Raw genomic sequence first — 72,089 nt, 5'->3', positions numbered from 1 at the left:
CATTTCCAAAAAAATTGTTTACGTAGTTTAAAAAAAATATCTGTATTTATTTTAAAGTAGGCCAGAAATTTCACTGTACCAAACAGTCTTCTTTGGTAAATAGGAACAGGTATCAAACACTAAAATATCTCTATTTTTTTTTTTAAAGAAGCACAGAAATTTTACTGTACCAAACAGTCTTCTTTGGTAAATAGTAACAGGTATCCAACACTGAAATATCTGTTTATATTTTATAGTAGGATAGAAATTTTTCTGTACCAGACTGTCTTCTTTGGTAAAAAGCAAGAGGTATCAAAGACTGAAATATCTATTTTTTTATATAGTAGGACACAAATTTTTAAACAACGAAACAATGAGTTATCAAACAAGGAAATATATGTATTTTTTGAATAATGAAGAATTTTTTCTGGCTTTTGCGATAGATTGCAAGAGGTATCAGAATTAAATACCTGTATTTTTTTTAGAGAAACATAGAACTTTTTCTGGCTTACGTTACACAAAGAGTCAGTTTTCTGTACCCTGAACCTTAGCTCGAGAGAAAAAGAAGAAGTAAGTAAAAGAAAGAGAGGTCTAAGAGGTGTAGGATGTATATAAGAGGATAAGAGATACAAAAAATTAAAAAAAAAATATTTTTGAATTTATCCAGCCTGTCTGCAATTACACCATTTGAGGCTTCTCCTTAAAACACATATAAAAATAAACAAAGCAAACAAGCAAACAAAAATTGCTGAGTGTTTTAAGGTCCTCGGTTGAAAAACAGATTTTCTTCACCATTTGTGGTCATATCAGGGTTCTACCTTTGCTCTGTATTTACCTAAAATACAAAACTTTTGAAATATTTAATAACATTTTACTTCTCACTGTGAGAGGTTTATAAGAGATTGGCCATGTCCTCCTGACCCTCTACAATTTATACTTTCCATGTATTCTCTTTTGAAAGCACGAAACTCTTCTAAGAAACCACTTATTTGAACTTTTCACTGGTCATTATCAGCCTGTAAATACCTATTTCCTATCCTCCTATTATGGAATGAGACCCTCGACCTGTGCCTATGAGGATGAGTGCCCCAATGTGCTGAACAGACTTCAATATCATGTCTGGTCATTCTATACGGATTTTGGGTTGTCTTCTTTTCCAAAAAAATTGTGTAGGATGTGTTTTCCTTCCCCTCACCATATGGATATATATGTAGTTGTTTTAAAGGTGAGCCCCCTCTAGATAATAAGTAAGTGGGTGGAGAAAAGAAAGAGGTTTGAGGCTCAAAGATTTTCATGCACAGAGTGAAGTGTATTGATTGAATATTCTTTACATAGACCATTTAATACACTTAATAAATAAAAGAAATAATAAATAATAAAACAATTATTATAGGTACATACTACACTAAATTACATTAAAAGGTAATTAATGTAACCTTATAACCGTTCATATGACTGTGCCGTAGCGCGCAATAATCCGACGCATTTCGCCACGTTGGGCTTACTCAGAGATATAAATTAATGCGTGCTTAACGGTCCGTAGTTAGGAACAATTCCCACATAGGGGGGTGTATATGTAGAGTCCCTGCTGGTGATTTTGCCAAAATTGGATATAGCAGTTTAAGCTTTTCTAGGATGTTTTAATGTGCTTGTCAAAACATCAGATTGAAAATAATTTGAACACATCATACATTTTAATTTAGGGCTAGCTGGAAGATGTGTGCTATTTGAAAGAATAATTTGTTAAGGAAAGAATTACTTTTTAAACAAGCTCACTAGGGTCAAGGTGTGGGATATGCGCGCCTTACAGTGCTAGATCATTTAAGTTCATAAATGTTGGGAGAATACGCCAGTGTATTCTCAGTGGCTAAAAACACATTGATAAATGGGTTAGATGAGTCCGATGTTGGATTAGGAATACGCACGCGAGCAAACTTCCATTTTTGCTTGATAAATTAAGGCCAATGAGTGAGCGAGCACACAACTGTCAATAAAGGACTGTGTGCCAGTTGGTGACATACACAATATGATCCTCTGCAGAAACAGTCAGACTTTTTCCAGTAATCAGTGGAAAGCTGCCATGTTATTAGAAAAGATGGTCTTAAATATAGTTAACAGCTATTAAGATATTTTATTTCCTCTGAAATATAATTTAACAGATGATTTTGTGTAAACCAGGAAAGGTTTTCCTTCCATACTGTAAAGACAAATTGCCATCTGCATCAGGATTTTGCATTGCTCGGAAGAAGCCTATTATAATGGAATAAAGTGAATATATCATTGAGTTTTTGAATTACAATCTATTACATTCACAGTAAAAGAGTTATGGAAGAAATACTGATTAAGTGCAGCTATATCTCGTAGTTTTCTATAGATGCATATGTAATACAAGTGTAAATGCTTTCTGTTCACCAAGGCCTGTGGAAAAGAAGACATGGCCTAAAATATGTTCATAGGTAGATTTTGGCTTTTGTGGGGAACACTATTGGCTTTCTTCAATTGGATAGCTAGAGAAGTGGGGTGTTAAAAATGCAACATTACACCGGACAGGACTTTGCCTTGATAACCTCTGTGATATAACAACCATTTCGCCACCCTAGTAAACACAAGTAGTCCATAATACCCAAATTTAAAATGTCATGCCTAACAATACTAATATGCTAATATTTTGGTTATTTGAGGATCATGGTAGTTTAAGTCATCCAGTGCCATTTTTACAAACAGACATGTCTACATGTCTCCTGCAGTCTACAGCAATTGAGTCTTACCCCTTTGCATAAAACATCCCCAATCCTCTTCTTCTAATTTCCCAATAACTTGTAAATAAAGTGTATTTGAATGACAATTGCTTTAAATATGGGGGTTGAATTCAGAAAAAGTTAACAGGACCTAATAATGGATTTAGATTTAAAAGAAAAGATTGTATTTGATATCTATGTTATACTAGGTAGCGTTCAACTTTCAAAATATGAGGTCTAGCTCTGTGAGCAAAATGTCTGTCTGGTAAGCTGTTGTTTTAAGAAAACAACATTACTTACAAACAGTTAACTCTCCATGTTTCTGTGCACGTTTATGTATGCATTTTTCTGTGATTTGCTTAGAAAATTTGGAGTTGGGGGAAGCAACAGACTATAAATGGCCACATAGCCTTTTAGTGCAATAAAAATGCAAGACTAGTGGCACCAGCTAAGATATAATAGACAAGCAGCTAACAACAAGCTGTAAACCATTGCTATAATATGGGCAGTGAAAACTTTCACACAACTGAATTTTTTTCCCCATGTACAAGTACCACCATATATCAGTACTGCTATATGGAGAGTGCCCCATAGTATGCTATATCTTGAATTACTGGACATTTTATTTACTCCCAACAGCTGAAATGATTCTACAAAAGTGTAAAATTTTGTATTATACTGTTAGTAAATGGAGCATTAGAGCAAACCTGTCAGGATCTCCTCAGGCAGGTAGCACGGGATCACCAAAGGCATGGAGTCTAAGTGACACCAGGTCTTCACCAGGGCACCCCGCAAGGAGTGTTGGGCCAGTATCCAGGAGGCTACTGGGATTTTTGCTGCAGGGGTCACCAGGTTGTGACCCTTGGGGTCACCCTACCTGAGGAGGAAGGCTGCAGTGGCCTCGGTGTAGAGACAAGTGGCAGGCGGATGCAGTCAGGTTCCAGGCACAGGTCAGGGCAGGCGGCAAACAAGCAAAGTTGGGTTACAGGCGCAGGTCAGGTCAGAAATCACAAAGAAATCATGAGCAGAGTATCAAGGTAGCTGGTACAAAGTCACAGCACCAGCCCCCATTACTGCTGAGACTTAATAGCCTCTGCCCTTTTAAGGAGCTCTTCCGTCCTGTGCTGTGTCAGTGTGAGCAGAACAGGAAGTGCTGCATGCTCTGTCACACAGAGACAAAGACTGAGTGCTGCGTTTGGTAGCTCGGCAGGGCACTCAGGCATGGGATGCAGCAGGACGGTTTAGCAGGGACCGCTGTGGGAACCGACAGGTATTGTGACAAAACCTGTCTGTTTAAACTTTTCCATTGTTGTATTAGAGTGTCCAATAATGCCATGGCTCATGCCAAATGTGGGATTGAAGGCGTAGAAGTATTTCTATATTCTGAACATGCAATATAATCAAGGACCTGTGTTGACAGGCTTTGGGTTTATGTCAATAGAATCAGTTTGATATTTTTTAACACTTCTGAAATCATTCGGAGTTTATTGACAGGTGCATTTGACCTTTAGTTTACCACCTTATAACCTGCATTTGACTTGTTTCAAGTAGGCTTGGCATTTACCCACTTGAATATGGGAGTGAAAAACCCACTGGAATTAAACAAAAGCCCACTGACAAGCGCCATATAAGAAGCTATTTGCTTTTTGTTTTTTTTTAGAATAATAGACAAATTGTGTATTCCTGTGAGAGGACACCTTTGCAGCATACTAAAACTCCAAGGTAACAAGCAGCAGGTGTTTATAAGCTATTAAAAACTACTTAAACCAGACCAACTACAGGGGACTCCACTTTTATAGATGAGATATACTGTATTAGGTGACTCTGGTAGGGTATCTCATTGGAGTTAATTCCAAAATGTTGTTGAGGCCACAGAATTAGAGAAGTTAAATCTGGCTTCAGTAACCACTGGAACTACTGGACATTGAGCCCAGGTCCCAGGCCTCCACGTGGCCTATGGAAAATTCACACAGCTTACCTGGCTTCAGTGGATTCCAGAGAGATTTTCAAGAGCTGCTGAACATCTGTTTTCAGGACAAATACCATGGGCAGCACGGTGGTTCAGGGGTTAGCACTCTGGCCTTTGCAGCGCTCACTGCATGGAGTTTGCAGGTTCTCCCCGTGTCTGCGTGGGTTTCCTCCGGGTACTCCGGTTTCCTCCCACATCCCCAAAACATGCAGTTAGGTTAATTGGCTTCTCCCTAACAATTGACCTTGGACTACATTAATCACATATGACTATGGTACGGAAATTAGATTGTGAGCTCCTTTGAGGGACAGTTAGTGACACGACTATGGACTTTGTACAGCGCTGTGTAATATGATGTATATATATAAATACTGTATAATAATAAAAATAAAAGGCAGCTGCTACTTTCTGGCATTTGAATCAAACCCAAGAAAGCATAAGGAAAATAATGAACTCTGCATTGAGATTGGTGCCAAGTTGTCCCAGCCTGTGACTTGTGTTGGCAATCTTGTAGGGAGCATATACTGATAGATTTCCAGCTCTGTATTCCTTGACTAGGATATGCTTCCATCAACCTTGTAAAGTACCACAAGGGTAACAGCTTAGATGGAATGCACGCTCACACTTGCATGTTTAGGTCATACTCCCCAGACTATATCGATAGATGGATAAAAACAGTGATCAAATCACAGCATATAAATGTCAAAGCATAGTGTCTATGCCCCTGGGTTTTTGTAGTGTCATGTGAATATCCTTATAGAAGAATATTCTTGAAAATAAAAAAAAGTACTGGTTGTGATTCAATCCTAGTCCATTGTTGTTGGTCATGGCTAGAGGTGCTTGGAATGGGAACAACGTTTAGAAAGACTATGGTTGGAAAGAGTGAGAAAGCAGATTAAAAAAAAAAAAAAATATATAAACTATTTTATTTTTTGTGCAAAAAAAAAAAATCACTAGGAATGATTTCTTTAGCCAATTTTAGAAATCTTACCAGCATGGGGCCAGTTCGAATCTATTCTCCGGAAAGAGTCACCTCTGATTTTGTTGTTGATGGTTGTGTTAGTACAAATATTCCTTGGCTTTGAAACAGATGGCTGAAACAGGTGTCAGTTGTTCATTGGTAGTAGTCAAAATACAGGCAGTCCTTGAGTTGCAAACGTCCGACTTACAACTTGTATTTACAAATGGAGGCTGTCCAGCAGGGCATCACCAGGTTGCAGCCAAAGCATACCGCATGACTTTCCACACAGTCTCTGTTCATCAGACAATCTATTACGCCTAGAAAAGCACTCACATGAATGGACAAGAGTGGACAAGACAGCACCTTGGGGGCATACTCAGACAATTATGGCCAATCATCCAGATTCTAGGCCTATCAATCTATTGGATAGAGAGTTAAACAATATAGCACTTTGGGACACCCTTGATAAGAGGATCCCATCCACCCTTTATAATTTTCCAACTTCCTGCTCTCATGCTGCTGCAGCTAGAAGTAATTGGCCCTCATGTCCAGGAGGTTGAAGTTGACTCTTCTCATGGTGCTGCTACTGCTGCTGGGTTGAGTACTTGGTAGCTTCAGCAAGGAATGGAGAGATGCCTACTGACAAGATGAAGCACTGGTATGCACCTTGCGGAAAAAGACTGTCTTAAGGTGGCTGCAAAATATCTGTTAAAATAGCAGAATTCTGCCTCTCAGAAGTCATCTCTCATCAGCATTACCAGCAAGAAAACCAGCAACTATACAGCTTGCCATGACTGCCAATGTGGACACTGCATCTGCTCCCTCTGCCCCCTATTGATGTGACTTTTTCATGTTTTACCTACTCGACATGACCCCAAAGATGTCTACTAGACTATGACCTGTGTCATCATCTAGCATCATATCCAATATATAAAATTTTTTACCTTCCCCCATTGGTTCCAACAGAAAAGACCCCCCTCATTGCACTGTGGTATATCCAATAGTCAGGTAACACTTTCCTTTGCTCATGCATGTAAGTAAAGTGAAAGATTGTATGGCAGCATCTGAGCATTCACATCCTGTACTAAAGAATGGAAGAACTTGACAACTTGATGTGAATGGGGAGTGGTACTCTTGTGATGATCACATTATCAAAAACAATGACTGCTTGGTATCTTCCAACAATGCTGAGCACACTTCGCAAGTTGTTTAAATGAACTGGCTTCCTTGAACTGTGGTAGCTTGGTTAAAAGAGCATTGAGTTGGAATGCCAGGAGGATGGCAGTAGCAGCAGCAGAACAACTGAAGCAGCAATAGCAGAAACAATATTTTATTTTTTAGGTTTTTAGTGGATAGAGGATGAGAAAGATGCAGTAGGATTTGCTGGCCACAGTGTTTCTCTCAGATCAGTGGCTAATGCGTTTTCATGTACTGGATGATGGGTAATGTTGAATAATGTGGGCCTGGTCACCCACAACCTACCCTGTTTTTACATATGTTGCACTGGTAAAAAAAATGCATCATCACAAGCAAAGAAAAGAAATGCCTATATAGGGGTTATCCAATTGACTAAGGTCCTCTTGACTTAAAGCTTTCAGGGTTCTGCTGAAGTATGAGGTATCTGCTACAGGGCTTAGAAACCCTGCCTAGCTAAAACTTGATTTTTTATAAAACAAATTTATATTATATGCTTACCTACCAACCCACCACTGCCCTACTTATCACTCTCATCAAGTTCCCATGTCTTGTTCAGAACACTGTCTTCATAATCATTGTCTCACCAAGTGGTGCTTGTCTACTTGCTGATTTACATACAAAGTTTTTAGTAATACACTAGCACCATTAATACTGTGACCACCACCATCAGCACCAACACCAGAAGTAACAATTGTAGAATCAAGACATCAAATAATATTTGTGCTCCCCTTCTTCTCCTGTGATTCATACAAACTATTTATCTCTATTTCTTGACAGACAGAAATACGGTCTGATAGAATTGAGAGGATTGAAAACATCTGCGTTTAGGGAGAGCTATTATAAGTGATGCAGAGCAAGCAAAGGTAATCTGGCTCCAGGGTAATGTATCATGTTCACTCTCTCCGATGACTGAGATGATGAATGAGCCAGACAATTCTCAAAAGGTTAGGCTTGACAGGGAGGAATATGCTTCTTTCTACCATGTAAAAAGTTGTATACCAGGACCTCTTACTCTCTGTTACCACTGGTGGGGGAGTGCTGCCTGTTCCCTCCCTCTTGCTGTAAATCATGGTTTAATGAATCTGGATTCAGACCTAAGAGGTTTATTTAGATTTGAGGATGCTGGTCTCTTGTGATGTCTAAAACTATTTTCAATCTTATTTTCGCCAGATGATAAAATTTTCACTCCAACAGTCAAAATTTGGGAAAACTTTTCAAATTCGCTCAGCAGCAAATGGAGAAAAATGCCTGTGTATACTGGAAATATTTGCTGCAATTTTACTCAACAATGGACAGTGTTACCTAGGTTTTGTGTATAAATCAATTAATTTCCCTAATAAACATAAGTAGAAAATATGGCTTCTGCAAATACTATTATTACACTTTTCTTCTCCCTGCTGCTTCTGCAATCTTTCTCCCTCTACTCAGTATACCAATACAAAATGGCTGTTTAAAGAAGATGGGGAAAAGCTTCTTATCATCTTGTCTCCTCCCATGTCCAGAGGTAAAGGGAGACACTTTGTTTTCACGCAATGCTGATCAAAGTAGATGTCAGTGTGTTTTTCCTTCTAATGGAGAATTTTTGGTGTCCACAATGGGAGGCAACAGTAGCTCAGCAAAAATGTGCCTTTACACAACCCTGACCAGGCCATGTCCACCTTTGCACTTTATAATTATTAGTCAAGGTATATTTGCATAAACTAGTGTTTTCTGTACAAAAATATGAATGGATTTTGATGCATTGAATTCCTATGTAAAGTTATTCTCCAGGCAAATGTAAGATCCCCGTTCCCGTTCCAACCTCCTAGGATACAGAAAAAAAAGCCTGTGCAGTGATGTCTGCACAAGGGGGCATACAGCAAAACAGAAGGATTTGTGCATCTGCAGTGTGAGTTTAGTGGTTATCTCTTACCCGGAAATAGTGCTGTTAAGGGATCTAGAGAAAAAGTTTTGGAAAGGAAATCTTACTTAATAAGGTAAAAACATGCTGAATTGGTTAATATCAGAATATTTTTTTACAGGAATTCTAGATGCAATAATATGTGTAGGGTGAACAACTGCTACAATTGGCAAATGTCTGTAAATTCTTTAAAATGTGTAACCCTTATTCAAATCAATATATATAAAAGTTTTCAATTTATTCCCCTATACCAGCCATGCAGCACATGTCATATGTGCAAACTGTGCAGGAACAATAAAAATGATCATGCAATATAATATTGCAATCTCATCTGTAATACTACATTAGTACATTACTACTTAGTGTCAGACCGTTCAGACCGAAATTAGATTATGTTTGACTAAGGGACATATTTTCATCACTACTTTAAACAATTATTGTCATTGTGACCTACCTAAAAATTACTAAGAACCATAACATGTATAAAGAAGTACAAACACTGTATTAGTATCATACATATCACACAGACACACTATATAATATACATTGTACTTTTGATGCAAACAAATCTTACATTTTGAATTACACAATATCTCTTTTAGTAGCATATATATATATACATGCACAAAAATGTGTGCAGCATACATGTGTGTCTGCGTTACAAACTAATCAAAAAGAAGGTGGTGAAACAGTCGGAGCATAAATTCCCCTTCCGACAGAGTAAAGCACACAAACAGGACCACGGTAATAAATGGAAATTATTTCTCTGAAAGATATTTTTCTGCTACATGACTAATTCTGTGCATCAGGAAAGAGTCTTGCTTAACATTAATTACAGAAAATGACAGGCAGGCTGAGGACTGCGGATGCTCATTATCTGAGAACATATTCACAAGTTTGCAATTTGCAAGAGAACTACCCCAGCGAAAATTAATCTCCCGTCTTTGCATGAGGCTCTTCTAATTTTGATGCTATTAACAAGTTTGCAGTATCACTCAGGCCCTGTCAGTATAATCAGGTTTCGGCGTGTTGGTGAGAGCACGCTGTCATTTAGAAGGATAAACCCTTTGACGCGCTCTCTTTCATGTAGCCGGTCCTACAAGCTGCCTTTTAATAAGGTTCTTTAATCATCTTCCCATTTTCATGCTCTCGAATTCCTCTCCCTCATTCTTTCTCTCCTTCTTACCTTCTCTCTCTCTTCCTTCTTCCCTACTGCTATCCTCCTGTCCTGAGAGGGCTTTGAAGTTCTGCTGGGGATGAAATATTCATGATATTGTTGCAGAAAAAGATAGATATTCTGATCTTTTCCCTGTTTTTGGTGAAATATTAACAGGATTTTTAAGCATGTAAGAACAGCTCAGCTCCCAAAACATGGCAATGTGGAAGGTAATTGTGTGCTTGTATATAATATACATATTTTATGCCTGTTTTTATACATGCATATTTCAAGATGCCTGTGTGCGTTCATGTTATCAGTGTATCCTTTATGGGCAAGAGACATTATTATTATCACATGCATTAACACCAGTGATAAATGATCCCACCAGAGTTTTCATTGGGCTACTTTAGTACAACGATGTGCCTTACAAGTAGCATTTGCCTTGTAATGGATTATATAGCTGCCTTGATTTGCAGCAAGCAAGCCGAGCGCAACCATTCACTAGAACAAGTTACATAGCAAATTATAATGAACAGCATTCAATTATTTTATTCTCTGATAAAAGTAATCTCTTGTGGATGAGTGGTAGATTATACCAAACAAATGGTCCTCAGATCATTGGTATACAAATAAGGAAACCATGAACATAATCAACATACTGCAAGCAGGAGAACACTGGAATAACGAACATTTGTACCCCAGGCCTCTAGACCAGTACAAATAATGTGTGTTGTGAAAGTAGAGATAGGTTCTTACACTGTTCGGGGGCACAATAAACATCAGCAAACCATTAAGCGTAAATTATTAACAATCAAAATGAAGTTTCCTAAAATACAATATACTTACCGATGCAAGCGTCTCTGATCTGTGTGTGTAAATTAATGAAGCGGTTCTCACACACTATGGTATGGGAGACAAACTATCCTGGTTTTGGCAGGGCCTCTTTGATAAAAACACCAAGAACTTATCTCTAAAATGAAGGTGTATCAACTATATCCAAACACTAAATACCAACAACAATAACTCAACCCACCTTCACACTATAGTGAAAATATGCATAATATAACCATTATACGTAATGTGTAATATCACATACTATATTGTATGTTTATATAAGGGTTTTTTTTAACAAAATATTAGGTAATCAATCAAGTGACCACCATGAGTAAATTCAAAAGTGCATTGAGATTAACAATACCACCAATTATAAAATTGGTAATAATAAATAAAATATTAAAACAAGAACCTGAGTGCTCAACAACCAAAAGTAACCACTGTGACAGAACTCACAAATATGATTTAAAATAACTCTTGTTATACTATAGTATTATTCCTATTTTAAGTGTGCTAAATCATAGGTATGGCTTTTTTCCAGATTGCTCAATCACTTCCTACAACAATAATAATTATGTGTTTATATCCTCTATTAACCAAAATAGATTCAAACCCTAATTACAACCATAATAATGTTCTATTGTACTTACTATATGTAATGCGCCTGGGCACACAAACCACGACCAACTCCAGATACCCTTAAATCAGGCTTTATTCAATATCATACAGCACAGCAAGGGTTAAGTCCAATAAAGCAAAGTACAGGAGGATAAGGCAAATGCAGGTCAAGAACAATCCGAAGTCAGGGCAGGCAGCAAGCAGAATGGTCAATAACAATCCGAGGTCAGGGCTGGCAGAGTTCAAGCAAGGTGAGTTTCAGACCAGGTCACTAAGGTAATGACAAACAGATAAACTTTAAACCACATAGAGACACACCCAAGCACACTGTGTTAACAGAGGCTATAGCGGGCAATGGGGTGATGGACAGGCTCTCCTTAAATAGCCAGGATGACCAATCACCTTGCGCCACCTGGCACTGTCTGATGGGAGACTGAGTAAATCCCCTGCAGCTGATTGGCCGCAGGGAATTCAAACTAACTATGTCCCGCCCTGGGGCAAAGCAGCCGAGTGCCACGCCCTCGGGGGGTACAAGAGGGACGCATGGTAACACGCGCACCTCTTCCCACAGTACCCCTAGGACGTGCACTACTTTGCACTTGCACAGTGCTGGGAGCAGGAACCACATTCAAAGGGATGCAAGGGCTGCTGCCTGGCTGATCAGTAATTAGTCCAGGGCGGATCCCTCCGCCTGCAGAGACAGACAAGCTGTGAGCAGAGGAGCAGCCTTGGTTATGCTGCTTGCTACTGAGGGGTCTCCCTCTGTGGCTGGGAACCCCAGGGACACCGCAGGCTCGCAGGGCGGGTAAGTTCCTTACACTATACTGGCACTCTACTGGTCTCTACTAGAGCTGCAGGGAGCACACACTGCTATATTAGACAGATCAGCTGATTCATATTCAACTCTCTTGGCTGTCCTTTCAGCAGAATTGCCCCGCACTCTTCACACATAAAGAGAATGGGGCTTGGTCCCCCCGAACAGTGCAAGAACCTATCTCTACTTTCTACATCGCAGATCAAGGATCATCAACATAACACAAACACTATAACTAATTTATTTGACCCATTGATACATTTATTAACAATAACAAGCATATTTAATAATTCAGAATTCCCATTACAGTCGTTAAAACTACCAAGGATTTATATGCATAAATATGAATATCTACAACAAATGTGTATGTATATATATATATATATATATACCGGTATATATAATTATATAAAGAAAAATTTCAATCATGTTAATATACATTTACAAGAGTTTAATGTATACTCTAATATATTTCAAGGTGTATACACAACAAAATGATATGCTTGAATACAATAGTTAGTAACAAGTTTCTTCATCCATAAATTATGCCAATCCGTGGTCAAACAAACAAAACATTTAATTTTTTAGAAATTATTGAAAGCTAATCATTTTATTTAGGCCTTGTTTACCTTTGTAGTAATTCCCTGTCAAAATCACCCCCTCCAGTGTTAGGATAGACACATTCCAGAGCAGTAAATTTCACTTGGTCCACATTGAGATTGTGGTAGATCCCCATATGTAAACAAAATAGAGTATTAATCTTGCCACTTGTAATGGCATATATGTGCTCATTTATGCTCTTTCTGAACTGCCTTTTGGTCTTACCAACATAGTAGCATCCACAGATGCAAAATGCAAGTAGATGAAACCTGTTGACTCACAATTAACTTTTTGTCGCAATTTACATGTAATACCTAATTGGATTTTTTTTATCTGAAGATCCTAAGCAGCTACTTCAAAATTCAGATCCATTAAACAGTTTCTACTATAATATGTTTGGAATAGGGTATACTATTTTTTTATAGGTAATGGGACAACAGCTGCAGTGAAGGAAACTTTTCCAGGTAACTGTTTAGTTTCTTGAAGTGGCGGTGATCTTGATTACCTGTATGCATTTAGCATCATATCATATACCTTTATTATCACTGCAAATTGCCATGTTTTCTAGTACAGTCACCTGTAGGGACAAAAGGTTTATTAGCAAAGAAATGCATATTTTTTTAACTTATTAAGGTTACTGGTGTTACAAAGAAGATGAATGACCATCAGGTATATTATTCCTCTTACAGTTGAAATCTTTTAACATTGATCTGCTTGATATGAAGTCTAAATTATGAAAAGTATTATTAGAAACACAGAATTTTTGTTTATAGATTTGCATCATAGCAATTTTATTAGCCACTACTAACTAAGAGTTCTATTTATCAAACAGGGAATCAGACACTCTCTCAAACATTCCCTGGTGGGAATAAATTCCTGCCATTGAAACACATGGGCCTGGAAGAATACCACAAGGGAGTATTTGAGAAAACTAAATATAGTTAGCTGCCTCTTAAAAAAAAGCATATAGGTATAGGAGAAAAAGACGAAACAACAAAAGAAGGGTATTTAGATGGCCTAAGAAAATGTGTATTTTGGAAAATAACCAAAAAATCTACTAGACATCAGCAATTCTGTAATTTTACAATTTTTTAGAGCAACAAAACATTCATAAGTGGTAGGATAACTGTGATGTCATCTATGCATGGTTTATGGGTTGGCTAGTTGTTTCTTACTAGACAAGCACATTCCTGATTTAACTTAACCACATAATTATGAAGATAGTTATATTCACTGTGTATAGGGTCTCAGGACCTGACACGTTTCACTCTATGGGCTTCTTTAGGAGGTTAGGAAAACCACATATAAACACTAATTAGGAGATATAAAGTATCCTAAAATAGTTCAAAAAAGCTTATACAAGATATAATAAAATTTACCAATTAGAAACATTTCAATACCAAATGTGAATCTAAACAACAGTGGAAGGATTAGGCTGGGCTCTCAGGGTCTTCGTGGAGTGGCACTGTGCATGTGCCAGAAACCCATGTGCCTGTTCGGGGAAAAAAGCAATGAGCTGTCAACAGGGGGTGGAGAGAGCTGCAGTGAGTTCCTCCTAATGGGAATGGCTTGTAAGATTCTGCACCCTGGACAGTGCTGAGGCAGGCTAGTGTCCCAGGTGCTGTAAGATGCTGGTGGCGGGGGAGGTGAGAGGCATATTGAGAGGGGTAGGGGAGGGGATTAAAGAGGAAAAGCAAACTCCCTCTGGGATATGTCATCAAGGCTCAGCAGCCCAGACCGTGCCGAAATCAGCAACTGCCCCAGGTGCTGTGGATGCAGGCAGATGTCTGCATCCATAACAGATACAGGTACATTTTTTGGGTATTTACCAAAATACACGTTTTCTTTAGCCATTTTAAACTGCTTGTTTTGCTTTTTTGTCTTTTTCTCTTACACTTATATGCTTTATATTAAGGAGCGGCTAACTATATTTAGTACGAGGAAGAAATACATCCCACCCCTATTCTACTTGTTCTGATCCTTCATAAGGTCTTTCTTGAATGCCTTTTTTCTTTTGGTTTCCTTCCTGTGCTTTGTGTTATACTCAATCTAAATTTTACTATGGAAATTTTTGGTTCTGATTGGGAGGGCTTATTGGGAGGGTCGTATTGAAAATGATCGTCAAGCTCAATACTCATGTAGGCACACCATAACCATCTTACATGCCTCTTCCTGAGATCGCTACCAACCTAAATCCCACCTCATCGCCACACCAACCATCCCCATATCCCAAAATGTCACACAATCCTTGACCGACTCATTCAGGCTACATGCTTCACATTTTCCACTGAGATTTCTCCAACCATATCTATAGTTCCTCAACATGTGGGCCATCCCACACAGCAGCCTACATACTTTTTGGATACTGCTCAAATGACTCCCCTGCCTCCCCTGCAGGGTGCCGTGGTAAAACCTGAGGTCATTCTGTGCTTTAGGTGATCCCGTGCTACCTGCCTGCAGAGACTCTGACACTATTGGAGTCGAGATAGCTTGAGCAGCTGGTAAAGTTGAAGCTCTAAAAACAAATTTTGTATCTTGGGAATAACTCCTAAGGTAAAAAGGTTGGCTTGAGCTGTGACGAGTGATCAGGGGAGCAGAGCTGTCAGCATAGTAAAGCTCCGCTGATTGCTCTGCTCCCTGATTGGCTGAGGAAAGGGAAACCCTGATGATGCTTGAGCTGTCATCAGGGTTTCCTATTTCTCAGCCAATCACAGAGCAGTAGAGAAATTAATGGAGATAGTATCTCCATTCAACCTCTATTGCCCTCGTATTGCCTGCGGTTACAGCTAATTGAAGGCACCTGCACCTGCAAGTTCCCACGGTCCAGGAATCCCACAATGACATTATGATTCATAACGTCATTGTCGGATAACCTGTAAAAAAAAAAAAAAAACAAGTTTAAAATAAAAAACACATATGAATGAAAAAATTTAAGAAACAAAAAAAATATATTTTTTGCTGTCGAATCCCGTGTTTTTCGGGTCGGGTCGGGTCTACCCGAATTTGAACAGACATATTCGGGTCGAATATAGGGACAACCCGTATTCGAATATCAACACTATTCCTGACTACTCTTGATTGGTGCCTGCCCTGACCTTTGGCTTGTTTGACTAAGCTTTTGGATTTCCATCAAATGAATTATCTCCATCAGATATACAAGTCCTTCATTCAATACAATCCTGATACATTTGAAATAATTATGGATAATATTCTCTTTGCAAGGAAACTATTACTATTAGTTCATCATCTAACTTACCTCCCTTATACCTTCTATTTTTAAAATTTACAAAGCCCAGGACTTTAGAGTTCTGAAAGATTTATTTCAATTACTTTGTGAAGTATACCTTGTTTAAACATTGGAAGCCCAATTACCCCAATTGATGACGCCTTACAGTCATATACTGACCCTCTAGCTCGTAAACCAAAATTGAAAAATTACCCACAACTATCCTCTGAATCCCACATCCAAACCCCCGTGGATGCAGTAACCTAAATTCTTAACACTGATTTTGACCTCATGCTATCTTAAACCAACTTTAATTCGCAATAAGCTAAAGCCTTACCAAAATTAGGAAGAAATATAAATATAAACATAAAACCATCGGACACAGCACACTACAGATCCATTTGTCTTAAAATATTACAAAATCATTAATAGTATCAACTAATACCACATAGGGTCTTGAAGCAATTTAAAGATAAATTCCATTCAATCATTTGTAAAGCCTTTTGTGTGGGCACAATCGTTGAAGATACCAGGAATTTCCTCATACACAAACATCCAAATATTCAGACATATTACTCACTACCCAAAGTGCATAAATACATCAACAATCCAACCGGCCCACCTATCATTTCAGTTATCATTTCTATTTCATCACATGGCAGCGATATGGTTGATTCTGTTCTCAGAAACTTAGTAACACAACTTCCATCCTACTTTAGGAACATCATTGATCTGCTGAAACTAAGTAACAATCTCAAAGTTCCACAAGACATGATTCTAATAGCCATAATTAAAAAAAGCTTTGTATAATATTATTCCTCATCCTAAAGGCATTCAGACTATCCAGAAAGCACTCTCTAACTCATCCCACTTTTCAGACGCATGCATTGAGTTTGTTTTGTCTCTTTTACAATATATTTTAACCCAGAATATTTTCATCTTTGTACTTCAATATTTTTATTAATTTTTTTATAATATTAATACCTCTATTAATATTTACATTTGACAGTACACTCTCTTACAGTATGCAAGACAAGTCATCATATTATAATATTTAGCTTGAAAAACACAACATTTTTTAGCTTGATAAAAAGACAACAACAAAGACATATACAAAACATTAAAACAGAATTTTAATAGCAGTTGCTTCTGAAACATAACATCTACAAGAATTGCGAGGTGACACTTTAGAGAATGTATCAAATAAATAAGTTACGTGTGCTCTCAAAGGGTAAGGATTGCAAAGGTTTTATAGCCTGACGTATGTTGAGCTTAAAAATTATTTTAGTTGTCTATAACAGAAGTATTACTTACCTGGAAGCTCATGATTACTAGACAGATATTCAAAGCTCAGGATTGAGCACACGTCCATAATATGCTTGATTGGCATGAAACCCTTTGATGTCCACCATTTAAATCATTCTGGGTCCAGCCTAGAGGAAAACACAGGGTTCCCCAATATTTTCATCTTTGACAAAAATATGTATGTAAAAATTTAAGGTGTTGGTATGGAGACAATTGTGCCCCAATGGCCAATGGGAGCAAGACCTTTTTTTCCATCCCAAAACCAAGAAATATACAGAATTTATCTTTATGTGGAAATGATACATAGATGACATCCTGTTACTTTGGACAGGTCCAGACTATCTTCTCCTTGACGTTTTACAACTACTACAGGTCCAATAACTACAACTTAAAATTCACTATAGAATATCATGCAAAATATAGGCATACAATTCCTTGACCTGTGATTGATGATCAGCTTGGACTGAACAATAACCTCCACACTCTACCAAAAAGACACTACAGGAAACACTATTAAGCACACTCACAGCGCTCATACCAAATCTTTGATTTACAGTATTCCATACAACCAATACATAAGAATAATAACCAGTAAAAGAAACTGTACAACGAACGAAGACTTTACCATAGAAGCAAGAGGCTTTTGAGATAGACTCCTAGAAAGAGATTACTCCAAAAAACTCCTCAAAAAGACCTATCATCGTTTCAGAACATGGAATAGACAAGCCCTTCTAACTCAAATTCCCCTAAACTGTCAGGAAGAAACTACTCACATTATAACATGTTTTCACTGTCACCACAATACCATTCAACATCTGTGCAAATCATTGGAATATCTTGAGATCTGACCCATTAGTCAAAAAATTCATAAGTGATTCTCTGGGAATTGTCTACAGAAATGCCCCCTCTATTAAGGACAAGCTAGTCAGGAGTCACTTCATCTCAGAGAATCCAACATCATCTTTCAGTGTCAGGGGCACTTTCAAATGTGGCCACTGTCAACAGTGTAAATGGATAAATGAAGGCCAATGTACCATACTCCAAAAAAGTACAGGGCCCGATATTTTACGAATTGTGAATCTATTAGAGTTTTTTTACCTAATTACGGAAAAGAATCGATGAACAGGTACGCTCTATCACACATGGTGGAGTTGCCACTCCAATCGGCTATCACATGGGAACCCAACACAAATTTGATGCTAACACTTTTAAATTCTCATCTCTGGAACACATTTAGAACACATCAAATTCTCGGGGTGGGGACATAGATACACTACTTTTACAACTAGAAACCAAGCGGATTTCCAATATAGATGCCATCCACAATGTATTAAAATCTAAAGCTTTTCTTTAAAACATATTCATAGAATTATGATAGAATATATTACCACTCTTTTTTCTCTGTTTTCAAACATTCTATGTTGGTCCTAATTTTATGCTATTGAGCTCCTGTGTAACTTCCAAAAAAATAAAAATATATATGAATATTTGTTGATAACTTTATTTTGTTTCTGTTAACACACTTTGATATGTTTTTGTACTTTTTAGGCTTGTTATCAAATGTGTACCTCTTCAGTTTCCTACAATAATGTATACTTGTTGGGAACATTATGCTGTTTATATGGATACATCACAATACATCTTTGAATTTTTTTTTTTATACATTTTTTTTATTCAAAGATGTATAATTATACAACAATGCACAGAATAAAGTTACAATAACTTGCCGAAACAGAATGTATAAACATTTCATTAAAAACAAGTGTTTACTTGTTTTAGTTAAGATTTTTTATATCATTTCCTATTTCCAATCATTACTTACCCATGACCCCTCTCCTCTGACTCATTTCTTTATGTATTTTTAACCTCCTGGGCGTTACACTGATGTCTAGATTTCTGTACCAAAAGCGTTACACTGTTTTTCATGAAATTTTTTTTTTACATTTTAGACCTGTAAGTTACAGAAATATGTCCGAACAAGGGTCTAGTAGATATCATGAATATAAAAAAAAGTTTGAAACACACAATCATGTAAAAAAAAAAATGTACTTTTAATAAAATCCTATCCTATTTTTTTTTGCATAGAAATTTTTGTTTATATTGTGGGCTTGTAATTTTTACGATTAACTCCCGGGTATGATAATTATATTTATTTATTATATTAAAATCATAAATTATAATATACATAAATATAAATAATAATTTAAAACAATAATGAAATAATAGACAACAATGTAATCTAAAAATAAAATTAAAAATGTACTTTTATTTTTATTTCATGTTGTGTGGTGTTTTTGTACTTTAAAAACCATTTAAAAGCAGATTACATTGTAATCTGCTTTTAAATTTCCCTCCCTGACACACCCCCATACATCACCAATCACATCACCCGGAAGATGACTCATCCTCCGAGTGATGTGAGGGGGGGATTTCCCTGCGTGCCTCACAGACAAGAGACACAGGCACACACTGGACGCTGGAGCTGCTGGCATCTCCGGAGAGATGCACAGCACAATGCAGGATTTCTGCATTGTGCTTCACATCTCACTGCAGATGCCAGCAGCAATAGCAAATCTTTTATTTCTGCTAGAGGAGCTGCGGACACTGGGTGAGTATTTCCTTTCAGTTGTAATCCGATTGTCATACAATGTATGACAATCGTATTGCAATATAACGTTTGTTTACATTTAACCACCTGGTGAGAAAAACTCGGGGTTAATGAAAATTGCAAAAGTTTTTACCCCGAACATGCTCGGGCTTAACCGCCAGGTGGTTAATGGGAAACATGTTTACAGCAAACTTTACTGTGTTTTCAAAAGGTAAATTGTATATATTACCACTGACCAGGTCCTAGAATAGTCATTTATTGCAATTCATAGTGATAAAAGCAAGGCTTACTTAAGAAGAGTACTTAAATTGTGTTTTTTTACAAGTTCAGCAACACCAGAACACAAAGCTGATAGACATCATGTTTCTTTCACTTTTTTTATGGATACTTGGCTCTTATATCAAATCTGGTTTAAAACGTAACCTTTATTATGCCATGAAGACATAAGACATATGATAAATTTCGCTTGGCAGTCATAATTAGTGTTGGTCGAATAGCTCACTATTCGATTCGACAGCTATTCGGCCGAATATAGCAAAAAAATTTGGGTGGTCGAATTCGAATTCGAATCCCAATAAAGTCAATGGGAGAAAAATTCGGGTTTGTTTCAGCACTGTGTAGAGCTTCTACAGCCTCCAAACAGATGTAAAAAGATACATTATAAAAGGATACATAAAAAGATACATTGTAAATAGATACATTGTAAAAGGATACATAAAAAGATACAATATAAAAAGATACATAACACTATTACATACCCCTGGACTTCACATGGATATTAAAGAGCACCTCTCACATCAATATTAGGCTAAAGCTAGGTACACACTTCCAATAATTATTGTTAGAAAATGAGCGATTATGACCGATCAACGATTATGCACGATTATACTTGAACAATCATATTGTGCACAATCCGTACATGCTGTAACAATATGATTGTTCATAAATAATCCACCAACAGTGTCCACACACTAGATACAATCGTTTGAACGATGCAGGGAGGGACATGTAAAGGAGAAAGTGTACCGCAGAAACATGCACAATCACTGAACGACCGTACACGCGATAGATAGTGAGGCCAATCAGATCCACCGTGGCGGTCGTTCATTTCCAACGACAATCCTCGTTCGTTGGTGTCCTTGGTCCCTTTTTTTGGCCAATCGGTTGTTCATCAGTCGTTTCTAACGATAATTATTGGACGTGTGTATGCAGCTTTAGTCTACACGGACTGCATTCCTATGGGCTAATCTACACCAGGATTCTACACCAGGATTTCCTTCAGGCACATTTTTGAGCGTTATCCTAAACGTTGCTTGCAACATTTAAAAAATGAAAACGCTGGATAAACGCGGGAAAACGCTTCAATTGAACTCAATGGAGGCTTTTTCAAGCGTTTTTAAGCTTTTATGAAAGCTTTCATTGAAAACAATGGGGGCTTTTATAAACATTTTTAGCAGGACTTTGGAATCTGGAAGCCCCCTTTAATAAGAAGACTCCCAAATCTCCACCGCCCCACCCTGGGGAATGAGTACAGGGGTACATAAATCCTCTTACTCATTCCCTGAAAGGGTTAAAATATAAGTAAAAAATAGGACAAGGCTTTAATTTAAAATTATTTTATTAATGTGTGTGTTTGTGTAATTTAACTTTTTTTTTTTTTCCTTAAATTATTTATTTCGTATGTGTTTTTTATTTTAAACTTGTTTTTTTTATTTTTTACAGGTTATCCCACAATGACATTATGAATCATAATGTCATTGTGGGATTCCTGGACCATGGGAACTGTGTGGTCACAGTTAATTGAAAGCAGGTGCCTTCAATTAGCTGTAACCGCAGGCAATAGGAGGGCAATGAATGGAAATACTATGTCCATTCATACCTCTACTGCTCTGTGATTGGCTGAGAAATAGACCAATCACGGAGCAGTAGAGGTATGAATGAACATAGTATTTCGATTCAACCTCTATTGCCCTCATATTGCCTCCAGGATCAGGGGAGCAGAGCTGTTAGCATAAAGCTCCGCTGATTGCTCTGCTCCCTGAAGAAAGGGAAAGCCTGATCAGGATTTCGATTTCCTCAGCAACTCAGGGAGCAGAGCAATCAGCGGAGCTTTATGCTGACAGCTCTGCTCCCCTGATCTTGGCGGCAATACGAGGGCAATAGAGGTTGAATGGAAATACTATGTCCATTCATACCTCTACTGCTCTGTGATTGGTCTATTTCTCAGCCTATCACAGAGCAGAAGTGGTATGAATGGACATAGTATTTCCATTCATTGCCCTCCTATTGCCTGTGGTTACAGCTAATTGAAGGCACCTGCTTTTATAGGAAGGATAACCTGTAACCTTTATTGTAGGATAACCTGTAAAAAATAAAAAAAAAACAAGTTTAAAATAAAAAACAGATACGAAATAAATAATTTTTTTTTTTTTCCTCCTGAATTTTTGCTGTCCAATGCAGCAAAATTCGGTTCGGGTATACCCGAATTCAAACAGCCATATTCGGGTCGAATATAGGGACAACCCGAATTCGAACATCAACACTAGTCATAATTACATTCAGCTCTGGAGAGTCTTCTCAATTCATTGGGAAAAAGTGACATAACAAATTTCCAAGCAAGGTATAATTTTTTTCTATTGAATGGAGGTGTCTGGTTAGGAAGAAAAGGAGAAACATAGCTCCCTGGTACTTGAACAATAAAATTATGGAGTTCTTGCTCCTAGCTTTTATTATCTTCTGTGAAAAATAGAGAGAGGATGAGGATTCAAACTTGCAATATCCTTATACCACCGTCCCATTCTTCATTCACTGGTTTTCCAATTAGCCAATATAAATATATCATTCCAGTAATCTAAATATGAGTCTTTTTCTAGAATTATACCAACATGTGCTGGCTTTCTGTCCTTTTAATGATTCCAATACTGGAGAGAAAAGGGATCATGACTGAGACCTACAATTTCCTTATAACAATGTCTTTTGACACTGTAAAGACTTTTTCGGCTGTGTTCTTGGAGCTCACATACTGTTTTATATTTGGAATCTTTTGACCAATTTATTTTTTTGTGTATCACAATTGGATGAAGTGACTTTTTAGGCATGTTTTAAAAGATAATCAAAAAATAACTTTTATTTTATACATTAAAAAAACAAGTAAAATATTACACAGGTAATTTATAAAAGCATCTTCCAGGTGTAATATGGTGTAGTTAGATGGAATCATAATTCGACACGTTTCATGGGTATCCCCTTCTTCTTTAAGAAATGTATCGAGACCAATTTATAGGAATACATAAATATCACTACTCCAGGTGGATGTCTCCTCCAATAGATTGCATGCGGGTCAAAAAGTCCCAGAACAGCATAGCCAGAACATTACAATGGGGATCTCAAAATTATATATCCAGTATCACTTGTTAAGATTACACATCACATTCATGAACATGACACCAGGGGAGTGTTTGACTTGCAGCTGCCTGAATTACCATGCTTATACAGCCTGTTCAACGCTGGAAGCAATATGCAATGAATGTGATGTGTAATCTTAAAGGCTTAGGGACAATGGTACATGCAAGCAACCTAAAGGTTTGCATGGATCATATGACTGGTGGGGTGCTAAGAGTACAGATAGGTTAGGTGAGAGCTGATGATTAACCAGAACCCCAACACACTGGCAACACAGAGAGACAATTAATTTGCCAAGCACTTCTCAGCACAGTCCTACATCTGAGAATCTGCCTGGATTCCAAATGAATTACTGGGTTATGCTTACGCAACCATGGTAGTTCTAAAATGTACCAATTACAGGGTAAGAAGCAATGTTCAGCAGAAAATTATATTAAGATTTCGGAATGGACAGCACCCACTTTAACCAAAACCTCAGGAGTTCTTGATGTTGGTTTTCATTGCTGCAAAGGAGAATCATCTATAGCCAATATACTTGGCTCAGGTAAGTTGCATACCAAAAGAGCAGCAAAGAGATATATTCAAAACAATTAGCAGCACCACTGTCCAGGAATGCCTGGCAATGCTTTAACTGATGAATTCAAGGCAATCTCAACAGGTAATAGGATTCAATTTCAGCAGAAATACCTGCTTGCCTAGGTGAGTGTCCACGGGCCCACCTAGACACTGAAGTTTTCGAAGCTCTCTTTGTCTGAGAGCCTGCAGGAGCCCAACTGGTGTAGCAGATGGAGAAAGTCTTTCCATGCGACAGTCACAAAGCCTGCAGTCAATCATGATGGTCAATTGGATAGACTCATCCAAAGAAACTGGCAAGGGATGATTTACAAGAATATCTTCAACGGCAATAGACAGACCAAGGCAAAATTGACTGCAAAGTGCCAGATCGTTTAATTGTGAATCGACAGCCAAGATGCGAAACTCTGCAGAATATTCGTCCTTGTGATTCTGCCGAAGACCATGAAGTTTCGCCTAGGCAATTGATGACAGGTCTGGGTCTTGGGAGGCTAGTTGTGCCATCCCACCACACAGTTGCTCCCAGGACTCATGTGTGCAAGGGATGGTGTCTGGTGAAAAACTGACAGGGGACAGGGAGCCCACAGATAATGCAGTACCAAGATTCTAGCAGAGGCAAGTCTAGAATGCAGAGCCAGGTCATTCACAGATAATTGGTCCAACAGGCAAGGTATTCAAGGGCAAAACAAAACCTAAAATTCAGGATTTCCTGCAGTCACAATAACTTAAGTGTAAGGAGAGCAAGAATGGCTTTTTATGGCAAACTCATACTGTTAAAACAAAAACATTTTATTGTAGATATTTATAAACAATTAAAATTCAAAGGTAAGATCATTACAGAATAACAAATTGGAGTAGCAAAAAGTATATGAGACAAAGAACAATGTTTTTGGGCTTGTTACAAAGAACACATAAAGCCCAATCGGCAAGACCACCTAAAATCGGTTAGATAATGGTGAGAGAATTGCGTTTCACAATTTTGCTTCCTTAGGGGATACTGAGACTCACCCTTGCTGTGTTATAATAAACACATTAAACATAACTTCATTTTACATTATTAAATTAATATCAAATAGTATAACTATACATCAACTAAAGAAGACTGAAAACAATATGATATGGCCAAATTAGTTTGATATTAGGTATATCAGAGGATTTGTGTCTGTCTTCACGTATAGAAAAATATATGAAATTAAATTTGAACTTTAAATTCAAGAGAGGTAATTGGTTTAAATTACCTCAAATTCAATACCCTACCTTCTAATCTTCAACTAATTTGAAGATAAGCACTGCTATTTGCAAATAACACCACATGTATCTGTGTCAGTTTATACACTTTGATAGGGTCCATCAAAGTGTACAAACTGACACAAATACATGTAGTATAATTTGCAAAAAACAGTGCTTATCTTCAAATTATAGGTATACAGTTCAAATCAGCTCAAACTAGGTCATGGGAAATTCTGAAATTTTATTGCAGGACTACTACATAAATATGACAATCCACTGGGTTATTCAGCTTTTGTTGTCCCATCCTAAAATTATGTATGTTTAGGTGGATAGATGCTTTATCTATGCATTAGAAATGTTATCATGGTCTATTCTTTTATATTAAGAACGTGGTCACATAATTATTGCAGTTACATTTGTCTTTTAGGGTCACAGGTTCCCAGATTTCATTTTTAATACTGACAATTATTTCTTGGTTTCAATAGAAATAGATTCCCTGTAGAAACACCATAATTTTTTATCGTGCATAATTAAAGTAGAAATATTACTTCAATAGCATCAGACTGCTCATTTGGTGCGCTACTGATAAATTTGAATTTTATGCGTGTACAGTGGCTGATTTATGACTCAAATCTGCTTAGTAAAAATGTTAAAAATGATTTAACCTGCTTTGAGCCAGAGGTTGGTTTAATGTGCCCTCTAGAGCCAAGCAGTCATTTTACTTAAACAGCTTGGCATTTGAATGAACAATACTGTGGTGATTTATGTTCCTTTGTGTACATGCCAAACAAGTAGTTAAGCCCCACTATAACCAACCAAACAAATATTCTATAATTCTCAGGAGTGAGTGTGGTATTGCAATACATATTACTGACTGTACAAGATTATCAATCAGTTGCTTGGGAATTGCTTTTAGAAGGTGGCCATTACAAGTTATCCCTATCACTATCAGATTCTAACATAATTTATAATACTTAATTTTTAACTTTAATACTTATATTTGTAAATGTGTAACCTTCTTTGTAAATGTGTACCCTCACTGTCCTTGTCCAAGATGCCTCATAGGCTCATTTTAATGGAGTCATGGATGTTGAATATTTCATTTCTGTAGTAATGTTTATTTACTGAATTGTGGAGCATAGATCATTTTATAAATCCTTTTGGCCTCATTTATCAGAAACTCTTTCCTTTCCATTTACTTTTGTGCTGTTTGATGCTTCATTCCCAGGTTTCTTCTTTCCCTTTTATCCTTGTGTGGTGCTATACACTCCTCTTAAAAAGTATGTTCATTTTTTACCTATTTATTGAAGCATTGTTTTTTTAGGGAAAAAAATCACAAAGTTCAACAAAGTTTCTCCATATCTCACAATCAAGGTAAATACCTACATGTTTGCGCTGGAAAGTCCCCAACATGTTTCTTTAGTTAGGCTTGTGTATTTTTTGTGTTGAGCAAAAGCTGCTTTAAAATCCATAATTCTTCTAATTATGTCTTAAATGGCACCTATGTATTTATGCACAGTTTTTTAAGCCTCTCTTTTGTTCTTCTTGTTGATCTTACAGTTGGCATATTTAAATGCAATAAACAGCCTATTTTAAATGCAAAAGATAAGGCCAACATCAGCAAAGCGAATGTTTTGAAATGCGGTTAATATATAAATATTTCCAACCTATTTCGATAGAAAACTTTGTTAGGACTGAGTAAACAATGGTAAATAAATGAATACAACGAAAACTCAATGACTGCTAATAAATGTTAAACCTGAGCATTGTACAGTTTTTCTAATTTTATTTATTACAATTAATTTTTACAGCAGCTAAACAAGTGTTAGCTAAAGCTTGGAGTTCAAATACACCAAATATAACACAGGAAAAAAGAAAATGTCATGGTATCTAACTAATAAAAAAATGTTGGCTATTCTACATGACAAACATGACAAATTCCAGGAAATATGGGACCATGGATAACACAAATTATTTACCTACTAACTTTGATTGGCCACTATTAAGGATCCAAATCAAAGTTCTCAGCCACAACATATAAGAGAAAAATTATGGTTTCACAGAAATACAAAATCATAGCTTTCCCTAACTGGACACATCCCCCTTCCACCTTTATCCTAATTCCCCAACCCCCTCTATGTTGTCTTTGTTTTAGTGTATATTAACATTATATCAGATTCTAATTTATATGAACTAGATTATATGTAGTAGGATGCTGAACTTCTTCCATAATATGCCTTCCTTTCAAATTGGATCATTACCTCACCATCCATCAAAGACATGATTTCTGATTCACAAGATTTATTAAACATCTGAAGAACTATTTTTCTTTATTCATGTTCATTCACCGACATACTCAAATTTGTCTTTAATATCGAACTTTATTCTTGTTATTTCTTACATGTTTATACATTATTTGAAAATCAATAAAAAACTTAATGAAACAGAAAATTCAATGGCTGATTGTATGGAATTGAACCTATGCTTTTAACAACATGCAGAAACACTAGTATCCAATGCCTGGCTTTTTGACACCCCAACGAACACATGCCTCCCAATAGGGATTTTTAGGCTACCTACTTGGTCCTTTAGTGTGAGCTGATTTTAAGGTTTTTTTGAACCCTACCAAGTGCAGACAAATACACAAGTGCAGACAAATACACAAATGCAAGGTGTAATGTGTAATGTGTATATTCACTAAACCAAAGATATAAAAATGTTTACTGAAAGATCAACAGGCAAACACTAAAAACAATGAATACATCAACTCACTTCGAATTGGAGACTTAAATTCTAAAATGTTTGATTGGTCTGGACACAGCCATTCCTGCTTCTCATCAGTTGTCTTTTCTTCTATGTGCCCCTTTTGTCTCCTTCAGTTTGTATCTCATCCCATTGTCCCAGCAGGATTTCCCATCAACCACTTTTTACACCTGGAAATTTTACCATCTAGACAGATCGGTCCATTTCCAACTTTCCCAACATCCTCCCTAAAGCGTTGGAGCTGCAAATGAAACCTGTAGCGCTCAGCATCCACCATTATTGTTTTGAAATCTGGATAAAAAATAAATAAATTAACAACATTAAATTCATCATTTGTGTACTGTTAACTATTTATATCTATAAGTAGGTAACTGCAAGTTATTTTTACAGTCTATGGTAAATAAGGCTTACACCAGCTGTTCACAGGCACACACACATTTGCTTTTTTGCATTTTAGGGTGAATGTAACTCTGCCATTAAATCATTAGTAAATAAACCCCATAGATTATAGCATTCTTTAGCTTCAGAGTATTTGACATGTTACTTGTTAGAAACTACATTTTGCAACAGAATTATTAGATATACAACTGCTGAAAAAAGGTTGCATATTGTACTGAACACTACTTCTAATTTAAAAAAACAAAACACAAACTAAATGTTCTCATATACACAGGGAATGTGTATAAATTCACTATGGATATCTTCATTTTCCTGTTGTTTTCCTCCCACCCCCCTCCAAAAAAAATCATTGCTTTTGCATTTGGGATGTTCAAACCTAATTATATTTTTCAAAGTTTTATAACTCAAGTGACAGATGTGGAAAAAAGCAATTACCTCTGTGTTGTCATTTAGTATAAGGCAATATGCAAACATGTAATTCACGCAGTGGCAGAAGGTGCTGAAGTCTAGATATCATTACAGTTTGTTTAAAGATGAAGAGCTGGCTTAGGATATATTAGAAAAAATATACTTGCATTATTGTCTTTAATTTAATGTCAAGTGCACAATCCACAGATTTTCATTGTATACAATTATATGTAATGTCATGGTAAATGAAGCATAGAAGAATTAATAACCTTATATAATTACTACAGGCTTTCAGTAAATACAGCTAGGTACATAATATGTAACATGTTTGCTGTGCCTTCTGCTTTTCAGCTACATTTAATTACCTTTTTCCGTTTTTAAATGCATCTATTGTACAGTTTCCTTCTGGCCCAGCCAGTATTACACAGCGTGCTGTATTTGTTAAAAGCATATGTACACTATGTAGTAATCCTGTCTCTTTAGGAGCAGTGAAGAGTGGTGTCTTTAGGATAGATGGGCAGGAAGGGGTCCAAGCCAGCCACTTCACCAACTTCATGACTTCACCCTTGTTTCAGTGGGTCATACTTTGAGAGAATGTGTACCATAAAAACAGGAAGGTAGTGTTCCACTAAATATACACTATATGTTCCTGCAGGCAGGATCCTGAGCCGGCAGTGCAGCACTTGGCAACTATAATATAAAATAGCAACTAGCTATTTTTTAGTTGTGAAAGGTTAGGGGATGTTTTATCTCTGACAACCAACATCTAGTGGGAACATTGCCTCTTGTGTGCCGAAACAGCCAGCTGATAATAATCTTGTCAATCAAGTATTGGTTGGGACAAACAATGCTTCAGATTTATATATTCTGAATTCAAAATTTCTGCCTCAGTTTGGCTGAACAAGCCTTGAACAAAGGCAATTAAGGCAACACTAAATGTAAACTTTTGTAACATTAGTACTCTTTGTACCATGTAGTTACTGTGTTAGAGTAACAAAAATAAATCAGATTTTATTGTAGCCCCTTGTCAATTAACAGCAATATTACTAATCTGAAGCAATGTGGTAAAAGGCCACTAGATGTCACTTTACAGGATTGTTTGCTTCTGTTGTTTACTTGTAATTCTTACATGTTATCATAAAGTTCGTGTACAGGTAGCACTACCTGTCAGTGCTAGCTGTGTGAGATACCTCACCTCAGACTGGAGGACTATGTGTGATATATAAGGAGGATTCCAGGAAGTACCGTCAGAATTGGTGCACATGGCCACCTACACAGAAGTGCTTGCTGCAGGTAAACTTTATTGGATTTCCCAGACCAGAGCAAGGAACTAACAGGCAAGTATGCCATATTCTTCCAGGGGGATTATTGATGCCATGCCTTCTGTATTCCTATTCGGTCTTGTCACAGATTCATTTCTGACCCTTTTGTTAGTATTAACTGCACCATGCTGAGTGGATACCAGCCTATGCATTTAAGTGCATGTGAAGTGATTCACCTTGTAATAATACTATTTAGTGAATCTATCTGTATTAGAATTTATATACAGCTATCAGTACTCTGAAAACTGTAGTCCCCTCTTGGCCTGGGAGCTTAGAATTAGTGCAGAGCTCCATAATCAGAAAAGGATGGAGCAAGGTTAGGCAACCAACAGAGCTAGAGGTCTGGTTGCAGCAGCAGGATGGAGATTCCTTAGGGACTGAGTGGCAGAGTATATAAGCTGATACGGAGTTCCAGTGTTGCACCACCGACTTCTTCGGAGACAAACTATCCTTCAAGCTGTTCCAGTGCCTTTTGGAGGATCTTGTAAGGAGTATAATTTTGCTGAGTTTTGAATTTATGAATTTTTTTGAATTATGAAGCTTCTTACCTTGAAACATCTTGCTCAGCGAAGTTGTTAATTAGGTTTCTTGTTATTGACTAACTACTAAGTTTCTTCCACCTTGTTGTCTGACTATATAAACTGTGATGTGATAATAAAGATTTGAGAAGAAGTGATATAACTGCATGCTTGAGCTGCTTGTGTGTTATTCACTGCTCCCAACGCATTGAAAACAGAGGTCATGATAGAGAGGGATAAACTGATCTGGCATCAGCAAGAAATCGCCTTAACAGATCTCCTCATCACCTCCATCCTGACTCAAAGAGATTCCAGCTGAGGCCACATCTGAGCTCACCTTCAGGGGCCCCTTTGCTGCAATCTGTATCTGAAGGTATTTGTGCTCTGCATGTGTATACAACTACATTAGGACTCTTGTTGGGTTTATTTGTTCATATACTTTTCATGTATGTTGATTGTTTATGCTGGTAATTACCATTTACTACATAAACATATTGTTATTTCTTTTCTGTGTGTACAGATATCTTTGTATGCTGTTATAGTATGCTGAGTGCAGTCGTTCCTATGCTCCCAAACATTTAATTTAGAATACTGGTTAATTTCTCAGTAAATTAGTCTCTTTTGCTCCTCAAGTTCTTATCCTAAATGGAGGCCCTGTCAACCCCATTACCAAAAAAATCCACTCTTTTGCATAGCGAAGGATTTAGTTCTCCCTGAAATCTACATGTTTAGCGATATAGCCTGTTTGGAGAGGGTCATCTCATATAACCCTCCAAAACAGGGCTACATTATGTTGTGGAGAACTGAGAGTTGGAGAGACTGAGCAGAAAAACAGATGAGAGTGAACAGGACTGGCTCAATTTAATCCACAATGTGTTTTCACTCCTTAAAAGGGATCAAGGGCCAACATTTCTGTAAAAGCAACAGGTATCCTTGGTACTTGCAGGCTCTTTAAGGGGATAAAATACTGTAAAAAGTTTGTAGCCTATCCCCCATCATCAGGTATTTTTGAGCCAGTGTTAAAAAACAAGGGCCTTTTCTAAACACAAATTTTATGAAAGCGGCGAATACAATAGTGCCATTATCCTGATAGATTGGCATTGTAGATGTGTGTCCCTAATAAACATTTTTTTCCCAATGGCATGTAAGTTTTCTAAAAATACAATGTAGATGTCGACAATATTTTGTAACCACTAGTAAATATTTATACAAGATATATACACACACATATAATCTTAGAAGGCTAAATAATTGTGACTAATTTGCTGCTGAAACACCAGTGATGACATACAAACAATGTTTACAGCCCCAGCTCTGTCCTGCTACAGAGTATGTGATGAACACAGCTTGTGCTTTCTACAACTAAATTATAAAACTGACAACAGTATTTCATTGAGTAGGATATGGATACTGATTGCCAAGTCTGAATGACCTGATTAATACTGAGATCACACAAATGTCTGTGGCAGCATGTGAACCATGGCAGCGAAATGTAATTACATTCAATTCTACGGCTGTCCAGCCCTTACTACAGCGCCTTCGACCCCCTGGTGACAGGAGATTGCTATCGTCACGAGCCGTCAAGTCCCAGAATCGCCAGGAATTCAATTCTACACTTGGGTGCTTCCACGGGTAGAGCTCTGCCCCAGAAAGAGAGTTCCTTTGTGTTATTTAGGGGGCTGGGAGCTTCCTGGGCTCATGTCTTGTCTGCCTAATGGCAACACTACGAAGGGACAGGCCTGTCACTCACAAACAGCAAACTGTATTACTGGTCTCAGTTCATTAAATTTACAGACAAGAGGGTGGATCGAGGGCTGCAGTGAATGGAACATCTAACACCACAAACCTGAAGTGTAGTTTTCAGTTTTCTCATGATATGCTCTAGACTTTTATGGAACAAGCAATCAGTCTTTATTTTATGAGAAGATTCTAAACTTTTTTTAAACCACAATAGGACATCACCTCCAAATGTATCACAGCAAATGTATTGTTTGTTCTGCTTGAAGAATCAGAACATAGGATTCTGGTCCACAAACTCAAAATTAATTAAAAATGTAACTTTTATGATAATTATATATTTGCATTTCTTAACAACAGTGTTAAAAAAGATTAATATACCAGATTTTACTTGGATCAGTAAAATGAAGCAAAAATTAGCAAATAACATGTTTTTACAGTTATTAACAGTCAATAACAAAAATATAAAACATAAACACATGATCATTTTTATACAATACTAGGCAAAATTTTTAGGAAAGTGTAAAAAAATGCTGTAAAGCAAGAATGTTTTCACAATTAAACAATAATTGTTATTCTTATCAATTTAAAAAATGCAAAGCAAGCTAATAGAAGAAAAATAATAATTTGGTGTGACTACCCTTTGCCTTTAAAACATCATCAATTCTTTAAGGTACACTTGCAAAAAGTCAGTAATTCTGTATTATTATAGTCAGGTATATAATTTACAAATTAGGTGCTAATGATCATAATTTTCATATGTATATTGTAACACAGTAATTAACTAAAACAAAAATGTGTGGGAGGCTTAAAATTGTTTGAGCCTAACTCTACTTCCAAGGTGAGGTTGTGGAAGACAGTTTCATGTCAGAGAACAAAGACCATAGTAATGCTGATCATAGCAGCATAACTCAAAGTGGTTATACTATATCAGCAAAGTTTTTTCCATGCAAATATTTCAAAGCAGACTGTGGTTTCAGGATGTGCTGTTCAAGCTTCTTTGAATTAGCACAAAGAAATTGGCAACTAGGGATGAGCAAGCAAGATTTGTTAGTTCGATCTCGAGGCGAATCGCGCCGTTCTCGCTTACCGAACATTTAAGCGAGAATGGCCTTGTAATTCCCCTTGAGGACGTGTTTTCGCCGAACAAACGAGGGAAAATGCAGGGGAAAGGAACAACAACTATTTCCGGCGGGAATGGTGCGGCTGGGAGCGAATCATTTGCTCCCAGGATGCACAGCAAGGCCCAACAGCCCAATCAGGAGAGATCTGAGCACATGCATATATACAGATAATGAGGGAGTGGTTAGTCACTGCATCTTTTGTTCTGTGTGAAGGATAGAAGCAGGGAGAGAAGTGCATAGTGACAGGGACAGGTTAGGAGCCTTCTGTATATCTAGAAATATACAGACTGTGCAGTTTTTAAATGCTACTTTTTGCTATCTAGCAAAAAAGGCGAAACTGTTTCTGTCCTACTCTCCAAAAAAAAAACAGATATTTAATTCTGAAACCACTTGCAATCTATCAAAAAAGCCAGAAAAAAATCTGTATTTCTCTCCAAAAAATACAGATATTTTATTCTGTTATTACTTGCTATCTATCAAGAAAGCCAGAAACATTTCTGTATTTCTCTCAAAAAAAAATACCGATATTTTATTCTGATCCCACTTGCTAGCAAAAAAGCCAGAAAAATGTCTGTATTTCTCTCTCAAAAAAAAAGATATTTTATTCTGATCCCACTTGCTATCAAAAAAAGCCAGGAAAATTTATTTTTTAAAAAAAAAAAAATACAGATATTTTATTGTATTATAACTTGCTATCTATCAAAAAAGCTAGAAACATTTCTGTATTTCTCTCAAAAAATAAAGATATTTCATTCTGATCCCACTTGCTATCTATCAAAAAAAGCCAGAAAAGTTTTTGTATTGCTCTCAAAAAATAAAGATATTTTATTCTGATCCCACTTGCTATCTATCAAAAAAAGCCAGAAAAGTTTTTGTATTTCTCTTTAAAAAAATACAGATATTTTATTCTGATAGCACTGGCTATCTATCATAAAAGCCAGAAAAAAATTCGGTATTTCTCTCAAAAAATATAAATAATTTATTCCGATCCCACTTGTTATCTATCAAAAAAGCCAGAAAGTTTTCTGTATTTCTCTCAAAAAAATAAAGATATTTTATTCTGATCCCACTTGCTATCTATTTAAAAAGCCAGAAAATATTCTGTATTTCTCTAAAAAAATAAATATATTAAATTCTGATACCACTTGCTGTGCCGTTTGATACAGGTACATTTTTTCCCAAATAGGTAAAAGATGAGCGGTAGGCGCAGGGGAAGGTGTGGTGTTGGGCAACCTAAAGCATCTGGCAGGGGGCATACTCCCTGGAAGTCTGCCACTGTAGGACAGCAGCAGCAGCAAACCGTTGGAGGCAGCAGCACAAGTTGTCAAACAGGTCTGAAGATGTGTGCGGAGCACCAGTACGCTGGTAGATTTATTGGGAGGGAGTACTACAATCATACAGCCACATCATGTTGACAGTATTGTGGACTGGGTCTCAGGGGCCTCAAGTGCAGCAGGCTCTTGTTCTGAGCAGCGGCAGCTCCAGCAGCAACCAGCACAGCCGACAAGATGACTCTCCCTTGTTGTTTGACGAATAGCCTGAGGATCTGTCATTGTGAATTTCAGAGCAGGAAGCCAACTTTGAGACCTTTGGAGAGTATGGTCAGCGCTTGTTGGGCGAGAGTTCTGCATCAGTGGCTGCATTTGCAGAGGTTGGCTTAGATGAAAATGAGGATGATAATGATGATGTCACCTGGGAACCACTGGTGCGTGTAAGGGCTACAGCACTTCCGAAACAGATGTAGAGGAAAGGCAGCAGCAGCAACACTAGCAACAGACTGGGGATGGAAGGGGCTGCAAATCTGCCTCATGTGAGTCCCAAAGAACACACAGACGAGTGGGCACACGCAGGGGAACAGTCAGAGATGATTTGACCATGGGGGAGATGGAGCTGGAGCAGACTCAGGGCACCCAGCAGATGTAGAGGCAGGCAAAGAAAAAGGGCAGCAGAGTGGTTGCACGCACCTCCCCAGTGTGGTCTTTTTCACGCTGTAAGAGGATGACGGGTGCGTAGCAATCTGCATCCTGTGCCACAGGCAGATTTGCAGAGGAGAGACTGGATCACATTTGGGTACAACATCCTTGCTTTCCCACAAGTTTGTCGCCGAAAGATGGGTACTCCAGTGACCCCTCCAGCTCCCCTAGCTCCCAGTCCCTTCAGCCCACTCTACCGGAGTTCTGCGCAAGGCATCAGGATAGGGCTCAACCAACAAAAGAGTCATCAAACTCATTTCACGTCTAGCGAGACTTCTAGTCTACTTCTCCCGCACAGCTGTTCCCAGTTTACATGCACATGTAATGGGTAACCTCCCCCTGGGCATTGGCATTCTCTGTGTCTACTCAAGTTCACGTCACCATGGGCAGCTGGACAACCAGGCATGGAGTGCGACGCTACCTGTCCTTCACCGCTCACTGGGTGGCCTTGCATTGCTCAGTGGGCAAGAGGGTAGTCTGCAGGAGGCATTGCAGCACCTGATAACCTCGCTGAGGGGTGTGGTGGGAATGCATGGGCCACCCCAGTCCTCTCCCTCCTTCTCCTCCTTTATTCCTTCTACTGGAAAACCCTCTCTTTTCAAAACTCCTCCTGAAAGGCCAGCAGTGGAAGACACTGTGGTTAAGCGGGCACGCCACTACAGCTCTCTCAAGCACATGCATTGCCAGCCAGTGCTAAAACTGGTGTCCATGGGGGAGAAAAGTCGCACTGAGAGGTTGAGGCTTGGTTGACGCCCTCTCCGCTTACAACAGGCAATGTAGTGTGCGACAACGGGGCCAACCTTGTGACGGGCTCGCTCCATCTGCAGCCATGTATGCCGATACCCTACTGCCGCTGCGGCACTTAGCAAGTTCCAGCACCAACAGAGACTTCAACTGCATAGACTGATTTGTGACACTGTGACTGGAATGAACTCCACCCTGCACATGCTCCAGCGTCTGTGTGAGCAAAAGCTAGCCATCCGCCATTACTTGGTCAGCGTGGTGCATGGAGGCAGCGGGGCCCTTGGCACAGCCACACAACTGAGCTATTTTACCAGTGACCAGTGGCTGCAGATTGAGATGGAACTGCTGCAGCTTGAAGAGGAGGTGGGTGATGAGGAGGAAGATATTTTGGCACCTACTGAGGGACAGGAGGAGGATGAGCACAGGTAACCCCTCTTTCATATGTGTGTCCACATGCTGCGATGCCTACAGAGGGACCCCCAGATTTCCAGCATCAAAATCCAAGATGATTACTGGCTGGCCACCCTTCTGGATCAACGCTAAAAAGACAAAATGTCACAGTTTCTACCCAACGTGGCAAAAAAAGAAAGAAAAGATGGCCTAAGCAGAATACTATGCGACGGGCTGTGTGAGGAGTTCAACGTACCACATTCCACACAGGAAGCTCAGGTGGACAGGTCTCCACCGTATCCACCTGTAGCGCCAGCAGCAGCAGCAGTAGTGGCAGCAGGCCGCACACATCCAAAAGTGTAGGCGAAGGCAGGGGGGATTTTCTGGATGCCTGGCGAAACCTAATGTGGCCACCTCAAACAAGTGAAATGCAGGGGCATAACCATTGAGAACGAATGAAGCACTCAGTGCACGATTATGTTGGCTCTTTTCTGGCTGTTGGTTGTGGTGTTGACGGCAGCAGTAATGAGGGGGATGCATGTCCTGACAGTAATGACGCCATTATTTTTTTGGTCAGCAGGCTTGAAATCTGCCCTCAGTTGGCACAGTATGCCATCAAGCTTCTTTCGTGCCGGCATCCAGTGTTCTGTCTAAAAGAACCTTCAGTGCCGCTGGTGGAGTGATAACGAACAACCGACCATGACTGTTGCCAAAAAATGTCAATCGCCTCACCTTTTTGAAAATGAACGAAAGGTGGGTTACTAACAACTATCATATCCCCACTGCAGATGTCTCTAATTGACTGACAGAAGGGCCCACTAGGCCAACCAAGATGCTTCTGTGAACTCACGCTGCTCCTGTGCTGGGTCTGTGGCTGCCTATCACCAAGCACCCTGTCAGCTGAGCCTGCCTCGGTTGAACGCTAGTTATCACAATGTCCAGGGGTGGCATTCTTCGCCAGTGTCATGTCTGCCATTGTGCCAGCTAGCAATTTACTTTACATTTTTGCTGCTTCCGGGAGGCCAACAAATTGCAGATAAAAACCCCCAGTACTGCCACGCTGATAGGTACCATTGCATTTGCCTAATTTTCAGCTAAGTATTGTAAGATTGAGGGTTGGCATTCATGTCATCCACTTCATGATGCAAACTCGCAATATTGTCTACCTTCCCAACGGTTGCGGTACCACAGACCACAGCAACAGTGCTGGCGCCCCAAACATCTTGGTCTGGCCCTTCTAAGTTTAATCACAAATTTCCAATATTTGCATTACACACTTCGGGTTGGCATTGACGATGCACTGCACCCAGCTCTAAATGCCAGTTACAAATGCCGCACACGCTGCGTCTCAGGATCTACTGCCTCCTCCTTCTGCTGTTGCTGCTTCCACCTGCCTAGTACTCCATTCACAAAAATTGTATTACACACTTCTGAGTGTCATTGATGATGCACAACACCCAGCTCCAGATGCCAGTTACAAATGCGGTCCACGCTCCGTCTTAGGGCCCACTGCTTCCTCCTGATGCTATTGCTGCTACCACCTGTCAGTACTTCATTCACTATAATTGTGTTACACACTTCTTAGTGTCATTGACCATGCACTACAATTCTAGACAGACCAATGCGCTCCATGCTCCGTCTCTGGGCCCACTGCCTCCTCCTCTTCTTGCTGCTGCTGCTGCCTGCCCAGTACTCCATTCACAAAAATGGTATTACACACTTCCGGGTGTCTTTGATGATGCACTACACTAAGCTGTAGATGCCAGTTACCAATGCTGTTCACGTTGCTTCTCAGGGCCCATCGCCTCCTCCTTCTGCTGTTGCTGCCACCTGTCAGTACTCCATTCACCAAAATTGTATTACACACTGCAGGGTGGCATTGACGATGCACTACACCCAGCTCTAGATTCCAGTTACCAATGCAGTCCATGCTCTGTCTCAGTACCCACCGCCTCCTCTTGCTGCTGCCGCTTGCCAGTACTCCAGTCACTAAAATTGTACATTTCTGGGTGGCATTGATGATGCATTACACCCAGCTCTAGATGCCAGTTACCAATGCGGTCCACGCTCCGTCTTAGGGCCCACTGCCTCCTCCTCCTGCTGCTGCTGCCTATCAGTACTCCATTCACAAAAATTGTATTACACAATTCTGGGTGGCATTGACGATGCACTACTTCCACCTCGAGATGCCAGTTACAAATGCGGTCCCTACTCCGTCTTAGGGCCCTCCGCCTCCTCCTGCTGATGCTGCTGCCGCCTGTCAGTACTCCATTCACTATAATTGTATTACACATTTCTTGGTGTCATTGACCATGCACTACACCCAGCTATAGATGTAAGTTACCAATGCGCTCCATACTCTGTCTCAGGGCCCACCACCTCCTCCTGCTATTGTTGCTGCTGCACCTGCCCAGTACTCCATTCACAAAAATGGTATTAAACACTTTCGGGTGTCATTGACGATGCACTACACCCAGCGATAGATGTCAGTTACCAATGCCGTCCACGCTCCTTCTCAGGGCCCACCGCCTCCTCCTCCTGCTGTTGCTGCCACCTGTCAGTACTCCATTCACTTAAATTGTATTACACACTGCAGGGTGGCATTGACGATGCACTACACCCAGCTCTAGATGCCTGTTACCAATGCAGTCCACACTCCGTCTTAGGGCCCACCGCCTCCTCCCCCTGCTACCTGTCAGTACTCTATTCACTATAATTGTATTACACACTTTTGAGTGTCATTGACCATGCACTACACCCAGCTCTAGGTGTAAGTTACCAATACACTCTACTCTCCGTCTCTGGGCTCACCGCCTCCTCCTCCTCCTGTTGTTGCTGCTGCAGCCTGCCCAGTACTCCATTCACAAAAATGGCATTACACACTTCTGGGTGTCATTGACGATGCACTACACTCAGCTCTAGATGACAGTTACCAATGCTGTCTACGCTCCTTCTCAGGGCCACCGCCTCTTCCTCCTGCTGTTGCTGCCACCTGTCAGTACTCCATTCTCCTAAATTGTTTTACACACTGAAGGATAACATTGACGATGCACTACACCCAGCTCTAGATGCCAGTTACCACTGCAGTCCACACTCAATCTCAGGGCCCACCATCTACTCTTGCTGTTGTTGCTGCAGCCTGCCAGAACTCCATTCGCTAAAATTGTACATTCCTGGGTGGCATTAATGATGCATTACACCCAGCTCTAGATGCCAGTTACCACTGCAGTCCACACTCAATCTCAGGGCCCACCATCTACTCTTGCTGTTGTTGCTGCAGCCTGCCAGAACTCCATTCGCTAAAATTGTACATTCCTGGGTGGCATTAATGATGCATTACACCCAGCTCTAGATGCCAGTTACCAATGTGGTCCACACTTCGTCTTAGGTCCCACCGCCTCCTCCCCCTGCTGCTGTTGCCTGTGAGTACTCCATTCACAAAAATTGCATTACACACTTCTGGGTGTCTTTGACCATGCACCACACCCAGCTCTAGATGTAAGTTACCTATGTGCTCCACGCTTCGTCTCTGGGCCCACCGCCTCCTCCTCCTGTTGTTGCTGCTGCAGCCTGCCCAGTACTCCATTCACAAAAATGGTATAACACACTTCTGTGTGTCAGTGATGATGCACTACACCCAGCTCTAGATGCCAGTTACCAATGCCATCCACGCTCCTTCTCAGGGCCCACCGCCTCCTCCTCCTGCTGTTGCTGCCGCCTGCCAGTACTTCATTCACTATAAATGCCATCCACTCACCAATGCCATCCATTCACTTAAATTGTATTACACACTGCAGGGTGTCATTGACGATTCACTACACCCAGCTCTAGATGCCAGTTACAGATGTGATCCACGCTCCGTCTCAGGGCCCACCACCTCCTCCTGATGCTGTTGCTGCTCCATCCTGTCAGTACTCTATTCACTATAATTGTATTACACACTTCTGGGTGTCATTTACGATGCACTACACCCAGCTCTAGACGCCAGTTAAAAATGCAGTCCACGCTCCGTCTCAGGGCCCACCGTCTCCTCCTGATGCTGTTGCTGCTACCGCCTGTCAGTACTTCATTCACTATAATTGTGTTACACATTTCTGGGTGTCAATGATGATGCACTACACCCAGCTCTAGATGCCAGTTACAAATGCGGTCCACTCTCGGTCTTAGCGCCCATCGCCTCCTCCTAATGGTGTTGCTGTGCCACCTATCAGTACTCCATTCCCTATAATTGTATTACACACTTCTTAGTGCCATTGACGATGCACACCACCCAGCATTAAATGTAAGTTACCAATACGGTCCACGCATCGTCTCAGGGCCCACCGCATCCTCCTGATGCTGTTGCTGCTGACCCCTGTCAGTACTCTATTCACTACAATTGTATTACACATTTCTTACTGTCATTGACCATGCACTACACCCAGCTCTAGATGTAAGTTACCAATGCACTCCACTCTCCGTCTCTTTGCTCACCGCCTCCTCCTCCTGTTGTTGCTGCTGCCGCCTGCCCAGTACTCCATTCACAAAATACTCCATTCCACGCTTCTTCTCAGGGCCCACTGCCTCCTCCTCCTGCTGTTGCTGCCACCTATCAGTACTCCATTCACTTAAATTGTATTACACACTGCAGGGTGGCATTGACCATGGACTACACCCAGCTCTAGATTCCTGTTACCAATGCAGTCCATCTCAGGGCCCACTGTCTGCACTTGCTGTTGTTGCTGCCGCCTGCCAGTACTCCATTCATTAAATTTTTTCATTTCTGGGTGGCATTGATGATGCAATACACCCAGCTCTAGATGCCAGTTACCAATGCGGTAAACGCTCCATCTTAGGGCCCACCGCATCCTCCCCCTGCTCCTGCTGCCTGTCAGTACTCTATTCACAAAAATTGTATTACACACTTCTGGTTGGCATTGACAATGCACTACACCCACCTCGAGATGCCAGTTACCAATGCGGTCCCTACTCCGTCTTAGGCCCTCCGCCTCCCTCTTCTGCTGTTGCTGCTGCCACCTGTCAGTACTCCATTCACTAAATTTGTACACTTCTGGGTGTGCTGCTGCCACCTGTCAGTACTCCATTCACTAAATTTGTACACTTCTGGGTGGCATTGACGATGCAGTACACCCAGCTCTCCATGACTCTTCTGACTCCATCGTCTCCTGGCATTAGCCGTCCAGAGGTGACACACTGCTACTGCTCTCGCTGACCCATGCTCCGTCACTGGTCCTCCATCCTTTTGTTGCACTTTGTCACCGCACTGCTTGTCCACAACTTTTTTGGTGGCATTCCTAACACATGTCATCAAGGTCATGATGCCAGCTAGCAATTATTATTATTGTTATTATTAAAATTATTATTATTAATATTATTATTAATAAACAGGATTTATATGGCGTTAAGATATTATGCAGCTATGTAAATTCAATACGGGTGCATACATTAAATAGCAACACGTTGCTAGTGGGTTGAGTTCATACTTTCTCAATGTCCTAATGTTTGTGCTGCATTCTGGACGCTGTCCATCACGCAAAAATTCCATTTTCTGGAAAACCACTGAAAAGGTCTTTAACTTTTTTAACTTTTTTTTACTTTTGTATTTTTTCCTTGTTGCCACTGTTCTCTTACACTTACCTAGCAAATTTGGTGGTTCTAACACATATAGGGGCTTTGCTATCAATTTTAAAGTCAGTTCATTGACTTTAATGGAATTCGCTAAATCGATTAGATGAAATTTTGCAAACCCACCGGAAGTTCAAGGAAATTTTTGCAAGACTGTCAGAGGCCTTCTTGCTCATTCCTATTGTTTATGCTGCAGCCAATGAGCAGATTGGTTCCTGGATTCCTATTCTAAATATGAATATTGCTTGCCACCTGCCCAGTCTGTTCTGACCATGAGTCTTGCCTGTCATCTGTCTGACCCTGGTACCTGAACCCTGGATGTCCCTATGCTAAGGCCCTTTGTCCTGCTTGCCTCTGGCAGAAAGACCCTGAAGGCTGTGACCTGGTGTTCTCCCTGCAGCAAAGTAGCTTGGGTCACCGACCCATCACCCCTTGCAGGGTGTTCTGCTAAAGACCAGGAGACTATGATAATTCTGTGTCCCCTGCCTGGGGAAATAGCCCTAACATAATTATCCAGCATGCTCTTTGGGTGAATTCAGCTTTCTTCCACAGCTAAGTATCTTTTGTTATAGCCTATTAATTGTTATTGCATTGTTTTATCTATGTGTCTTATTAATTAATAGTATAATCTTTAAATGTTACTTGCAAGTCTTTGTGTTATCCCTCCTTGTACACTTCAAAGTTAACATAATTTATTATATTTATTTACTTACACTGTCACAAAAATTGTTCCGTGACATAACAGATGGGGGTACATGAGCCATGTTAATAGAACTACTTGTGCCTTTCATCTTAAATGCAAACAGTAGTACTTAAGACAGGTTTTCCAACCCAACCATCTGACATTTCTTTCTAACAGAAGCTGCCTATTTTTACAGGTTGGCTCCCCCTGGCAGATGACATGGGATCAGAGGCGTGGAATCTAAGTGACCCCTAGTCTTCACCAGTGCACCCCTCAAGGAATGATAGACCCTTGTGGCCACTGGACTACTTTGCTGCAAGGAGGTCACCAGGCTGCGGCCCCTAGGCTTTCCCCACCAGGTAGTTAATAGGATCAAAAGACTTCAGCGTAGGAGTGGCTGTCGGGCTTGAACACTGTGAGATGGACAAACAGGTCAGGTGAGGTGGCAGACAAGGCATGGTCAGGTTACAGGTGGAGGTCAGGGCAGGTAGCAGACATGGCAGAGTCAAGGTCAAATCAAGATAATACACACAGAGAACTAGCTGGCAGGAAGAAAGGAAATGCACTGAGGATCCAGCAACTTGACACTGTAACTGGAGGGGTTAAAAAAGCCTAGCAGCCAATGGCAGGACTAGATGAATATTCTGCTCATTGGCTGCAGCACCCACTCTAGAATTCCATTCAGCTGTGCACAGTCCCAGTTTATGTGCAGGGGACACCAAGAACAGTGGAAAATTCACGACTACAAGGATGCAGGTGATTCCGCAGCTTCCTGAGCAGATGATCTGTTGGGTGAATAATAAATTCTATATTTTTTTCTGCAGTAATACACAGCTACTGAATCCTTGTGAATAGCTTTCCTGATTTCCCATATTCTTCTGTAACTGAAAATATGAGTTTAATGTATTATGGGCCTCAATGCCACACTGATAATACACAGTAATTTATCCACTGTTCTCAAATCTCCACAGCAACATGCTAAATTACATAAATAAAATATTAACATTATAAACCAGAGTTATCCAGCCTATTGTTTCCAATAAACCGATATGATTTTTATTGGATCCATGAGGAGACCCACTCCCTGTAAATCTCTCAAATCTGTTTATCATAAGAATTCTCATATCTGGATTCATGTCTGTATGGGATTTGAAAATAAAGCTATCACAATGATTAGTTTGATTTATAAAATATCACATTTCAACTATTGAATATATTTTGCGAAAAAGATCAACTTTAGGTACAGGTTTTTTTTCAATACCTTTTTTATTTATATACCTTACACAAATTATATGAATCCAAATTGTGTGCATCAAATACCTTTGTTAACCTAGGGATCACTTTGTAAATGTGAAGGTAAGGGAGCTTACAATATTTGGATAATATTTGTGACACAAAACCAAGAGGTGGAATAAGGTGACCTAGTTCTGTAAAAAAATAATATATATTTTTTTAATTTTGCAAATTTTGGCAAACTAATTTTCAAAATGTAATTCTGATGCAGCAATTGTGTGTGAACCCTTGCAACAATTAACAAATGCTGAAGGCGACCTTAAAAAGGCATGGATGTAATGAGCTAAACAATATTTGTTAATGCAAGCCCTGTGGGTTTAAAGGCTAACCTAGTATAGAAAAAACACCCTGGGGATTATCTACTTATTTAATATTCATTTTGGGTATATGCTAATTTGCAGAGATGAAGCTTTCATGGTTTTGAAACTTGAAACTATGGCTTTATGGACTTCATTTAACCTCCTTGCCGTTAAGCCCAACCTTCGTGCGGGCAAAAAAAACGGCTAGGATGGTTAACCCCGAGATTTTTCCCATCCCCACTTACCTGGTCCCCTTGTGCTCATCTAGCATCATGATCGTCTTCCAGCGTCGTCCTCCGTCGATCGTCGTCCGTCGATCTCCCTCTCCAGCGTCGGGTGCCTACATATTTCTGTAAGTTACAGGTCTACAATTTAAAAAAAAATTTCATGAAAAACAGTGGATCACTTTTGGTACAGAAATCTAGACCTCAGGTGGTTAAACATGTCAAAAGCCATGAGAGGTTATTTACTTTTATTAACTTTTTGATTTAAAGTGGCATTCCAACACTGGCCTACAATTACTTTCATTATTATCTCTATGTTCAACCCCAAAACACCAAGACTCAAGAATATGATCACTTTATTGCTGCCAATAAAATTGTCATACCTTGACACAATAGGATGAGGAAGAAGAAGCCTAAATGAATCCATAAACTTTAAACACATTAGAAATGCTTAAGACATGCAGGACAAGGATAAGCTTCTAATTGTGAAGCAATTTTAAACAAGAACTGCAATCAAATGCCATATCACTTAACAAATCCAATCAAACTGTTTAATTGGCTCATGCACGGGACATGCATGAATGAACAAAATAATGTTATGTTGAATGTCCAGTGGTCATGTTGATAAAGTAGAACATAAGAAAACCTTTTTGGTTGCAAATTTAAGACCAATATGTAATTTTGTGGCAATAAAAACTCATATACATGTGCTTAAATCTATACACCTCATAACTCTTCCATATGATGACGGACGCCAAACGTTGTACACACACCCGATTCTTGTGCCATATCAGCCAAGAATCATCTGACGTGTATACGTGTTGTATTGTATGTTCAACCTCGCACCCAATCACACTCAAATATTGTAATATGGTATTATCTCAAAAAGACTGAAGGTGTGAAAATTTACAGAGAAATGTACAGAGGGTAATTAAAGAACTCAGGTTAAATTGGTTAACCCTGCAGCAGTGTAACCTTGTTAACTGAAAGAATCTTTTAAACATAAAAAATCAGAAAGTTTCCACTATAAGGTGTTGATGTGCACTTGAGCTGAATAGGGTATCTGTCAACCCCTAACATCCCATTAGTATGCCTTGCTGGTTTCTTGGACCTAAAGCAACTGCTTCACACTTTCCATTCATGGGAACCATGAGCTGTAGAACTACATAAAAACTGCTGCTGAGTTAGGGAGAATGAGGCATGACAGTGAAATCTGAATGAGCGATAGCAAGTATTAGAGGAAAAGGTGCATTTAACAAGACAGAAAAGACAAGAGAGTGAGAGAGAACAAGAGGGGGGGGGGGAGAGGTGCATAAAATGGCATGTCATAAAACTTTCTAAAGTTCCTTTTATTTCGATGGGGTTATTTTATATGGGTTTTTATGTGCAGCTCAAATGGCACATCAAAGAGGATAATGCATCTTTAAGCTGTTAAAATGACTTCTAAATTTTTCATTTAATGTCAGCGTAGTGGGAGAAAAAAAACACTTCTCACAATGGCTGCGTTATACCGGCTGGATGGCTGTTTCATTCCATAAAGTGTCTGCATCGTGAACAGCAGGAAATCCTAGGGTGATAAATAGCTATTTCTAAGTAAATTTCATGCAATTGCCCTTTGGTTAAAGTCTTTCCTCTCAGCACTTTCCCTTGAGCTCAGGATCCATCTAATATTATTTGGTAGCAAGCACTTTACACTGTGACACACGAGTGCACTTTAAGGCAGTAAGTGGCTGATTTTATAATTGGTATAATTTTTCACACGTACCTGAATGTCACATGCAGGAAGAATATGGAACCTGTGCTAAAACCGCAAAGCTGCATTTTCAATCAATAGAGTATTAACACCCCACAGCCTGATTAAACTAATATGCTCTCAGGGCAGACTCGGTCAGGATGGCGGCTGATAGATGGATGGTGGATGGGTTAATGCAGGAATGTTTTACACAGTGAGATGTTTTAGGGCTAATTGAACATTTGCCACCCCCTCTTTGCTTTTGAGTTTTCTAAAGGTTCAGTCAAAGAAGAAAAAAAATTACCTAATGAAAAAAAAATATATACAATGTAAAAATGTAAATCTATCTATCTATCCGTCTGTCTGTCTGTCTGTCTGTCTGTCTATCTATCTGTCTATCTATCTATCTATCTATCTATCTATCTATCTATCTATCTATCTATCTTACCAATAAATGCTAACATTTGTTTTTTAGAAAACAGGGAAATAACTTTGACAATAAAATAATAAATAGTAGAGGAAAAAATAGAATAGCAGAATCATTACCCACTTTTATTACCCAAATAAATGAAAACCACCTAATGGTATATTTCCCAACCAGGTCATTAAAACAATTTCCAACATCCTTGTTAGCTTTTATCAGTCCTAAGTGAACCAAGTCTACCTATATTTTTGCTTAAACAAGGGTCTTATGATGAAGGATTCAAGAATTTGCATTGAATGACAAAAATCACACTGACTGTGTTTACAACAGAATAAATGTGCATCAGGTGAATTCTGTTGATGGTTGCTTGTGTGATTTGTGCGTCCTGTACAGCATCTTTTAAGCATGCAGGCAAATATGCATATAGGAGCTCTCAATAGTGCTGAAATTGTAGATGCACGTGTAGGTGTACGAGTGATAAGTATCTTTTTTCATGAAAAAAAAAAAAGTTGTCGGCAAGGTGGCTAAATGCTCATTGATAAACTTGCTTTAGGGTCCCTTTCACCTCAAACAACTTACACACAAGTATAAATGTAAAGTATATTTTATTAACATGAATTTACTAACATTTACTTTGCAGGTTCCAGACTGGTTTCTGAAACTAAATGAGAAAAGAGATTAAAACCAGTTCTAGGTGCCAAAGAATTTCCTGGGGAAGAGGTTCCTTGTGATATGACTTTACATATTGGACTAATGCCAGTTCACCAGGGAGTGAATGATCACTTACTGTGGGGGGAGGTAAGTAGTAGAGTCAAAGAAGAACATCTTCACCTAGGGAGCATATTCTAATGAAATTGATAAGGAAAAATACATTAAAATTGGGTCTTTTTAGAAGCCTTTTAGGGTGATATGCCAAATATTTTAAATTAATGGTAAAGGGGATGGCTTAGGACTGTATGCTGTGATATAGAACCACCAGGCCTTTTCTTTTACGGGACAACCTCAGAACAGTGCACTTTGAAAGTGCAAATCTGTCTGTGGATTTTTTTGTTACAAATAAATGGGTAGAGAAGAAAGAAAGAGGTTTGAGGCTCAGGGGTTTTTCATGCAAAAGGTGAAGTGTCTTGTTTGGTTATTTCATACATAAGCTATCAAATTTACATTAACATATAAAATTACTTCAGATTCTGTCCTGTTAATATTTCACAACACAGAATATTTGTAAATACTATACATAGTGAATTTCATCAAGAAATTATAAAGGTAACCTTATAAACATTGAAACAGCCTCATAGGCTGCTGCATGTTCCACTCTTCCAGATCACTGACCTTTGCATGAGACCTGCAAAATCATACAATACAAGGTAAATTCCTCACTAAAGGCTGCTGTAACCTCCATCTTCATTTGCTGCCTACTCATGGGAGTTCCTTGCTAAATTCACCAGTTAAAAGATAAGGCTTTGTCTTATCTTACCCACTGTGATATCAACAAGTGACCTGGCATTCCCACATGTTAAAGGAATATCAATCCATACCTAACGATCCCAATTCCTGGAATTCACCTTCTGAATACACATTCTTAAAGAATATTCTTGTAATCCTACCTACTCCTAAGAACGTTTGCTGATGGATGCAAGCATCAGTCCCTATATTACCTAGTAAACACACCCTTACCCTGCCAAAACGCTAAATACTAGTACTATCATCAGTAGTGAATCTACATATACACTCCCCCTGTGGGGCATGTTCCTAACTATGGACCATCAAGGACGCATTATTATCTATCCCTGAGGAAGCCCTACGTGGCGAAACACGTCGGTTCATTGGACACCACAGCACGGTCTATTCAATGTTTATACGGTTACCTTTATAATTTCTTGATGAAATTCACTATGTAAAGCATGTACAATTATTCTGTGTTGTGAAATATTAACAGGACAGAATCTGAGGTAATTTTATATGTTCATGTGTATTTGATAGCTTATGTATGAAATAACCAAACAATACACTTCACCTTTTGCAAGAAAAACCCCTGAGCCTCAAACCTCTTTTCTTTCTTCTCTACCCATTTATTTGTATACAATACCTGGAGGTGGCTCACTGTAACCAAACTACACAACTATAACAGTGAGGAAGAGTAGAACACATTTATACAATTTTTTTGTTACAATTAGTTTATAGTTATAAGCACCCCACACTTGATCTATTAATTTATTTTAGACCAAAAAAGTTAGCATTTATGTTAGCAATATTAGTAACATGAATGGTTTCTTCAATTTGTAGCCCTAAATATTTTTATTATTTTTTATATGGGATCAAAAAAGGTATTTTTCTTTGAAGATTGACTAGAGTATTGGATAGACAATCAGAGCTACAGCCTTCTCCCCAGTTTTTTTGATGGCAGGCCTAGCTGTACAAACACTAGCTGCAGGTAGGTGTCTGTCTTCCTATAAAAATTAAAGCTGCAGCTTTCAGGTATGGGTGTGTACAACATTGGTCAGTTATACTACAGTTTGATAACATAGTTTATGAGTTGTTTTTTTTTTTTTTTTAAATGCACTACACGATTTTAAAAATGTAAATGCAGTGTGCAACATCAACATGCCACATGCAATACAACCCTAAATACTTCCTATGCATTCATGGGAGGTAATATTTGTTAGGGACACTGGCGTAAGAGTAGAAGTTGCAACAGTCACCAAGATGGCTGGGTTGCTGCTCCTGAAGGCATGTAGGGCTCTCCATCTAGTAGCACCTTCTCTCACTGCCTAGCTGCATAAAGGATTTGTTCAATCTTATCAGACAATCCCCTTCCTCTTGTCTAGTTTACTTGTGCCTATTTGCTGGCAATCTCTGCACAGTTTTCCATCACTGCACATCTCGGGAAAGGATCAGGCAGGTAACAGGCAGGTAATCACTAACAGAGTCTGCACTGGGAATGGGGGGTCGCCTTTACCTAGGACAGTCAGTATTGAAGTAAGGTCTGCTCTGGGGATCTGCAATGACTGGGAGTTTGTACTGAGGGTGACCTGTGTTAAAGAAAGAACTTCATCCACTGATAGGGGTCTGTACTCAGAGGGGGTCTGTTTTAATTTGGATCTGAATCAAAGTAAGGTTTAAACTAGAATAGTGGGGTATGCACTCAGGGAGTTGTGTATGGAGGGTGATCAGCACTAAAAGGCTGAATCTGCATTAGAAAGGGAGGGGCCTTGACTGGAGGTCTGTCATGAAGGAGGTATGCACTAAGGGAGATTTCTAGGACTGAAGATAGTCTTTCATAGGCGAACCTGGGTGATCCTTCAAACCTGTATTGTATTTCCTAAAATTTTTTACTATTAGTTAATATTAGTAAATGTTTTCAATCCTGGACCAAATCCCATGATAGTCTTCATAGCCCCATGGTAGTCTAGATAGCGTTATTAAATCCAGCCCATTGAGTCTTGGGTGGAGGGTCCTCTACCTAATAGTACCTAAATATTTTAAAATATAGTAAATACCTAATGGTAATTTATTTAAAATGTATGTTTTTTCCCATTGATTACCAAGTCTTAATGTTGTATTGATACACTGTTGTATTTGACAGACACTTGTGCTTGTGTTTTTTTTTTCCTCACAAAATAATAGAATCTGATATTTTCCTTGCAACACATATTTAATAACATTTTGGTAAACCTTTAGCAACAGAAGATATGCCAATGGCTAGAGTTTCAGGTGGCCACTCAGGTGGTCACTGCTTAATCACATAATCACTTAAACATAAATAATATTCAGAAACCCCTAAATATATGGAAAACTTATAGAGAACTTGCTTCCCACTAATCATTCACTTTAAGGTCATTACAAAGAACAAGGAGGCACTTTGTGCATCTGAAAGAAAAATATTTATCTGGATAAAGAAGGGATTCTTCACTGTAAGGTCTGTGAAAATGTGAAATAGGCTCCCTCAGTAAATAGTTTCAGGAAGTAGTATTGATTGCTTTAGGAAAAAGCGGGATGCTTTTCTACAAGGGGGTGCTGAGAAATCCCTGGCTTTTCCCCCTTACAGATAAAATAGAAAAATTAGTGTGGGGGCATATGACAGCCTAATATCTTAGTATGTAACTGTGCAAATATCAGGTCTTTGCGATTCTTAAAACAGTTTTTTTCTTTTAGTGAGAAGCTGGGATGGCAAAGGCACAAGCAAGTTTCCTGTCGTTGGAGTTAGGGGCCATCATGAAGTTTTTGTTTCTCCAGGGAAAGTCAGCAAAGGACATTCACACTGAGATGTCACAAACACTGGGGGAGAAGTGTCCTTCCTACAGCACTGTCAAAACTTGGATATCCCGTTTCAAGACTGGGCATTTCAACGTTTAGGATGAGCCCCACAGTGGGCGACCCCCAACTTCAACTGACTCGGCAACCTGTGATACTGTCCATGAGCTGATTATTGAGGACCAGCAATATCAGCAAAAAAAGATAGCCCAGATACTTGACATCTCACGGGGGTGTGTTGAGTTTGTTATTACCACTATCCTAGACATGCGCAAGCTTTCACCGAAGTGAGTGCCAAAATATTTGAACAGTGAACAGAAGAATGAACGAGTTGAAGCATCCAGAGCCGTTTTGGCCCATTTTGAAGCTGCACAGGACTTTTTGGCTAGGTTAGTGACTGAGGATGAAACCTGGCTCTACATCTATAATCCTGAAACCAAGGAAGAGTCAAGGGAATGGTGCCACAGAGGATCCCTTCCGACAAAGAAGTTCCGAACCCAGAAATTGTCCAAAAAAGTCATGGCGTCCTTTTTCTGCGACAAAGACGGTATTCTGTTGGTGGACTACCTACCTCAGAGCTCTAGTATCACCGGACAGTATTATGCTGACCTCCTGGACAAGTTGAAGGCGGCAATTAGGATGAAACACTGTGAAAAAGTTGACCAAAGGGATCCTTTTTATGCAGAACAATGCACTTGCTCACACATCCAACATTGTTACTGCCAAATTGAACACCCTGGGTTTTCCAATTGGTCCACCATCCCCCTACTTACCTGACCTGGCCCCTTCGGACTATTATCTGTTCCTGAATTTGAAGAAACACCTGAAGGGGCAATGTTTTGAGGACATTTTTAACAAAGATGCTGCTGAGGGCTGGTTTGCGGATCAACCAAGGGACTTTTATTTGAACGGTCTACAAAAGCTGCAACTACGCTGTACCAAGTGCATCAGTCCTAAGGGTTTTTTTTGCCTTCCTCTGGATCAACTATGTCTATAAGGTTTTTTTATCTGGGATATGTTTATTTCCATAGTGGCTAAACTTGATGGAATTTTTTATAATATACTATATAACTAAAAACAATAGCAGGGCATGCGCAAAGCAGGCGGATGTTAGAGTCCTGAGCCTGCTCCGCTCTACATAGGGACAAACAGGGCTGTAGCGTGAACATCAGGCAGCAGTTATGGCATCGGAAGGCTCCCTGAGCGAGGAGCAGTACAGAGGGAGGCTTGCGGTTGGAGAAATTTAGATGCCGACTCACGGTAAGAGCCCGCAGCAGCGTGTGTTAACACAGGCAGCCTCAGCATGCAGGGAAGCCAAGATGGCAGATTCCTCTCTTCTTGTGTCAGGAAAGGAGTGAGTACTCTAGTGAAAGAAAGATGTATAGAGGGAGCCTGCCTTTAACACCAGTTGTACAACCACAACTTTCAGATTTATAAAGCCTTTTGGATACATTTCAGTTAATGTATACAGCATCGGAGAGTACTACTAAGAAAATTACAGAGCACTTTACAAGGGAGCTAAGAGAGTTGCACCAGCGTACAGTAAAACTTGAGGGGCGAGTAGATGATGTTTCCACTGTCCTAGGAGGGCATGAAGTGGATACTGAGTATTTGAAACAGGAGGTACAGCTTTTACATCATAAAATGGAGGATTTTGAGAATAGGATGCGCCGATCTAACCTCCGCATACGTGGCTTACCAGAAAGCATAATCGCTCTCAATACAACAGTGACTGCCATTTTTTGTGAAATATGTCCTGAGATAGCAGTGGAAAAGTTAGAATTGGATCGTGTACATCGCACATTAGTAAAAATAAAAGCTAGTGGTCCACCAAGGGACACCGTGGTTAAATTGCACTACCCCTATGTCAAAGATGCGATAATGAAGGCAGCCAGAAAGAAGGAACCCCTCACTTTTCAAGGTCATAATTACCAGCTTTTTATGGACTTGGCTCCAGCAACGATACTGCGTGGCACAGAGATTAAACCATTTCTTCAAATCCTACAGAATCAGCAGATCCCTTATAGATGGGGCTTCCCCTGTAAATTGTTATTTACATATGGGGGCAAGTTACAAGGTATCTCTTCATTAGAGGAGGCCAGAAATCAGTTTCAGGAAATGGGACTTTATGCCTGTGATCAATTTTTGCTCTCTCTTTTTCTCTTCCTGCTTTACCTAGGGGCTATGTAAATGTTGGTCAATATTGTATGAATGTCCCTTTTCAAATGGATATAATGTTCTGATAAATCTGGATATAAATCTATTAGCTTATTCGGGATACTAATTATGTATATGCTAGGAGCATTTTTTTTAAACAACTAGTTGAATACTTAGAGAATTGCTTGATGTTATCTAATATTTATTAGTGTGCCTTGGTCCTGGTGTAGAAGTCACTGCACTCCTTTGTAAGTTGCCAGGGACATCTCCCGCTATTTACCTAGGGGATATGCCTGACGACTTCTCCGGGGCAACAGGAAAAATTCTGTCTTCTATTGTTTATATTGCATTCTTGTATTATCAGAAAGGGAGGATGCGGGGTGAGAGCAGATCCCCACTCCGCATCCCTTAGGTTTATATATTATGCATAATGTTTAGTGTTTTGTCTGTCTGGTGTCACCCGTCTTAGTCTGCATCTTTTCCCTTTTGTTTCTGGTGTAAGGCGGGCGGTCTTACTTTGTACATTTGTACATTGTAGAAATGTTTGTGACAGGAAAAGGGTACATACGAATAAGTGCTTGGAAAAGATAGAGAAATGGTAATTTCATTACTCTCTCTCAATGTACAAGGTCTTAACTCCCTAGTTAAAAGGTCACAAGCCTTCCGTAATTTTCACACACGTAAAGCAGATGTAATATGTTTACAAGAGACACACTTCTTTACTTCCTCCTGCCCAAAATATTTTCATGCGGCCTACCCAACTGTTTTCAAAGCTAATGCAGCAGTAAAACGAAGAGGTGTGCTTATTGGCTTTAGGAAAACAGTGTAATTTCAATTGGATAGAAAGGTGGTGGATGAAGATGGTCGATACTTGATATTGGTTGGAACATTAAATGACGCTAAGGTGACATTGGTGTCTTACAATGCTCCCAATGAGAATCAATTGCTTTTTAGTTAGTTTAATCTAAATATGAAAAGCTGAGAATGCAGTACAAAGCGTCAATAAATAAGAGTATAAGACAACAAATGGAGGAAGTCTGTACACAATAGAATCTTTGCACAGGATCTATTGCTGAGAAAACATTGCGATGGTCAAATAATACATTTTTTTGAATATAGTAATAAAATGCATACATTATTGGCAAACAGGCTGAGGTACTCGGAAAGACACCCAAAAACCTATAGACTTAAAGTAAAAAGGATTGGTCCAACTAGTAATCCAATGCATATATTGCAGGAATTATATGAACATCTACAAAAAACTATACCAAACTCCTCATTCTCTCGATAAGAGAGCTATGGAAACATTCTTTCAGTTTATAAATCTTCCAAAAATTACTGCTACTAGAATAGAAATTATGGAAGCCCCTATTACTTTGTTGGAAGTGAATAAAGCTATTGGGGATCTTAAACACAATAAGAGACCAGGACCTGATGGGTTTACCGCAGTATATTATAAAAATATCAGCAAATACTGGGACCTTACCTGGTGGAGACATTTAATGGGATTTTGAAAGGGGAAGCCCTTGATTCGAGCATGTCCTCTACTGACGCAATGAATTGGTCTAATTGTAGGCCGATTTCTCTTCTTAATCTGGATGCAAAGATTTTGGCGACAATCCTGGCATCCCGATTGGAAGATAGTTTGGGTGACTTAGTGTCGGCTGACCAAACGGGTTTTTTACCCAGACGGCAAGGGAGGGATAGCACACAGAGGATATTGCGTTTAATTCAACAAGCTAAACAAAATAAGACATCAGCTTTATTGCTGAGTTTGGATATACCGGTAAGTAAAGCGTTTCACTCAGTGTTATGGCCATATCTTATCTCATTATTAAACAAATGGGGCTTTGGAGAGGACTATTGTAAATGGGTTTTCTCACTGTATGACTCCCCTAAGGCATTTATACAATATATGGGCTATCTTTCAGAACAATTTTCTATAGACATAGGTGCCAGGCAGGGTTGCCCACTGTCGCCATTGCTTTTTGCATTGGCAGTAGAACCTCTGGCTATAGCTATTCGAAATCATGTTGACATTTAGGGCATAGAGATTATTGGGGAACAACAGAAACAGGATATTCTCCTTAGTTTGATGAATCCCATTGTAATTTTGCCCAATTTGATGAAGGTAATGGAAGGTTTTCATGCCTTCTCAGGGCTGCAGTTAAATAAATCAAAATGTAAGGCTCTTAATATTAATCTATCAATAGAAGTGGTAAAATTGCTCAAAGAATCCTTTCCCTTTCAATGGGAGTTAAAAAGACTTAGCTATTTGGGTATATATGTTCCCTCATCATATGATCTTTTGTATAGCATCAATATCCCTGACTTGGTGAGACACCTGATCGGTTTATTAAAAACATGGAAACGTTATCAAATCTCATGGTTGGGCCGTACAGCTTTCATAAAGATGTCCTGGTTACCAAAGTCCTGGTTACCAATGTTTCTATATCCTATGAGATTCCTTCCATTAGCCATGCCTAATCATGTATTAAAAATGTTACAAAGTAAAATGTTAGAATATAATTGGGGGGCAAAGCGCCCACGAGTCCCTAGACATACTTTATATCGATCTAGGAACTTGGGCGGCTTATAGGTGCCGCATTTGAGTTCATACTATAAAGCTGCCGAAGTTACTCCCCTGTTACAATATCATGCCCAAAAGAATATTCCTAAATGGGTTTTTGTTGAGAAAATATTGGTGGCACCAACTTCAATAGAAACATTACTCTGGATTCCAGAGGTATAACGATGCCACATTACCAATCCAATACTGAGACATACATTAAAAATATGGGACTCTAATAAATATACAGGGGGCCCTATGACTAGTCATAGCCCAGCAAGTTCCATAATTGGGAACCCGTTGTTTCCCAATGGAATTAAAAATATGACGTGGTTTGAGAGACTGTGTGTACAGAATGTAAAGGTAAAAGGAGTTTTATCGACTCTGTATAATACTTTCAAACAAGTATGGCCATACCATCCTATATATATCTAAATGGGAGGCAGATATGGGCATGTTACTGCAACAGGAAGACTGGAATTAGATATGGTCTGCGGTGGCCCATAGTAGCACTAAACTTCAGCGGAAGAAACCAATTATAAATTGATGTTAAGATGGTATATGGTTCCTTCTAGACTTACTAAATTCCAGCTGACCTGTGGGGGTTAATGTTTTAGGGGATGTAATACAGCAGGAACTCTCTATCATATATGGTGGGAGTGTCCTAAAATAAGAACATTTTGGACGAGGGTATATTAAATATCCTATACTTTGATGGGTCGCGCATTTCCTAAAAAAACGGCAGAGGCACCTTTGTGTTTGAAACCATTGTTCTGTACTAATGTTCAATTAAAATTAATAACGTACCTGTTCACTTCAGCCAAAATGGTTTTGACGAAAGCATGGTGGTCTAAAACCCCCATGTGCAACAAGTTAAAAATAAAATTTCCTGGTTCTTGGTAAATAAAAAGATGAGAGCGATATTGACTGCTTCGATTCCTAAATTTCAAAAAATATGGTCACCATGGACTGAGCACTATATGAATAACAGCTGGGATTGGTCAATGTTGACCATATTGTTAAAAGTATTTGGGTATATATGTCATGCTTAACTAGGTGGTAAAGAAAAAGCAGGAAAATATATACTATATATTATATATATAAAAATACTATAATTAGATAAAGTAAAATAGAAAATAAAAAGAAAATTCACAGTGTTATCAGTAGAAGACAAAGTGGAAAAGAAAGGTGAACCCTTATTGTATTCTTAAGATTAAGGGAGTAATAAAGATTGAAACAATAGGGAATGAATAATTGTTAAAAGATGAAGTATGGAAGGCTATTTCCTCTCACCCTATATATCACTGAGAAATATTATATTAATTACACAAATTTAAATATAATTTAGATAAGGATTCACAGGTCATGGGGTTTTTGTTTTTGGATGCAATCACTAAACAGAAGTAGGGTCTGTACAATTATGTTGTAATGGAGGGAAAGTTATTATTACTTTTTCTCCTCTTATTAATAAATTAATTACATGTTTGTTTTGAGTGTGGTAATAGGTAAAGGGTTATAGCAGATAATTTTGTCACTAAGGAATATATGAGGGGGATGGGAATGGGAAAGCAGTCTACAATACAAAAATGAACCAACTAGGCGTATACTGTGTATTGAGATAATAATTCTAATAAAAGATAGAGAATAAGTAATAACTAGAACTGAGAAATACCAAAGGTTGGGATAAACATCTAAAAGTAAATTTGAAGATTGTGTTGTATAGAGATTATACTGTTTAATTTTGATTTGTTGGAAAATGAACAATTTATGACACATTTTATGTTGGCTTGGTTATTTGTATGATTAAAATGAAAACCAATAAAGAAATTAATACAGAAAAAAAGTAAACAAATGCTTTTATCCTATGAGCATATACAGTTTTGTCCATAAATATGTGGACAGAGACAACTTTTTTCAATTTTGATTCTGTACATTACCACAATTAGTTTTAAATGAAACAACTCAGATGTAATTGAACTGCAGACTTTCAGCTTTAATTCAATGGGTTGAACAAAAAGATTGCATAAAAACGTGAGAAACATAAGGCTTTTTTTTTTACAAAATCACTTCATTTCAGGGGCTCAAAAGTAATTGGACAATTGACTCAAAGGCTCAGACAACATGCGGTCAAAGGAGCTCTCCATACAGGTGAAAAAAGCCATCCTGCAATATTAGAAAAAACCCATCCCAGAAATTGCTACAATATTAGGAGTGGCAAAATCTTTAGTTTGGTACATCTTGAGAAAGAAACAAAACACTGGTGAATTCCAATTCCAAAAGACCTGGAGATCCACGGTAGACAACAGTGGTGGATGATCACAGAATCATTTCCATGGTGAAGAGAAACCCCTTCACAACAGCCAACCAAGTGAACAACACTCTCCAGGAAGTAGATGTATCGATGTCCAAGTCTACCATAAAGAGAAGACTGCATGAAAGTAAATACAGAGGGTGCACTGCAAGGTAGCAGCCACTCATGAGCCTCAAGAATAGAAAGGCTAGATTGGACTTTGCTCAAAAACATCTAAAAAAGCCAGCCCTGTTCTGGAAAAACATTCTTTGGACAGATGTAACCAACATCAGCTTTACCAGAATGATGGCAAGAAAAAACTTTGGAGAAGGCATGGAACAGCTCAGGATCCAAAGCATACCACATCATCTGTAAAACATGGTGGAGGCAGTGTGATGGCTTGGGCGTGCATGGCTGCCAGTGGCACCGGGACACTAGTGTTTATCGATGATGTGACACAGGACAGAAGCAGCCGAATTAATTCTGAGGTGTTCAGAGACATATTGTCTGCTCAAATCCAGCTAAATCCAGTAACATTGATTGGGACGCGTTTTATAATACACATGGACAATGACCCAAAACATACAGCCAAAGCAACCCAAGAGTTTATTAAAGCGAAGAAGTGCAATATTCTTGAATGGCCAAGTCAGTCACCTAATCTGAACCCAATTGAGCATGCATTTCACTTGTTAAAGACTAAACTTCATACAGAAAGGTCCACAAACAAACAGCAACTGAAAGCCGCTGCAGTAAAGGCCTTGCAGAGCATTAAAAATGAGGAAACCCAGCATCTGGTGATGTCCATGAGTTCAAGACTACAGGCTGTCATTACCTGGAAATGGTTTTCAACCAAGTATTAGAAATGAACATTTTATTTTCTGCTTTTTATTTGTCCAATTACTTTTGAGCTCCTGAGATGAAGTGATTGTGTAAAAAAAGGCTTTAGTTCCTCACATTTTATGCAGTCTTTTTGTTCAACCCACTGAATTAAAACTGAAAGTCTGCAGTTCAAATGCATCTGAGTTGTTTCATTTAAAATTAATTGTAATATTGAACAGAACCAAAGTTAGAAAAAGTTGTTTCTGTTCAAATATTTATGAACCTGTGTATCTCTGTGTGCAGCAAAACACTTAAATCAAATCTATAGCCACCCAAAAAAAGATACAAATAAAAATGTAATATTTTTGCCTTGTCATGCTTAGTCTTAACAATTTTAACACTCCTAACAACCCTCCAAGTTAGTACATTTTAGACTCTTGCCTGCTGCCTGCCCTGACCTTGGATTGTTCCTGACCTGCCTTTGCCTTACCCTTCTGTACCACGCTTATCGGATTGATAATCTCTGAATAACCCTTGTCTTGTTTTATGACAACAATAAGCCTTGATAAAAGGATTCTTGAAGCTGTGGTTTGTGTGCCCGGACGCATTACATACAGATAGGTAATAAACATTACCATTTGGGTAGAGCAAGGCCAATATGTTTTTCAGAATCACTCTCCCAGTTCAGTTTATGTATTACCAAAGCTCGATTTACATTTAGGCAGGAGTAAAGCTATACATTTTAAAATCTTATGTACAAAATTTCAAAGTCTACTAAGTTGCTATGGTAAGGAACACATAAAATATTCTGTGTAAAAGTAATGCTCTTAACACAGGGCTGTTACCTTTGGCATTACTATGTAACCTAATATTGACTACTATAGGCATTACCAATCTACCAAGAGATTGTACAATCAAATAGTGATTTACATAGTAAGCTTTATTTCAAATGTTATTTAAAGGTAATGATAGGATACTGGCCAGAGCTACACTACATCCAATATAATAATAAGCCTTTCAGAGGTGTTCTGATGATGTCTTTATTGTCTCAGTCCCTTCAAATTATATGTAGATAATTCAACAACTATTTGACATGAAATCCAGCTATTCAGATCAACAATTAAATACCTTTTTACCTCTCCTTCTCTTAGTTAGTACTACATTCTTGAGCAAACTGTTGACTTTTAAAATAGCAAAAAGCCTAGGCCGTTTAGAGTTTTTTTAAGTATTACATGTCTCTGTATGCCATCAACTTCCTAAATATATTTACACTCACATAATGTAAGTATGTAGTGAAAAGTCCATTTTAACATCAAAATGAAATGTGTGCAGACAGATTGCATTAGCAAATAACACTTTTGAAAATATGTGAACCATTTAGATTAAATTTGAAAAAAAAAATGCCAATGGACAAGGTAATTATACCTGTGTATTTTGTCAGCATGGGGGTTCTTTAAAACAGCTCTCCCCTTCGTTTTCCCTTTGAAGTTTTTGTACTGCTTTATCCTGCATAGTGACAGGTCTGAAATTAGCAGAAATACAAAGAGGCTGTTTGTTACTAAGAATAAACAAGTTAATCCTTCAAATTCCCAACCCTTTTTGTGCAAGTGAAGTAGTGTCTTGTCAACTGGCCCAGTTTGTCAGACCTCCAAAGTAGGTGCCAGTAAAAAGTTTCTATTGAGAATTGGAAAAAAAAATCTGATTATTATAATTTTTTTCCTTCTAGCAATAGATTTTTCAAGAAAAACAAGCATATTTGTCACTGAGTTTGAGTACCTACTGAGTTGAATGTTTAGGGAGAATTCAGGCATGAAGGGCAAACCTAATGCATGTCATTATCTGTCCACATTAACAAACAAATAGCTGATTTTGTTTTCTCTAAAAAGTTTTTTAGAAAAGTTTTATTTTTTCTAAAATATGGGGTAGTTATTTGCCCAATGATTATTCTTGGTTTGTACACATACACACAATAATTTGAATATGAGCCCCTTTAATGGACAGCTAGTGACATGACTATGGACTTTGTAAAGCGCTGAGTAATATGTCAGCGCTATTTAAATACTATGTAATAATAATGAACACATTCCTAATTATGACTCTATATGTTATTTTACAGTTTAATGTAAGTACAGATATAGACACAGTAAAATGCTCAGACTCTTTTTAATTTGAATTTTATTATAAATGTGTTACTTGCCTACTTGCAGCAGGTTCTTCCAGGTAGTCCTTCCTGTCAGTGCATTTACTTTGTGCTCCTCTCCCTGTTTTTTACATGGTCATTTCCTATATCCTACCTATTCTCCCCTTTGGGTCCTCCTACACGTAAGACACCATGCCTGTCTCAATGAATGCCACTTGATATATTGTGTGTGTGTATATATATATATATATATATATATGTATATATATATATATATATATATATATATATATTCACATGTAATTTTTAGACACACACACACACACACACACACACAGATATATCAGTTTATCCAGGGGGTAGCATTTGGCAAGCCTTTGCTAGTTAAACCTGTTTGTAGTGTAGATAGGTAAATTGGCCATGGTTTATCTGCTGAAAAGATAGCATCTCTCTATTGTTTATAGGCAAACACAGAAGACTGTGGGAGTGGCCACAAACTTTCCTGATAAAAGGTAAAAAGAAAGGGGGAATCATAAAGAACAGAGTCAGGAGAAGCCAGGGAAAACTAAAAAGGACCTTGGCTGGCTGACATGGGACCACTGTGAAGCTTCAACAGAAATGTTTGGAATGGATCTGGTCCGGGATTTCAAACGTTTGCTTGCAAATAGCAAATGATTTTTAAAAATCCATTTTATGTTTTCTGGATCACCCAGCTTCACTTCTGAAAGTGTATTCTCTCCAGCCTTGGAGAGCTTTCATAAATCAGGGCCAAAGACTCAAGATCAAGTGTCTGGTTTTCCAAGGTGATTGCTTAACGTAGTTTGCTGAGAAAATTGTGAAATGCTATTACAGAAGCTAAATAACGTTTAGTGTGTCCGTTTGTATACATTGGCAGTGGTCACTTGCTAGAAAGGATTAGATAGCTCTAGTATAGTTTTGATCTCTGTGTTTTGTTGTGTCTTTCTGTAACTGAATAAATTGTTAACACACCATTTATTGTAGAATAAAAGCATAAAAACTACAATACAAGCTGTGTTCCTTGGACTTTTCTGAGAGAACTAAATTAACAGTTAGCTATACAAGTATATAGCAAAAGATATTGCTACCAAGCAAAACACTCCAGGCATGTAACTATCAAACTTGAAAACACTAAAGTCATGGGAGGACCCAGGAATTGGGGCCCACAGTCTAGAGAAATCCAGATTTTTAAAGCTGCTCCTCCAGTTAGAGCTAGAAGTGCTTACTGTACATGAGCAAACTGATCCTGCCAATTTTTTGCCAGACTAGGCTCAGTATGGCTTAAAGAAGACCTATGGTAAATTTTGCCTTGCTTGGAATTGTTCTGTCAGTATACCATAAATATTCAAGAGAATGAGCATATTGTTAAACAGAGCACTTAAAGCTAAAGTAAACAAAAAAAAAATAAAAAGAATTCCACCAATCATTTTTCTGTAATAGGTCTCACATTGTCCTGGTATATTTCTTCATCCTGGAGAAAGCGCCAGGCACAGCCATCTTCTTCGTTCTTCTTCTGTTTGTATACCCTTTAATGTCAGGTAAAAAAATTAGTTTAGGTCCGCTTTAATAATAAAAATCCCCCAATCTATCTGTATGTTTTTTTGTAATTTTTCCGTTTGTGTTAATAATTTATGAAAAGAATTTAGGGCAATGTTTGGCAGCACATCTTGGGCCAGTATACTTGTTTTCACCTTGTATACAGAGGAATCAGTAACACTGTGTCACAGATTGCTTTGACAGAGGGTAGGCTAGAAAGTAGGTTCCTGCCTCAAGGTGGCTGCTACATCTGCTAACAGTTATGTTCCATATTTCAAATGACAGCATGGATTTCCCCTGAGTTTCTGATACTGTCATTTTATGGTAAAACTTATTATTGTCACATCTGTGATTTGTGAGTGGCAACTCTCTCACTTCTCACCCCCTCTTCACTTGCATTCTGACATATCTGGTTTATTATTTGCACTTTGTCTCTCACAGCCCTTAATAATATTATAACTGTATGCCATTATTCAATAATATTTGCTAATATTAGGATACTGCAATTATTGGCTTTACTTACATAATAGAAATAACTGCAGGATCAAGTGCATGTTACCAGCAGCCCCTGCTTCTCATGAGCCGTGCAGCCTAATCCCAGCATCCCAGCAAACTCCCCAGCATCCCTTCCTAGGCTGTGCACAGCTGAAGGGGATTCTAGAGGATGATCAGCTCCTGACTCAGTCCTGCACTGCTATTGGCTGCTGGGAGCTAAAAGTCTCTCTGCTCCCAGTCACCTGTGCCTGTTATAGCGTTAGCTGGGCTTATTTGTGCTGGAGAGATTTTGAGTATTTTTCTGTTGCTGACCTTTGCCGGTTCCTGACAATCTGCTTGGACTCAGCCTGGACCGACCTTTGCCTGTGATCCCGACTCTGCTTGGGCCTTTTTCCTTTACCTTGTTTGGTGGACTGATCTCTTGTGTTTCACATTGGCTTTTTTATTGATTCATTGGTATTTCTGTACTGTGTATTGTTGGGCTCCTGGTCAGCTGCCGGCCTATCCCCAGACACCTTCCCTTGCGCACTGGGGCAACCGAGTGCTGGGAGACGCAACTGGTCTCTGGAGGCTGAGCGGGGGCTGCTATAGGTGAAGACTGCGGCGTTGGATTGAGGGACTTGTGCCTGGAGAACAAGGGTACTGACTAGGGCCATACATTATACCAGGCCAAACAAATTACCCACTGTCACGGAGGATCTCCACCAGCAAATACAGTTCCTGACAGATGCTGTTAATCATTAGGCACAGCGCTTGGCTGCTCAGGAGCTTCAAAAACAAGATTCATCTTCCAGAGAATTTTTTAGGCGAACACCAAATATTTGCAAATTTCATAAATGCATGCAAGATTTATGTTCAGCTGTGGTCACTCTCAATTGGCACAGAATCTCAGATAGTGGGTCTAGTCATCTCCCTACTCCAGGGTGATTCCCAGACTTGGCCCTTCAATCTCCCTCAGGGGGACCCAGCCCTCTCTTCAGTGGATGCATTTTTCACGGCAATGGTGATTCTATGCTGACCCTGACCTGGCTTCAACTGCAGAGGCAAAACTCTGTAGTCTTCGACAGGGCCTTAGGAGAGTAGATGAGTATGCTGCAGAGTTTCACAGCTGGGCCGTCACTTCACATTGGAATGATCTTGCACTCTGCAGTCATTTTTGGGTCTGTCCAATGCCATTAAGGAAACTGTTGTGAATCATCGATTGCCAAATTCTTCGCATGAGACTACCCAATTGGCCATCAGGGTTGACCACGGGCTTCATGAGTTTCACAAGGAAAGACTGTTTTTTTTATATGCTACATCCTCAGGACTCCCAACCACCTCTGAGCCCAGTCCTCCTCCATCCTCGGCCGAGAAGCCGATGCAGTTGGGCTCCTGCAGGCTGTTGGCCACAGAAAGGTTGAGGAGAAGGTCCCAAGGGCTCTGTCTGTATTGTGGAGAACCTGGGAACTTCGTGCAATCCTGTCCTTGGAAGAAGCCAGGGAATCTTTAGTGCCTAGGTGGGCCCCTGGATACCCACCTAGGCAGACAGGTATTTCCATTAAAGTCTAATCGTGTCCTGTTACCAGTTGAAATAGCCTGGAATTCTTCTGTAAGCAATGCCAGGCATTCCTGGATAGCGGTGCTGCCTGTAAGTTTATGAATATATCTCTGGCCCACTCTCTTGGAATTCCAGTTGTTTCCCAACCTCAGTCTCTATGTGTATTTGCTATAGATGATTCCCCTTTGCAGCAGGGAAAACCAACATCCACAACTTCTGAGGTTTTGTTTAAGGTGGTCGCTGGCCACTCAAAAATGGTATCATTTGTTCTGTTAGACATTCCTTCATCCCCTGTAATTTTAGGACTGCCATGGTTGCGTAAACATAACCCTGTAATTGATTGAGAACCTGGGAAGATTGTAAGATGGGCGAATGCATGTGGCTAGAAGTGTTTGACAAACTCATTGCCTCTGCGTGTTGCTAGTGTCCGTGAGAATTTCAAAGCAGATGCCCCTAACAGCAGTTGATCACAACGCGATTGGAAGGTCTCTGCAAAATGTGTTCTCTACTGGGATCTCTGTATATGTAATACATGTCACAGCTCCTCTAGGGCTGCGGGAGTGATCTGGGGAGCAGAGCTGTCAGCATAGTAAAGTTCTGCTGATTGTCCTGCTCCCTTGAGCTGTCATCAGGATTTCCTATTTCTCAGCCAATCACAGAGCACTAGAGATGAATGGGCACAAGTCTCCCCATTCATCTCTAGTGCTGAATGGCTGAGAAATGTAAAACCTCAGCCAGAGCACTAGGGGTGAATGGAGAGGCTTGTCCTCATTTAACCCCTAGTGCCCTGCAATCCCTCACTGTCAGGAGGATTTCCAGGGCTGTGTTCATTGCAACCCTGGACATCCTCCTGTCATTGGGATAAAGTTTAATTTCACAAACACACACACATTAATAAAATAATTTAACATTAAAGCCTTGTCCTATTTTTTACTTAAATTTTAAGTAAACATTTATGTACCCCTGTACTCAGATTCCAGATTCCAAATTCCTGCTTCCAGATTCCAAAGTCCTGCAAAAAATGTTTATAAAAGCCCTCATTGTTTTCAATGGAAACTTTCATAAAAGCTTAAAAACGCTTGAAAAAGCCTCCATTGAGTTCAATGGAAGCGGTTTCCCGTGTTTATCCAGCGTTTTCATTTTTTAAATGTTGCAAGCTTCTTTAAGATAACGCTCAAAAATGTGCCTGAAGGAAACGTCCAGGTGTAGATTAGCCCATGAGAAGACTTCAAACATGGGCTTTAAAAAGCCTCAGGTTAAACGCTGGGGAAACAGTCCGTGTAGAGTAAAGCTGCATACACACGTCCAATAATTATCGTTAGAAACGACCGACAAACAACCGATGAACAACCGATTGGCCAAATATAAAGTGACCAAGGACGCCGACGAACGAGGATTGTCGTTGGAAATGAATGACCGCCACGTTGGATCTGATTGGCCGACGATCTTTCACTATCTATCGTGTGTAAGGTCGTTCAGTGATCGTGCATGTTTCTGCGGTACACTTTCTCCTTTACATGTCCCTCCCTACATCGTTCAAATGATTGTATCTAGTGTGTGGACACTGTTGGTGGATTATATTTGAACGATTATATTGTTACAGCATGTACAGAATTGTGCACAATATGATTGTTCAAGTATAATCGTGCATAATCATTGTTCGGTCGTAATCGTTCATTTTCTAACAATATTTATTGGAAGTGTGTACCTAGCCTTAGCCTAATATTGATGTGACAGGTGCTCTTTATTATTCATGTGAAGTCCAGGGGTATGTAATAGTGTTATGTATCTTTTTATAATGTATCTTTTTATGTATCCTTTTACAATGTATCTTTTTATAATGTATCTTTTTATGTATCCTTTTACAATGTATCTTTTTAAGTATCTTTTTATAATGTGTCTTTTTACATCTGTTTGGAGGCTGTAGAAGCTCTACACAGTGCTAAAAAAAAACCAAATTTTTCCTCCCATTGACTTTAATGGTGTTCGACTTTGACATTCGACCACCCGAATAATTTTGCTATAGTCGAGCAAATAGCTGCTGAAACGAATAGTGAGCTATTCGACCAACACTAATGGCAATACACAAAGCCACTGTCAGTTCTGAAGTACTGCACAAATGCAATTTTCTGCTTTGAAAGTATGATACCTTTGTTCCTTTTTCAAGTAGGTTTTTCTCACGCAGTCTTGATGCTAGGAGCACTGAATCTTTCTTCGATAGTCCTAAATAACGTGCCAAATCACTCATTTCATGCTGATCAAATCCCTTACAAATAGAGTCCTCTTCAATTTCAAACTCTTCATCATTGTTGTCACCTAGTTCATCACCATAATCATGTTCTTCAAAAGAGGGTAGTGTAACGAAAACCGGGACTGGGATTTCATCTGAATGAGCCACTGGGCATATGGCCGATGGTAGACTAGGATACTCTGTTACATTTATTTTTCTTGTTATATCCTGAAGTTTTTACTATACATAAGTAACATTCACTCAAATGATCTCCTGGCTCTCGCCAAACCATAGGTATACCAAATGGCATCTTATCACGTGCTCCCTTTATCCACATCCGTAAACCCTTGACACACTGTTTGCACACCTTATAGGGGCCCAAGACTTATCTTGATCACCAAGTTTAACTTTGAAATATGCCAAAAAGGCTTGCTGATGTTCGACCTTTGACTGGGAATGGTGAAACTGCCACAGATATAACAAAATGAATCAGGGTTGTTTAGGCACATACGATAAGAAACAGCAGAGCCAGACATGACCCGAAAGAAAGGAAATACGCGGGTATGTAGGAAAAATAAATTTTGTTTATTCACTAAGTAGAGCAGTGCACAACCTCTGACAGACACTGTATTTGCAATAATATAAGCGGTAGAGAAAACTGACGTGATAGAGGAAAACTAACTGCACTTTAAGAATCAGCATACCTATACCTATACTCATAGCTGAGCTCTTCCATTCCTTTTAATTTAGTTGCCCTTCTCTGCACTCTCTCCAATTCAACAATGTCCTTTTGTGAACCGGTGGCCAAAACTAGACTGCATATTCCAGATGTGGTCTGACCAATGATTTGTACAGGGGCAGGATAAAGTCACCATCTCTGCAGTCTATTCCTCTTTTAATACAAGAAAGTACTTTACTAGCTTTAGATATTGCAGCTTGTCATTGAATGCTGTTATTAAGTCCATGATTTACTAGAAACCCCAGATCCTTTCCATTTCTGACTCCCCCAAATATATTCCCCCTAGACAGTATGAAGCATGCATGTTGTTAGCTCCCAAGTGCATAACTCTACATTTATCTATAATAAATGTCTTTTTCTACTTGGCTGCCCAATCACACAGTACATCCAGGTCTGCTTGTAGATTATAGACATCCTGTATGAACTTAATTCCATTACATAGTTTGGTGTCATCTGCTAGGTCCAGCAGAGTATAACTTCTAGTTGGTGCTTCTATAAATTGTACCATAAAATTATCTTGTATTAAATTCACAAATTTCCTCCATTTTGCTGTTCCTGTACTGCGATTTAGGAATTTACACATTTGGTTTATAAAAAAAAATAAAATATTTATTTAAAAAGTGCAACTTTTTGAAAAACTGTAGAACATAAAAATTATAAATAACAACTGTACTAACAAAGTTCAAAACTATTGTTCATCAACAGCAACAACAACAAAAATGCAAAAAACAAATTTCCAACTAACATTTTCCATTACAAATTGGTATATTGCTGGTTTTCATTTGCCAAAATCATAGTGACTTGGCTGAACTAAGGAAGAACAGTGGCGGGGCTCATATTGGTGAGATGGAGGATAACTGGATACAGGAGGGGGTGAGGCTGCTGATATGGACTGGGCATGAAATAAGTAGGGTAAAGTGAGTTGAATTGCTGCATCAACCCTTTGTTAACCACATCGGTGATGATCAACTCGTCATCACATTTTTGTTCTGTCAAAGGCATCAAATTCATCCCCTTGATGGTGGAGTATGGCCATAGCTTGCTGCAATGTTTGCTTCTTTTCAAGCTCTTCTTGTTTTCGTTTCTGGCTCCTTTTTTGGCCAGAAATGACTGGAGCAAACGTTGCAGCTAGTGGAGTTACTGCAAGGTCACTAGAGGAAGTCTGCAATAAAGAATAGAAAATAGGACATTATAACGTTATTATAACGTGCAATAATTCTATCCACAATACCCAGCAATCCTGGTGTTTTGTGTCCTGTGACATTATTTCCTGTTTTCTGAGCTTTACAAAACATGCCAAAGCCGAGTCAAAACAGACACAGAGGAGAGCGACCCCTATGAGCCATTATGAGATGGAGACTATGGTGAGCCTACTGGACAGGGTTGATTATGATAGCAGGATGCGGTGTATTCCCAGCTCAACGCCAGAAAGCACCACGATTTGGAAAAAGTGCAGAGCAGGTTGAGGGACAAATTCAGGGTTCTGAGGTCAAAGGAACAACTCCAAAAAAGGTGGTCGGATCAGGAAAGACAGAGAGAAGGCCGTACTTGATGATATGCGACAGTGCATAGCCAAAAAAGTAAGTACACCTATTACAGTTTAACTGGGGGTAGTAATTGATAAGGATGGGTCATGGGGGGGGGGGTGGTTGTGGGGAAAAACTACATTTTTGTTAAGTTTAGTAATTTGGGTGCTTTTCGTGTTGGGCCAAAGTGCTTTAAAAAAAATAAAAAAGGATGGCTGCTAGAAAGATGCCTGAACTGAGGCAGAGGAAGAAATTCACCCTGAACATGAAGGTAGGATATTGCCATATACTCAAGCTTGAAAATGTGCCAGGAACATACATTGTTAAGTAGATATATGTTTTCCTTCCGCAGGGATGATTGCTATTTCCTCACCCACACCACAGCATATTGAGGAAGAAGTTTGTTCTTTCCTGATGGATGTTGATCCAGGTATGCACCGGGAAGGTAGAGATATAAGTGAACTATGGTAGTATGTATCATGTAATTAATTTTTTTCTATACACATGTTTACTTTTCAGAAAGTGAAGCTGCAGCACCCAATGTCCTCATTATTTCAGAAGGAAAGCAGGAACACATCAGGGTAGATGGAGAGCGGCATCAGTATGGGGAGTGCACAGGAAAGGTAAGCATTATGACATTGTGCATGCAGAAATACCACAGTCCACCTGTCAACTTGCAAAATTTGGAAACTTTTTCCATACAGGTCACATCTCAAAGGTAAACCTGCTACGCAGGATTGAGACTGTGCGCTTCAAAGCCCATAGCCCTCAAGACAGAGGTGCGGCAAGTACAATTTGCTGGTAAGTGATGCAGAAGAGGAAGAAGAAAAAGGAAAGAGCACAGTGCTGGAAAGTAAAATGATTCATTATATTAATACACACAAAAATATTATATATATATATATATATATATATATATATATATCTATACACACACATACACTTTTGTAGTGGTGTGTTGCAAACGTTCATTTGTCACGCATGCACACTTTAATCCACAATCAGTACACAACCATACACATGATAGATAGCAAACGTTCGTTGCACGAAACAGATCCCCAGGATGGTCATTTGTTTCCAACGACATCTTTCGTTCATTAATGTCATTGGCCTGCATTTTTTTTTCAACAATATTGAACAATCGGTAATTTATTGTTAATTTTTAACAATGATTATCTAATGTGTGTACTTAGCTTTAGAAATCAATATGTACAATACCTTTATTTTCTTTGTCTCCAGAAAGGCAGCACAATCTTACAATACAAGGTGCTCCACAGGGTCAGCATCCACTTTCTAGACGAGGATGGTGAACTGTAGATGATACCTCCCACAGTTCATCCCCAAAGCTCCATGGCTTGTACTCTTGTCTTTGCATCACAAGGGTTGAAAGTTAAAATCTCAGTCAGGATGTTTTTTGCATAAAACTTGTATGTTCTTGTATTTGCATTGACTTCAACACCCCAACTTCCAACACCCAAAAACATGCAGGTAGGTGAACTGGCTTGCCCCAAAATCAACCTTAGACTGTGTTATCCACATATGAGTATAGTAGGGACATTAGGTTATAAGCCCCTTTCAGAATAGTTAGGAACATACCAATGGAGTTTGTAAAGCGCTAAGTAATATGTTGATGATATAAAATACAACATAATAATTCCTAGGTATTTATTTATGCAGACTTGTAAAATTACAAAAATAACCATTTAGGACTAGGGCTTCACTGACATTTTAAACTTCTTGCTATTAACAAATCAAGCTATTTGCTGCAAGTCACCAAAATGGGTTAGTGCTACACTGGGAATGTGCAGAAGCCTCTTTCTGCTAATATAATTGCTAGTGATTTAATTGCAATCTGCAGCAAACCAATACTAAATAAATGGAACAAATGGCTCCTTGTGGAGCAAGCTAGATAGAAATTTGTAATATTGTGTCAAGTGGATCTGCATGGATTTTATCACTGGACAACTTGATTGACTATGAATTTACTATGCAGGACAATAACAGAGACAACCCAGGGAATGCATTTTTTTATATCATGTCTTTTTTTAATAATTTAAAAGTTTGTTTATATATTTTAAACAAAATTATAAATAGGTAGGTCACTTGAAGAAATGCTAATTCCTCATAGTTACATAGTAGGTTAGGTTGAAAAAAGACCATCAAGAGTCCATCAAGTTCAACCACTAGGGAAAAAAACATATGCCAAATTTAAATCTCTATGGACATAGTTGGTTCAGAGGAAGGCAAAAACCCCCTTGTACAATTTGTTTCAACTGGGGAAAAAAATCCTTCCTGATCCCACGCGGCATTCGAATGTACCCTGGATCAACAGTCCCTGTTATCTTTACTTTAAAGCTTTAATACTCAGTTATATTCTGTGCTTCTAGAAAATCATCCAAGTTTTTCTTAAGTAATCCATCAAACTTGCTGAAACTACTTCCTGAAGAAGCCTATTCCACATTTTCACAGACCTTACAGTGAAGAATTCATTCCTTACCTGGAGATTAAACTTCTTTTCCTCCAGACACAAATTGTGCACTTTTATTCTTTGTAATGATATCAAAGTGATTAATTTGGAAGGGAGTTCTCTATATGGATTGTTTATAAATTTATACAGGGTGATCATATCCCCACTTAAACGTTTCTTCTCAAGGGAGAATAGATTCAGTTCAGCTGATCTCTCCTCATAGCTGAGCTTCTCCATGTCATTTATTGGTTTAGTTGGCCTTTTCTGCACTCTCTCCAATTCCACAATTTCCTTTTTGTGAACTAGTCCCCAAAACTGGACTGCATATTCCAGATGTGGTCTGACCAATGCTTTGTACAGGGGCAGGATTATGTCTCCATCTCTACAGTCTATTCCTCTTTTGATACAAGAAAGTACTTTACTAGCTTTAGATATTGCAGCTTGGCATTGCATGCTGTTATTAAGTCTATGATCTACCAGAACCCCCAGATCCTTTTCCATTTCTGTCTCCCCAAATGTATTCCCCCTAGACAGTATGAAGC

Source organism: Pyxicephalus adspersus, chromosome Z, assembly GCF_032062135.1.
Source record: "Pyxicephalus adspersus chromosome Z, UCB_Pads_2.0, whole genome shotgun sequence".
Taxonomy (NCBI): Eukaryota; Metazoa; Chordata; class Amphibia; order Anura; family Pyxicephalidae; genus Pyxicephalus; species Pyxicephalus adspersus.
Note: the sequence above shows the minus strand (reverse complement) of the source record.